This window comes from Castor canadensis, chromosome 2 (assembly GCF_047511655.1).
Source record: "Castor canadensis chromosome 2, mCasCan1.hap1v2, whole genome shotgun sequence".
Taxonomy (NCBI): Eukaryota; Metazoa; Chordata; class Mammalia; order Rodentia; family Castoridae; genus Castor; species Castor canadensis.
Window position 1 is genome coordinate 191,153,405 of NC_133387.1, and position 72,089 is coordinate 191,225,493.

Here is a 72,089-nt window from a genome sequence, read left to right on the forward strand (position 1 = left end):
ATGTGTTTTCTGGCCATTTGAATTTCTTCTTTTGAGAAAGTTCTGTTTAGTTCACGTGCCCATTTCTTTATTGGTTCATTAGTTTTGGGAGAATTTAATTTTTTAAGTTCCCTGTATATTCTGGTTATCAGTCCTTTGTCTGATGTGTAGCTGGCAAATATTTTCTCCCACTCTGTGGGTGTTCTCTTCAGTTTAGAGACCATTTCTTTTGATGAACAGAAGCTTTTTAGTTTTATGAGGTCCCATTTATCTATGCTATCTCTTAGTTGTTGTGCTGCTGGGGTTTCATTGAGAAAATCCTTGCCTATACCTACTAATTCCAGAGTATTTCCTACTCTTTCCTGTATCAACTTTAGAGTTTGGGGTCTGATATTAAGATCCTTGATCCATTTGGGTTAATATTGGTATAGGTGATAAACATGGATCTAGTTTCAGTTTTTTGCAGACTGCTAACCAGTTTTCCCAGCAGTTTTTGTTGAAGAGGTTGCTATTTCTCCATCTTATATTTTTAGCTCCTTTGTCAAAGACAAGTTGGTTATCGTTGTGTGACTTCATATCTGGGTCCTATATTCTTTTCCACTGGTCTTCATGTCTGTTTTTGTGCCAGTACCATGCTGTTTTTATTGTTATTGCTTTGTAATATAGTTTGAAGTCAGGTATTGTGATACCTCCTGCATTGTTCTTTTGACTGAGTATTGCCTTGGCTATTCGTGGCCTCTTGTGTTTCCATATAAATTTAATGGTAGATTTTTTCAATCTCTTTAATGAATGTCATTGGAATTTTGATGGGAATTGCATTAAACATGTAGATTACTTTTGGGAGTATCAACATTTTTACTATGTCGATTCTACCAATCCATGAGCATGGGAGATCTCTCCACTTTCTATAGTCTTCCTCAATCTCTTTCTTCAGGGGTTTGTAGTTTTCCTTGTAGAGGTCTTTCACATCTTTTGTTAGGTTTACACCTAGGTATTTGATTTTTTTTGAGGCTATTGCAAATGGAATTGTTTTCATATATTCTTTCTCGGTTTGTTCATTGTTAGTGTATAGAAAAGCTAATGATTTTTATAAATTTATTTTGTATCCTGCCACCTTGCTATACCTGTTGATGGTGTCTAGGAATTTTTGGGTAGAGTTTTTTGGGTCTTAAGGTATAGGATCATGTGGTCTGCAAATAGGGATATTTTGACAGTTTCTTTACCTATTTGTATTCCTTTTATTCCTTCTTCTTGCCTAATTGCTCCGGCTAGGAATTCCAGTACTATGTTGAATAGGAGTGGAGATAGTGGGCACCCTTTTCTTGTTCCTGATTTTAGAAGGAATGGTTTCTGTTTTTCACCATTAAGTATAATGTTGGCTGTAGGTGTGTTCCAGATAGCTTTTATAATGTTGAGGTACATTCCTTCTATTCCTAGTTTTCTTAGAGCTTTTATAATGAAATGGTGTTGGATCTTATCAAAGGCTTTTTCTGCATCTATTGAGATGATCAAGTGGTTTTTGTCTTTGCTTCTGTTGATGTGGTTTATTACATTTATAGATTTGCATATGTTGAACCACCCCTGCATTCCTGGGATGAAGCCTACTTGGTTGGTTTCTGATGTGTTGTTGAATTCAGTTTGCTATTATTTTATTGAGGATTTTCTCATCGATGTTCATTAAAACTTTTACTTTAGACAACATTCACTTTGTTGTTTCCTCACTAAAATAAAAGATTTATTTTTTTATAAATTGGAAAATCCCACAAGCAAAAGGGAAGAAAATATCACAGCAACAAAAGCAGAAGAATGAGTATAAATGACTCAGGGGTGGAGAAAGTCAGGGTACAAACCAAAATCACATAAGGCATAAGAATTAGAGACAGTAGGTTCTTCAATAATTAGTTTAGGTAAGACTATAAATGATTGAAACAATCAGATCTCCAGGTTTACCCCATTCCATTCTCAACAGCCCATGAAACCAGACAGTTACTGTTGTCCCATTCTAAAAGAAGTCTGAAGGTTTGTTTTCTTAGAAAGGGTATAGGAGAGTGTCTCAATTGAGATACCCCAGGCATAACTAAGAGTGGGGAACCATACCAAAAATGGTGATATTGAGTGAAAATTCATACTAACTGTTTATCATTTTTTTCTCAATTCAATTCCTAGAACACTGGTCACTAGGCAGGATTTTGGTGAACCTGAGCAGCCCACTGTTAATTCAGGATCCTTCATGTATAAGTCATACCAAAAAAAGTTTATAAAGAAAAGAAGGAAGAAATAAGCAAAAGAATTATTGAAGAAAATTTCAGGGCCATGAATTTTTAAACGATCCCCTTGTATATTCAACACAATGGATGAAAATAGACCCTATGTGCATTTTGAAATTTAAGAAGATATTGAAGACTGCTAGAAGTTAAAAACAGTCCACTGCTGGAGGTCAACAATTCAGCATGGCTTTGGACTTTTCAACAGCAACCGTAGGAACCAGAATGGATCCATCCCTTTCTTGTTTGTGAAGAGATTTAATTTTCAAAATAGAATTTTGTAACCGTGAAATTCATTGACTTAAGTTTAAGGATTGAAATTTTTATATATTCATGTTCTTCAAATATCTATTCTCCCAAGCATTCTTGTTGAGGAAGCTATTGGAAAATATGCTCCACAAATACAAGGGAATAAGCCAAGAGAAAGAACGAAATGATCTAAGGTTCATAAGACCAAGCTCAAGATAAAGGTACAGGAATCTCCAGGTGAATGGTAAAGGGACACTCCCAAGAAGACTTCTGTAAAGTATACAGAGAACATTTCAGAATGAGGCAGAAAGCTCTGAGAAAATGTCTCCAACATGATGAAATTGATGAGATGCCTGATGTGTCTGTATATATTGAGAGAAGATTTCAGATAACTGGGAATTTGCTGATGAATTAAGGGTAAGTGCATAGAAAACCAAGTAAACAGAATACAAACAATTTTCAACTCCAGGAAAACAAATAACATGCAAGAAAGTAAAAGCAATTTTAGTGTGCTACAGGACTCAGCTGTGAGTGATGTTTTCATTGTCATGCTAAGTACATGCTAAGTTTATTCATAATTATGATACAACCATTTAAAATGGAGTACAAGAGGTAGTGGTGATAGGGAGCTAAATCCTATACATAGGACTATAATTGTTAATACCCAAACGTCCCCCAAATCAAGAATTGTTATAACAAACACACTAGTTTCAACAATCAAACAAATTTAAATTGGCTAGCTCTGAGGAATAAGAAACAGGCAAAGGTATGTGCAGAGGATGGGATTTTTAACGTTTAATTTTGTGCTAAATAATAATTCTTATGGAAGTTTTTACTCTTCACGCTAAGTACATGCATATATTTGATGAAAATAAAGTTTATAGAAAAAAAATAAAGATAAGCCCAGAATACAAAAGACTCCACCAAAGAATAATATGGATTTAAGGGAGACTGACCTATTCAGGGACATTTTTATAGGACCTTCCTCCATTCAAGGAGTGGAGTGTAATGACTGTGAGAATTCAGGCACATTTAGGATGCTAAATGGTAAAGCTATAATAGATAAGACAGACTTGCACTTACATTCTTATTTTATCAGGAGCAAGGCATTCTAATAGGAGAGTCTATACTTATCACTCGGTAGCATGGCTTCATCTGTTCTTCAACCCTTTCCCAACCCTCATCAAGTAAGAGCTCATTAGAGGACAGACAAGGAATGTCTTCTGTGGTCATGACCTTGACCATGGATACATCTAGCATGAAAAGCAGAGGCCTCTCCACTTGCCAAGATCAAGATTGTTTCATCTTATCTATTTGTAGAGACCCTAGCAATATGAATCAAGTGAAGTCTAAATTGTTGTCAATTTTAGAAATCTTCACCTTGTGTAATTTATCTGGAAAACAGTCAGCACTATGGGGTTGGGAGTATAGCTTAAGTGGTAAAGCACCTGCCTAGCAAGCCCTGAGTTCAAACCCCAATATCTCAAAAAACATTGCAGGATGAATAGTGTGAATTTTATTTATTTTCTATTTATTTCCTGGGCAAGAATGCTAGCTCTGTAAGCATTTTAGATATAGAGATAAAAAGGAGAATAAGGGACATATCCTGTATTAGGATAATTTCAGTAACTAATAGACTAAGAGATGGTGGAGTGGCTCAAGTGATAGTGTGCCTGCCTAGTAAGCACAAGGCCCTGAGTTCAAACCCCAGTACCGCCAAAACAAAAGAGAAAAGAAAAAACAAATTGACTTAGTACATAATAAGTAAAACATGTCTCTAGTCCAACTAGCATAGGAGATAACCTGGAGGGGGAAACATATACTACTTGTGCTCTAAGTATTCTTTTAGGGCTCTCAGTTTGGTCAACAAACCCCAAGAATCTGTGTATATAGGATTCTATGTGGGGCTCAAGAAGTACATGTATGGGGGCGGGGAATGGGATGAGCGTGGTGGTAATCATGGTGCCATCACCCAAGATCTTAAAGATACTTTCAAAGGAACTTTGTTGAATAAGTTGTGATGCAACCAACTCCAAAGAAGTTACTCTGATGCACGTTCAAAATCATCTGACAGTGAAATATCTCGTTTCTTGGGCTAAGTACTTATGGGTTAAAATCTGAAGGTAATTTTGTAATACAGCAAAGGACGACAGAGTCAAATCAATTTTAATAGGCCTAACCTACATCGTTCTAAGTATTACTAAGCTTTTTAAAATTGTGAATAACTTAGCAGAAGTCTCATTCCTTAAGGCCATCTCCAAGGTTCAGTCTTACATAATCTCCATCAACATCTAAGGATTGGCCATTATTTTCAAAATAATGCACACTGTGGTATTATATGGAAGGTTTTTTTTTTCCTAGCTGTTAGTCCTCAGCGTCTTTCTTTTTCTCACATTTTGAAAGTGATGCATAAGACAAACTCACAGAGGGATAGGCTGATGTTTTATTCATTGCAATTTGTTATTAACTTCATATCAGATGTCTTTCAATGTATATTAGAAACACTTGTGGAAGAACAATTCTTTCAAAATTACAAATCAAAAAGAAGTTTACTGTTCTTTTCCTATACTATGGTGCCAATTCATGGAAGGGACAAGAGAGAGGACAAGGAAATAACTTTTAATGTTAGTGCTAAACTGAGTGGCTCTGCCAAGGAGGGAAAAGGAAGATAAGAGTATATCCTAAGAATTCTTTCTCCTGCCAAGAAAGAATATACAAACAGATGGTTATCATGGTGTTAAGATACAGCTTTTCTTTAACTAGATCCCAGGTGGAGAAAATATTCAAAGATCCCTTAAAGTGACTCTTCCACAATAGTCCATCATGGGCTGCCTGGAGTTACATTCATTGCACCAACCAATGGTCTTCCTCTACCCACAAGGACCAACTTTCTGCCAATAGAAGTCAGAGTCAACTCAAATAGCTCTCAGGAGGAAGGTGAATTCATGAGAGAATTATAATTTAGAATTGGTAGATATTCTATATTTTAGGTGGTTCCAAGGAACCATTATCTCATACCAAGAAAATTGTTTGTAGGTTCTCAGAATTAGCAGGGAATATAGAATACCTTCATTTCCCTTATCTTTCCCCTTCTCTCTTTCACATATACTCTTTCACATCTTTAACAAATCAGGCTCATTTGGATGCTTGAAATGTCAAGGTGTTCTTTATTCGCTTGCTTCAGAATTGTTCAGAATTCACCAAAAGAAACAGTCTCTATTGTGTTCTATAGACAGCCTGAATAACAGGAAGGGCTCCCTCACAGTTTTCACTCCTAAGGAAATGAGAAGGAAGAAACTACAGTGAACTTAGAACAAGATTTTAAAATGTGGAAAATGTCTAAATCTGTTTGTCCATAAATCCGTTCCTGATGGGAAATAACCCTTATGGTTTCTATGGAGCTATTTACCAAAGAGCCTTACCTAACCTAACAATGGCAGACATATGTCCTAGGCTGAGCTGCATGCATCCATCCAAGATAGGAAGGATCGGTCACAGGCTGGACACATAATCTAAAACCAGCCAGCCTCCTTGTAGGAGTTGATATAGACATTGGGAGGCAGTAGGTTTCTTGTGGAAGGTTAGAGCTTTCAAGATTCACTTTTGCCATCACTGAGGAACAGCCTGCCAAAGAAGAAACTGATCAAAGAAAGAGCCAAGAAAAGGAGAAACAATATCCTGTGTGAGCACTTGGATTTGGTGGTGCTTTTAAGTTAGCCAATACACTTATTTTTATTGAATCACTGTACATTTCCTCTCTGGGGAATGGATAGTAGTCCAGATTGCCCTGTAAATCCCTAAATGACACACCTATCTAAAAGCAATGATGAGAGGCCATGCCACTGGAAATAAATACTATGTGCAAATATCTGGTGAAACCTATTATATTTCTAAGTGGAGTTTCAAAGAAAAATATCAGACAGACTAATTCTTACAAGTCTCAAAACAAGATCAGACATATCACTAGAAAGAAAAGCTACAGGGAACCCTAGCCAGCAGGAGGAACAGGGATAAATGAACAAATCTCTTCAATCACTGCTTTCAATAATTCCATAATAATTGTCTGAAGCTCTTCTTAATTAGACTCAATTATGGGATTAGCTGGAATTATATCATGAAGCATTGATTTACAGAACATAACCACTGAAGGTCTAGGTGCTAAACACATTAAATGTGCTTCAGTGCTGTATAACGGAATTGTAGCAGGGAACAGGGAGAAATATTGATCTATTTATAATGAATTTATGTCCAAATTACTTTTTATTTCCAGTTAATAAGTGTAATGTGGGTAGGAAAGAATTTATTTGGAAGTGGCAATCCATTCATCAAGGAGGGAAAGACAGGCATGCTGGTTCATTTAACTTCAGGGGAAATTCAGCTGCAAGAGCTTCTGAACTTGCAGGTTTCTGAAAAGGCAGGCATAAGGGGGAGGAGTGGGGAAGATGTAATAATCTCCACTTCTTCCATTATTCTGGTATAAAAATTCCTATCATCTTGTTTTCAGTAGCTTCTTAAATTGGCATATGTTATGATGTGCAAGGAAGCATAAATACAGCATAATCAGGAAAGCTCATCAGATTTGTTTCAAAGCCATGGCCAACTCCTAGGATATATGTTAGTCATAGTTAAAGAAAGGCTAAGGGAGGCATTATAGGGCACATATTTAGCCTAATCCCAGAAATAATAATGTTGAGAATAGTTAACATTTATCAAATGATTGCTATGGATAAGCAATTTACTCCTCTGAAAAATGTGATTGATTATTAGGCACAGTTTGTAGATGAGGAAGCAGATAAAATAAATATGACCTGTATTCAGGGCCCTCAACTTGCATTCAGCTATGCAGGAAAACATGTATTAATTTGCCTATATCACTTAGAAACATTTTTATATCTGTGAAGAATTGCATTAATGGCTCTAATTCTTTACAATCCCTGTAGTGATGCCCTTTGGCAGTGATTTTGCAATGATCTCACTATAAAGTACAATATTTGTCCTTGCCCTTGACTTTGGACTTGGCTGAAATGTTAGTGGACAGGATATGAACAAAGGCTTGAGAACTACTTGCATGATTGGGCATGTTTCCTTACATCCCAGTTATTATTCTGCTTCCTCACTTGTCCCCAGGAGGAAGATATAAGAAATGTAGATTCCACCTGAGGCTCTTCAGTCAAGCCCAGACCACATTGGTCTGATGTGTGAGGGAGAGTCCAGCTAAATCATCAGTCATCCATCTGAGCCCAATTGACCCACAAATGAATAATCTATTTTTTTGCTGTATGCTACTGAGGTGTTTCTGTTTGTCATATAGCACTAGATAAGTGATATAATATTTAAAGAAAAGAGACAGTTTGAATTAAATCCAAGCTTTGCTTGATTTTCTAAGAAAAGTTAAATGAAGTAAAGGAAGTTTGTAGTTTTGGTACGTAAATGCCATCACACAAGGTGATGTGTTTCCCTATGCCATCTGGAAATGTTCGATAGAAAAATATGAGGAAGATTGATACAGGGTTTGAGTGAAGGGAGTAGTGTGGATAACTCCGAGGTTTCTAGTTTGGAGGAACAGGTGGACAATGAAGTTGCAACAGAGATAAGGAATATATAATTAGAGGTAAGTTTGAGATGTCTTTGAATACCTAAGTAGTGTTGTCTACCAGATACCTGGATATATTTTAAATATGAATTTTAAGAGAGAGAAAGAGATCTGGGCAGGACATATGGTTTGGGAAATAATATACAGGGTATGTTGAGTTTGAGGTAACTGATGTGCAAATGAAAGCCACATAGGCACTTAGAAATACAAAGCAGAAGTTCACAGGTATGTCATATGCCATTTGACAATGGCTATTCAATATTTCAAATCTATAATTTATAAGATATGGTCCAGAACTATGACAAAGCATGAAAGACACTCCATGATCTGACTGTTGCCACTTCTCATACCTTTATCTCTGGCCCTTATCTTACTCAGCTATTACTAGCAAATACAAGCTATGTGACTCTGCAAACACTTCAGCTGTTTCTTACCCCCACGCCTTTTCACACGGTCCTCTCCTGGAGTGCTTGTCACCTCCCCTTTACTCACTCTCCCACCTTTCCATATCCCTGCTCCTTCGGGATTGAGAACAGTGATCACTGCTTTTAGAAATTTCACTTATAATCATTTCTGTCTCCACATCCTAACTTAGGGATTCCTCCTGGGTACATTTTCTCATGTTTCTTTCAGGGCATTTTCTGTTTTGTGTTTGCCTATGAATACATCTCCCTTGTGAGCCCCCAAATTTTTGAGGGCACAGCCTCAAGCACAGTACCTTATAAAAGTGTATTTGTTTTCTCAGTATTTTTATTTAACGTGAATAAATGAATGAATGAAAAGTGGTCAGGGTAGTGTTATAGGATTCAAAGTCAGGTGTTAGATAGTAATTGAAGCTGTGACAATAAATAAGATAACCCCCAAATCACAAGTATATGTTCAAAGACACACAGAAATAACATTTAAAGGGAGAGTGGAAGAAGAGGACTGACCAAGGAGGCAAAGGAGGACGTGGAAAAAGAGAAACAATATGGTTCTGAGAGAGAAGGCAGAAGAGGCAGGGGCTGAGAAGCCATCAAGATGAAAAGTGCTGCCTGCATTTGACAACTAAGTGGTCTAGCTACTTTAGTGAGAGCAGATTCAGTGACTTGGTAGAGCATGAAAGACAGAGAAAGGTAGATTCAGGAGCAAATGAAAGATAGATATATATGAAGACGTATAGAATGATCTTTTAAGAAATCTGACCAAAAAAAAAGATAAAAAACAGTAAGCAAAGTAAGGACAGGGTGAAGATCAGAACTTTTTAAGGAAGAAGAGGTAGAATTGAAATGGTAGGAGTTGAAGAGAAGGCAACTCCTATAATGGAAGTTGATAATTTATGGGTCTAGGTCTCAAAATAGTTGGAGAATCAAAACAGATGTCTTAGCTAGCAACTACCAAACATGGATCTGGCAGTTTAGTCTGCTTGGGGAGGCAGGCCTGAGAATAGGGGATTGAGTTCAATTCTTGGCTACAGTACTAATTAAACTGTAGGGCCCTCTGTAAGTTATGTGAATCACTGAGTTTTCTCTCCTTCAAAAAAGAGGAGCTACTCTTTCCTCCTGGTGTAGCTGGAAGTATTAAGTTAATTACATGTGTGAATGACTTAGCCAGAAACTGGCACACAGAAAACGATTTAATAAGTGTTAGCTATTATTATATCCCCCTTATTTTTGGAGTAAGCATAAAATCCATACTCACGTAATCCTATCAACTATTCACACCTGTTGGTATGTTTAACATACATCCTGAGTTAGCTGTAGCTCATGCTAGGACATGGATATGTCTTGTAGAATATCCACGCTAAGAGGACAGACTCTGATAGCCTTTCTTTTCCAAACACAGACATTACATAATCCTCAGTGCTGCTTCCATGACAAAAGGGAAATTAGAACACTTTGCCAAGGCTAATGTTTTTTCTAGCAAAGCAGTCACAAGGAAGCAACTGCCTCCTATTTTTTAAACCTGTCTCATTTAGGCAATTTCTCTAAGAAAAAACTAAAATTTTTCTCACCTCTGTTGTACCTATTAACCGAGGTTTGGAAAACAGTATTTCCAAAGCCCTTGGAAGATACCACCTTCTCTCTTATATGTCAAACACATCTGTTGGGTATAGGGAACATGGTTCCCTTTCCAAAGTCGATCCGGCAAGGGCATTCACAACTTAGGTAAGCTCCCAGAAGGCAAGTAGTGGGAATTAATGCTTTGTCCTTTGGAAAAACACTCTTCCTGAGTATAGTGTTAGAAAATAATTCCTAACTGCAAAGGGGATATTAAGGACTCCAAGGGCCCATCTTCTACTTCCTTAAGAAAATAGGTTGGAATGAAATCAACATAAATGCTACAAATGAAAGCTGTTATTTAACTGAAGAAAAATTGGAGGTTTAAGTATCTGAGATTACAGCATCATGTCTCTAAAAGCATATTCGTACAGGGCAGATAGTGATTACAACAACATGTTATTTGTATAAGCCAACAGAAATAAGTTATTATTGACAAAGGAAAGAGAACAGATCTTAGAAAACAAGCACCAGTGACATGTTATAACTTTTCTTTCTTTTTCTGGGTCTGGCACATTTGTAAGCTGCCACTCTTTACAATAATTTACAAAACAGTGCAGGCATTTTGCTTTGGGGGAAGTGGATGTCATATGTCATGACTAACATTCATAAGTGGTCAGTTAAATTAGGCAATTGGACCTGTGGTGGCATGTCTGTTCTCAGCCTAATGATTTGTTTATTTAACTGTTCTTGTTAGAGACAGCCCATCAAAAGGAGATACTGGCTTTAAAATTTTATCTTTAGAAGAGTAAATACAAATATAGGATTTCTTGGTCAGTTCAGTTCTCAATCAATGCTATTTCAAAGCAAAAAAAAAAAAGATAATGAAGATAACAATCACTAATTAAATAAGATATACACTTTTATCAAAAAGGCTAACTTAATAGACTATTAATTTTCTGATGGTTAGATTTAAAGCAGCAAAATTAGCCATCTTCTCTTCCATTAGACATCTTTCCAGTGTTCAGTACTAAATTTAAAAAGTAGCCAGAGAAGCGGTCAATACTTGATAATTATACTTCTTGAACATTAACTATTTTGTAATCATGCCAGGAAATCACAGATATATTCATGCAATGATTAACTCCCAGATCTTTATAAGGTCTTTAGAAACAAGAAGTCCTCAGAAAATAGTTTTCCCCATATGCTTTCCTGTAAGACGTTATTTAAAATAGCCTCACCCAGTAAGAGTGAGCACATCTTGACCTTTACCATCTAAAGAATCAGTTTCAATGCTAGTCTCATTGCTGGCTGTTTCCACTCTAATTTCTCCATGTGGCCATGCATGTACATTCAGCCTTACTTTGTGTCCTTACTCAATGCTTATTCTGGGTCACAGTGTACCCTGTTACTTTCCACATCAGCTTATTCACTCAGTGGTTAGAAGATTGCAGAAGGAAGAGTGGAATGATCGTCATTATGTCGTGGGCCCAGGACAGTAGATATTTTGTTAACTATGTAGCATATGTTATCATCATTTGATTCTTATGGAATTGTTAGGTAGATGTTATAGCTTTCATTTTTAAATGAGAAAATTGAGGTTTAAAGTAACTTCTTCCACGTCATTAATGTGAAATCTGTAGGGCTGAGACTAAAATCAGTCTCTCTACCATGAAAACTTTATCTTTTCACTTTGTTAGACTGCCTTCAGAGTTCAGGAGCTAAGCCCATTAGCTAACTCAGTGCCTAATGTATGCTAGGTGCTTAAGAAATACTATCTTTGTTGGTTGATATAAGAAGAATAGTAATAGAAGCTCATAAATACTAGTCCCTTAATTATACCAGGCCTATAGAAACTTAAAATTATCAAGATCACACAGCTGGTAAATGGCAGAATTGGCATATGAGCCCTTGAATCTCTAACTCTGAAACTCACATCTTAAATTGCTATGCTATGGTACTTCTACAAAGCTTAAGCAATGCAAATTAACGTTCTCAGGAGAAAGACTGATGGGAAGGCCAGCATAATTCATAAATGGGCTTTATTCTTCCAAATACTGTTTTTGTCTCCAAGCTCTGTATATGTCATATATGACATATTGGTATAGCTTGTGCTCCCAGTGAATCAGGTTATCACTTTTACTGGTTTGCCCTTGTCCCTGTCAGGCTGTTTGTTCATGATTACCCATTCCACTGGGCTTTAACATTAGAAGAGTCATTTAGGGGAAGTAAAACTAGAAGCTAAAATCACTTGCCACTTACAGTAAAGGAAGGAGAAAAGTAGCTTAAAAAGCAAATTTATGAAGTGCAATTACTTTTTAAAAATGTCTGTATGTTTTAAGTTAGGATGGTGTATACATCCACGGGCAATTGTAAGACAAGCTTGAACCGTGGAAGCTGACCTCCTCACCTACCTGACCATGAACAAAATGTGAGAAAGAAGCACATGGAAATTTGAATTTCTTTTCTGCTTCTCCTATACCTCACACTTTAGCAGAATTGCTAATAGAGAGTGAAATGTCCAAAGAGGTTACTTCGGGAAGGCAGAGAGGCAAAGAGACTGCGTGATCCACACAGTGAATAATTATCTCTCCAAGAATCAGATGGGTGTGTGCTGCCTAATTATAGGAAATGGAAAATTGAGATAAACAAGTAGTCATGAAATAGCCCCAGAAGATATCTATCTGACAGCATCTCAGAAATCTGTTTCTGTTCCAAAAGCTGTCAATTCTTAGCATTGGGAAAATGGGGGAAGGAAATCAAGTTTTGAGCATGCTAGTGAGTCACAGAAATCAAACCTAATGGACAGGAAGCTGCTCATGCCTGCGTTGACACAAGTTATCTGCAGGGAGTGTCTAATTGTGGCCAGAGCTATGTGTTTCAAGGTTATTTTGTACTAATATATGGACACATATGCAGAGCACCACCCTTAATGCATTGCCTCTCCCTCCCCAGTTCACAGTCAATATGAAGAAACCATATTGCTCCCTATCAGAAAGAAAAGATAAGAGGGAGAGTAGTGACAGAAACTTTAAATGACCCGGGAAAGAGTTTTACAGTTAGAGTTTGTGGCACAAAGATTTCAAATTCAGGTCTAAATTAATAGCATGACCTAGACAATTAATCCTTGTAGTAACGGTCAGGACTTCCAAAGACTGGAGGTCAAGGCAGTGGTTCAGTCTTCAAGAACCCCAGTGTTCAATAACTAAAAGGTTCTGAGATCAAAGAGCATCAACACATTATAGTCTTCTAGAGAATATTTAAAAGTACTCATGTTTAGGTTCCACTCTAAACCAATTATAATTGCTAAGGCATTTTTCATATTGTTTTGCTTTCTTGGCAGTTCTGGGGTTTGAACTCAGGGCCTTGTGTTTGCCAGGAAGGTGCTCTACCATTTAAACCACACCACCAGTCCTTGTTTGGCTTCAGGTACTTTTCAAATAGGGTTTGTGTTTTTGCATAGGCCTGCCTAGACAGTGACCCTCTATTTACTCCCACATAGCTGAAAGCAGGCATGCATCACCATGTCCAGCTTTTATTTGTTAAGATGGGGTCTAATTTTTTGCACAGGCTGGCCTCAAACTGCGATCTTCCTGATCTCCACCTCCCAAGTAGGTAGGATTACATTAAAGTGATTTTAAAAAAAATTATTCATTTATTCACATGTGCCTACATTGTTTGGGTCATTTCTCCCCCCCGCCCCCTCCCCCACCTTCTCCCCTCCCCCTCCCCCATCTTCTTCCCCCTCCCCCTCACTTCCAGGCATTAAAGTGATTTTAAAAGTTGTCCACTGTGCAGCCATAGTCCAGCGCTACCAGATAAAGGGTCTACCATATGTGGACAAGAAGAGTGCAATGACTCTCTACTCTTTTGAAATCTCATGAAAGCCAGGAGACCAATCAAAATAGATAGATAGAAAAACATACGATAGGTAGGATAAACTAGGATTCATGAAAGATCACTCTAAGATCCCCATGGAGCCAATAAACCTCAGACTCATAGCCAGAGGTTAGAGATTTTTTGCTAATCCTTAGAGTTAGATGTTTGCTAATCTCTAGAGATCATCTAGAGACTTGGAGGACATAATGGATCCATAGGCAACTGTATTTGTTGTCTTTGTTAAAAGCATTGGCCCAGAAGCCCTTGGAGTAGGGGTGCAGAAACACCCTTCAAGGGTTCACAATCTTCCACAGGCAATTGGTCATGTATGCAAATACTTTACTACAGAACAGAGAGAAATACTCACAAGGTTAGTACAGATGAGACCTGCTGCAGTAGCTCTGAAGAGTAATAAATCCTTTTCCAGATGGGGGAATGAGGGAAAATTCACCAAGAAGGTGGAATCATCTCAGACAGGAAATGTTGGATGCACTGGAGTTGGTGTAGATTCCCATCATTGTGAAGACGCTCCACCAGAGACCTCTGCTGACTCAAGTAGAAAAGAGGAATAGGAAAAGCGGAACAGGTACTAGAGAAAAGGTGAGATCAAAAAGAATTAACCTAGAAGGTAACACCCACGCACAGGAAATCAGTGTGAGTCAATGCCCTGTATAGCTATCCTTATCTCAACCAGCAAAAACCCTTGTTCCTTCCTATTATTGTTTATACTCTCTCTACAACAAAATTAGAAATAAGGGCAAAATAGTTTCTGCTGGGTATTGGGGGGGGTGAGAGGGAGGGGGCGGAGTGGGTGGTAAGGGAGGGGGTGGGGGCAGGGGGGAGAAATGAACCAAGCCTTGTATGCACATATGAATAATAAAAGAAAAAAAAAAAGAAAAGAGGCCAAACACAATTAATGCCATGTGCCTTTTGACAACTCTTGTTTTGTGATTTTCTTTTCATTTTCACAGCCCTGTGAACTTACTCCTGATAAAAAAATGCACAATCATATCTCCACGTATTATTGGAAATAAGGTGATAAGCAGTACTGATAGAAAGTTTTTATTCGTTGACCCTAACTCTGCACTTCTTTAACAGAGCACAAATTTGAGAACTCAGCAGACTATACCACATCCAATATCAGATACTCATTACCCTCCGTCTCCTGCAGTCTAGCACCATAGGTATGACAGCTTGGCAGTATTTCGAAATGTGGTTAATGTTTTTCACACATATTCCTTAAGAAATGAAATAGTACTACCATTTTGTGCATTTAAATGCATTTGCATTCCATTCAAGGGAAATGAGTTTTTTAATTTCATCTCAGTTCCATTTAATTAAAGTCTAGCTCATTTGTCTTTGAATACTTTCTTAAGTGTTGGAGTTTTGTTAAATCATTCAATGTGAGTTTGAAATTTGGACAAGATTTTTTCCAGCTATAAATAAATGTAAATCTAATGATTCTTGACTCTATATATTTCCTACTCCACCCTTAAATTAATGGAATGCTTTGTGTTTTGTAAAGAACTTTTTTATAGATTATTTCACATGCTTTTTGTAGTAATTCTACCTGACAGATAAATCAAGTCCCATTATCTTATTTTACAAACAGAAAAATGAGTTCCAGGGAAAATGTGATTTGCCCAAGGTCAAAAAGCCAGTTAGTCACAGAGTTAGAATTAGAACTGGATGTTTTAATTCAATGTATTTTCAATGTATTATCATTTTAAAATAATTTTTATTCATTTTGTCAAAGGATATTTGCAATTGAATCCTTTCTCAAGTTTGCCAAAAGAGCTGTTTAGTAAATTGGAAAATTGAAGTTGAATTCTAATAATGTTAATACCTATTAACATCACTGTGACATTAGTGTCACAGGCATGGGGGGTTGTGATCAATATCACAGTTCTGGGGATTGAATTCAGGGCTACATGCACGCTAGGTAAGCTCTCTACCACCTAGCTACAGCTTCAACCCTATCAACATAGCTCATCAACATTTTTAAATCTTCACAGTGGCATTCTTCATTTTACAGAAAAGAAGATGAGGTTCACCAATGTTAAGTCACATATCTGGTAGTTTCTGCTCTTCTTTCTCTCTCAGGCTATGGCTGCCTTGGTAAACCCACGTAGTCTAGCCTGCCCACTGGAACTCGTGATCAAGGATCCTATCAAATCACCCCCACTATACCCCAACAATGGTGTCATTGCTGTTATTGTCAAGATGTATTTATCAATAATTGTGCCTAGAAAATAGCACACAGACAGTGAAAACACAAGAATTACCAGCACAGCATTTTCCCTCCAGTATTTACCATCAAATAAATGGATATGTTGCATACATAACAGCACAGAAGTCAAGCAAGGAAATAACTAGAAGGTTGCTTTCCTCAAACATGAAACAAATGTTTCTGACTTTATGCTGTAAATATCATCAGGTTCAGAACAGGAAGAAAAGCGATTGGGCTGAGATAATAGAATCTCTCAGAAAGGAGATAGAAGTTAATGAAAGACAGAATTCACATAAGTGGAAATGAATGAGAGGGAATTCTGTATAGGAACAATTCGAAAAAGAGTTATAAGGTCACATATTTCATGGCTTATTTGGGGGTGATCCTGTCATCTTATTTGTGATGATCTGCTATGAAACTTGAAGTATGATGTGTTCAGTGGACTATAAGACCATCCTCTTCCATCAGGAAGACTAACTACATGTCATGAAAAGTCAAATTGACACTGGATAAGCAAACGAGGGCTTGTTTTTCTTATACATACTATCTCCAACTTAGTAGTTCAACTTGTGACTATATGAAAACTGTTGACTTCAGGTTTTGAATTTTAGTCTCATCCTGGGTCAGTGATACGTAGTGTGATTCTCTCTCACAATAGAGAGCAGTGGCAGTGAACCACAGCCCCAGTCAGCCACATAATTATGAGGACAGACAGACAAGTGATATGCGACAGTGTTTGTGTTGCCACATATTCAATACTTTATTATAAAATGGGCTTTTTGTTAGATGATTTTGCCCAGCTGTAAAGTAAATGCTATAAGCATGTTCACTAGGCTAGCTAAGCTATAGTGTTCTGTAGTTTAGTGTATTAAATGCATTTTCAATTTAGGATAGCTTCAAACTACAAAGCAACTACATCCAGAAAGACTTCCACAAAGGTCTCATTGTGCAGAATCCGGTTATATAGAGGAGAGAAACTGAATTCTAAAACTATTCAGATTTGTGCTTGTGTCTCAATTCTTCTTCTTCTTCTTTTTTTTTTTTTTGGCTCTGACAGTGGCAACTCAGTTTTGTTTTTTTATTCTTGTTTTGCTGGGTAAGGATACATTGTGGCATTTACTAAAGTTCTTACAATGTACCAAATATATCATACTTAGATTCACCTCCTCCCCCACTCTCCTTAATCCTCCCCCGTCCCCCCATGCTATGCACAAATTTCTTTATCACTTACAACTTCAGTTTTCTCTTCAGTCAAGTATCAGTAATAATCCTTATCTCCTATGGGAATAAAGTATGTAAAGTACCTTTTAAAATGCTAAATTTAGGTCTCTGTAAGGAAATCTTTTTTTCTTTCATTTTTCCTCAGGGGGCACATAATAGAATGGCATACTCATACAATATCAAGAAAAATCCTCACATTTCCTCATCTGCATGGAAATGTTTGTGCTTAAGTCTGCTCTGCTCATTGAGCTGATATTCAGAACCTTCACAGGCAGGTCTGTGGGTCTAATGATTACCTCTAATCTGCCATCCCACTTCCTATTTATAGTCACGAATACAAAGTGTCCTATTTGGCTTTGTCTGCTCATATTTTCTAGTCCTGTGGAAAATCATGAAGGGCTTCTTTTCCAATGCTTAATTCTCAACTTCGACAAAAAGAATTAGTCTTAACTGGCATTAGTCACAAGAAAAAGGGATGATTGTCATTTCCCCGTCACTTGAATAAACAATGCATGATTCTGCCATGAGAATTGATCATTACAGGTAGTAGAAGCTGCATATCTATAACTAGATAATAATGGGAAGACAGTATCAGCTTCTCAAATGACGGTGAGAGCTCATCCAGGCTGTTTTCTAAAACAAGGTAAGATGTAAATATGCTAGCATTTGTTTTACACATCTGTGTTGAATCCAATCCATTTTTAAACTAAAATCCATCTCTTCTTGTAGTTGTTAGTGGATCAAAGTCTCGTTTTTCCCAGCAATAACATAGTTTTAAACAGTTGTGCATTATGTAAAAGAAAAATCTATTATTCTGTTCACTGCCCTATTGTGGAATATGGGAAAATATCCCAGAGATCATATTAAATAAACAGCATCCAAAACGTTCCTAACATCTTTAGTGATGAAATTTGCAAGCTCTATTTTGATATCAGTGAAATGTATTTGCCCTCTACCATCTCTTCCTCTGGGGAACAGCACAGAGCTCCCATTTCCAATTCAGAAGACCCTGTGTTCACTATGCCAGTGAGAAAGAGTTTGAGGACTGTGGTGGTCACATGGTGGCTTTGGGATTTGTTGTGCCAAAGCTGTGCCTGACATGGGCTCTGACAAGAGCTATGTCCATTTGGGATTCAGAAAATAGGACCAAGAAGGTCCCTTAGGCACCTCCTAAGTGACATCAGAACAACCAGTCAACCCAGTCAGAAATGTAACCCTGCTGCTTACTTGGCAACAGGTCATCCAAGCCCTGTCTTATTAGAGCTATGCTTGGAAGACACTCAAAACTTGTACAGGAAGTACTGGGCACAGGAGACAATTTTCTGGATGAATATATTGTCCCAGTGAGTGACTTGAGTGTCTTAGTAATGATCAATTTAAAATTTTGTGCAGACTGACTGATAAACACTGAATGCATATTTTCTCTTCCCTGTTTCATCTTCTAGTTGTGAGGCAGCATGGGTCGTGGACAGAATTGGCTGAATCCTGCCTAGTTTTGCTACTCAGCAGATAAGAAGCTGTAAGCTACTTCTTTAATCAGTCTGGGTATCATTTTGAAAACTGGAACTCAGGCATAATGATACTTTTCATAGGTTTTAGTGTATATAGGTTTCATACATGTACATATATATACAGTTATATATATGTTTTATAACATTTAGCATATTTGTATGTGTTGTATATGTGTATATTTATTGTATATATAGAGAGTATATATGATATATATGTATGTATGTATACCTATGATAAATGTATGTACACACTATATATAGTTGTGCAAACATACACACACAGTCTGCTAAGCACATTTAAGGTGCTCAGTAAATTTTAATTTCTTTGCTACTTCCCCATTGGCTATCCATATATTAATCCACAAATGAAATATAGTTCACTCACGTCATATGTGCAAATGACTTACCCAAAATCTGATGTATGCTCTAATGAAAAAATTACAGTGACTGAGAGAGTAATCCATAAGAGAGGGTCAGAGTCATTTGTCAGTTTCCATTTCCCTTCCTGTATGGTAGGTCACCAATGTACTTCAATGAAAGTGCTTGATTTTACACTCTCCCAGCAGCAAGGGGATGGCCAGGAACATATTCTGGTCAATATGCTGTCTATAAAAATTCCTAAGGGGAGCAGCCTATGTAGCCTCTTTGGAACAATTAAATTTTCCATTCATCTTTTCAACCTCAGACATGAAAGTGAGGCCTGAGCAGTCAGACAGACACTGTGAGGCTGTAAGAATGAGACCAAGGGTTGATGTGTTCAGGATGATGCAGCAATGAGGTCTCTGTTTGCATGGTTGAGCCCCAGGGCCAATTCTAGAAAGCCTAGGTATGCTCTCTTTATTGCATGAATCAAATCAATTTTATTTGATTTGAGCCATTTAGTAGCTTATCATTAAATACTTTTGGGTTTTGTTGGTTTTATTATTATTTCATTGTTAGTTGCAGGCATATACAATCATATCTGATACAAAAAAAAGATGAGTCTTTGAAAACTCCTTCTATTGGTCACATGCTTTAGAGTGAGGTGGGAGATATGATTCTGCCTTTTGTAGCACATGTATCTCTCTGTGCCACTATAATTCTAGTTTTTGAAGTTTAATGTTTTTCACATAGCTTGGCTCCCAGTATAGGGGGTGTTCATTGGAAGGCCAAGATCTGTTTAGATACTGGATGAAGCCCTGTGTATTTTAGACTTGCTGAATGATAACATGTCAGATTCCTACATGGTGCCTTCCCACAGGACTTTTCCTGGATAGTTTTCTCCAGAGGGATTTTGGTTTTAAACCCTCAACTTAGACTTTATCTCTGGGCAGAAGTAATTATAATATAGCAAACATGAGATCTGAATTGGTAGTTGTTGGAGGCAAAGGGCAAAGCTGAGGTGTGTGTGCGCACCTAGACATGGGCAAGCACACTTTTCTAAATCCATCCAATCCTGCAAGTGTATAATTCCAAAATGCCAAATCAAAGTATATTTTTATAAGAAAAACTAAAAAAGTCGATGACATATGCTAATAAACTGAAAAGGGCAGTCATTTTTTTAATGGATTAACACAAGTTGTAAATAGTTTTTTGGGAAAGTAACCATATAAAGACGTAAGCAGAAACAAAACATTTAACCAGAAATGCTCACTGGAGTTACAGAAGGCATTAGCCATCCTGTCTTCTCTGTTATAAGAATCCCTTATAACAAGAATCCCTGATTAGGGGTGTGTGTTGGGGTGTGTATTCATTCATTGTATTCAACTTGTTAGAGATTATTCACTCCTCTAAACCTGAAATCCTTAGAAATATACTTTTTCAAAGTTAATTCTCCCATATAATGACTACCTCTAGAGTAATACTTTCCAGACAGCGAATTGTAACTCATTATTGGTCATGAAATAAATTCAAGTGGTTGTGATTCTCATTTAAAAATTAAATAGAATAAAAAGTTACATATAATAAGGGTATCATTTAGCATAAAAAAAGACATTCTGTCCCTAGCGCCAATACATTTAATATCAAACCCACATAATTATCTAAAATTATTTTAAAAATAACCAGACTAAATTTATAAAACCATTAAAAAGCAAAATGAACTATTGAAGGTAAACTTTACCATGATTCATGCTGTATTTGGTAACAATGCAGAATTCTAACATCAAACCTTGGTATCTAGGGCTCATGTTTTGTCCAAAACTGTGCTTCTATATGATTTTTAAAAAACAAGTGATACCATGAAATTCTGTCTAGAATACTAAATTAGAAGAAGTGGCACACATGATGTTTATTATTACATGAGATGTTTGATTTGACTTTATATATATACATATGTGTTTATTTCATCACAATGTAAAATATAGATTCCTCTCAAAGCATATTCAAAAACCAATGTTCCAACGGAATTACTGCTCACCCAGCTGGGAAGCGCCCACTAGAGGTGGTGCTGTGCGTGAACAAAAGTAGACAGGAGCTGTCCAACTGCTGACACAGAGAGCAAGCGTGTGTGAGGAGGCGAGATTCCCTCAAGGATACTGTTAGAGCATCTAGTAGCTGATCCTGCCCAGGGCCATCATGAATGCCAAGTTCTTGAAGTAATTGAAGAGTGCAATTATATCATTTACTGGAAAACAGAACTGGAGATCATCATGCTAAATGAAATAAGTCAGTGACACAAAGAAAAATACCTCATTTATCTCTTACTTGTGGAAATTGTAGGGGTTAAGAGATAGAATAAAACAACTGGAAGAACCTTAAAAAGAATCAAAGCTCTATTAGGTAACAACATAGGTTCCTAACATCAAGACTTGGTACCGAGGCTTCATGGTTTAGCTCAACTGTAACCTCATGATATTTTAAAAAGTTATGTGATAAGACCATGAGATTATTGTCTCTAAAAGTAACTTCAAATTATGTGGGTAAAAAGGTACTTAATTAAAGTTATTTTAAGCTATAATTCAGTCCTCAGATTTCCATTCAGAAAATAATCCAGGGCAGTGCTGTTACATATCAGCAAGTGCTGAATTAATAATGGTGCATTATCATATATAGTATTATAAGAGCCTTCCAACCCAAACTTTTTTCATATTCAAACATTTTTATTAGCACATATTAGTTGTACAAGGGAATTAATTGTAGCATTTCCGTATATGCTTACAATGTACTTGGTTAGGTTCACCCCCAACAACTCTCTCCCTCACTCTCCTTCTTAAAATAATTTCATCAAGTTGTTCTATTTCATATAAGTATATAAAGTTCATCAACCATATTCACCCTCCTTTTTCCCCCTCCATTCTCTTTTTTGACTCTTACTAGTGTCCATTCCTAATAGGACATGTTTTACCATCCTGTCCTTCATTTTTAAGCCCATATTCATTGTTCCAAGGGTTTTCACACTGGTATTTCACCTGTGAATATATCATACTTTAATTAGATTAACCCCCTTTATTGTTCTTCCTTTCCTTTTCCCTCCTATTCCCTATTATTCAATAGGATTCAGTATGTTCTGTCATCTTCCTACACAGATGCAATGTATTTTGATGTTGTTCGATCTCTATCATTCTCTTTTCCCCTCATTCCTCCCCCTGGTCCTATTGAACAGTCTTACCAAGTCCTACTATTGAAAACATGTTTTCTATGTGTATATGATCATTTTGTATTTGTGCACGCATTTATTTTGGATATATCTGCCACACAAGGGAAAACACGCAACCTTTGTCTTTCTGAACCTGGCTTCCTCTGCTTAACATTATGATCTCCAGTTCCATTCATTTACCTGCAAACAATATAATTTCCTTGTCCTTTATGGCTGAGTAATACTCCATTGTGTATCTATACCACATTTTCCTAATCCATTCATCAGTTGTATGGCATCTGAGCTATTATAAATAGTGCTGCAATGAATATGCAACCCCAAAACTTCTTAATTCTAATAGCCAGGATATGGATTGGTGTGTTGTATTTCATTGATTTCTTATCAAACTTTATTTTCTATTTATTTTCGTTTAATTTGCTATTCTTTTTCTAATTTCTTAGGGTTTATAGTAGCATATTTAACTTCGGGTAGAAATATACTGTATTTACTATAGTATAAATCCTTACAGTGGTTATATTTCTAGCTATCTCCTCCAATCCTATGTGCACATTAATCTTTTATACACATTATAAACCCCACACCAGGTTCATTGCTATTTGTATTTATAAAGAGTCAATTCTCTTTTAATGAGTCAATTCTCTTTTAATGAGTCAATTCTCTTTTAATGAGACATAAATAAAACTGGTGTATTTACCCTTGCTACTATTTCTAGTGATCTTCATTCTTTATATAGATTTCTATTTGCTATCCTTTTCCTTCTGCCTTAAGGACTTCATTTTACATTTCTTGTATCATAGGTCTGTCCATGATTAGTGATTTCCCCTTTTGTATGTCTGAAAAGCTACTTGTTTCAATGCTCATTTCTGAAAGATATTTTTGCTGGTTATAGATTTCTGTCAGGTTTTTTTTCAGTTCACTTTTTCTCTCAGCACTTTCTACTTCACTGTTGTCCTACTCATATTGTTTCACACAAGAAATGGATTATCACCTTAATCTTTGTTCTTTCGTGCATAATGACTTTTTTTCTGGTTGCTTTTAGGATTTTTTGGTGGTACTGAGACTTGAACTCAAGGCTTTGTGCTTGCTCATTAGGCATTCTACCACTTGAGCCATGCCCCAATATTTTTTTCTTTAGTTTTCAGCAATTTTCATGTTTCCTGTGCTTGGAGGTTGCTGAGCATTTTGGATTGCTCTGTGGAGCAACTTCACATGCCATCAAGGTATTCTTGGCTTTGCAAAATTATTTTTGTTCTTTGTGTTTCATGTTTTGGATAGCGTTAGTCTGATTTCCATTTCTATTACACAATACACAGGATGGTTATTTTATAAAGAAAAAAAGATCTATGTAGCTCACAATTTGGGAGGCTGAAAGTCTAAGATCAGGTAATACCCTTAGTTTGGCTTTAGATGAGGGCCCCCTTGACTATGTCAAATCACAGTCAATGGCATCATGGGGGTAGCATGTATGACAGGGAGAGATCACAAAGTCAGCCAGAAAGCCAGAGAGCAAGGAGGGCTAGTCTTGCTCTTTATAACAACCTTCTCATGCGAATTGACCAGGATTCCATGAGAACTACACTATTTCCTTCTTATTGTATTGTTTATGACCCAGCCATCTCTCACCAGGCCCCTGGTGAGGTTCTATCACATCCCAATATTACACTGAGGACCAAGCTTCCAACACAAGAAGCTTTGGAGGATAAACTACATCCAAACTACATCACACAGTTTCTGTTGCTATGTCTTCAAGCTCACTAATCTTTTCTTCTACAGTGTCTAATTTGCAATTTATCCTCTCCAGTATATTTCTCATTTTCTGTGCTGTAGTTTTTGTCTACTAAAGTTTGATGAGGTTTTATAATAACCTTCCTTTTATTTACTTCTCAAACATATGTGATAATAGCTATTCCATGTTTTAGTGTGATTGTCTGTTCATTTTAACCTTTTTGTTGGTATTGGTCAATTTCAGTTGACATTGTCCTTTTCAATAAGAGCCTTATATTCCTGTTTCTTTATGTATATGAGAACTTTTTATAGGATATCAAACATTGTTAATTTTTCTTTGTTAGATGCTGAATACTTTTGTATTCCTATAAAGTTTCTTGAGCTTTATATTAGAAGGCAATTAAGTTACTTAAAATAATATGATCCTTTCAGGTCTTGCTTTTGAAATTTGTTAGGCAGGACCACAGCAGTGTTCAAACCAGGGCTAGTTATCTCCTACTCTTGAGACCTGCCCTCCTCCCACTCATGTGGTTTACATCATAAGGTTTTCCAGGCTGGCTGGGGTAGTAGGCACTCTGATGTGACCAGCCCTGTGTGAGCATTGGGCCTAGTTATCTCTACTTCTTTCAGGTTCTTTCCCTAGTCACTCCATAAAATACAAAGAGGGACCTTTGGTAGATTTCCAGGGTTCTGTTTGGGTAGCTCTCTAATCTCCAGTGCACCATTGAATGAATTCTAACCAGTTCGGTCTTCCTGGAATTTCAGCTACACCTTCTCATTCAAGGAGACTTCCCAGTTCCTTCTGATTCTGCTTCCTTCACTGTGTTACCTGGGAATTCTCTCAAGGCATTAAACAGAAGAAATTGGAGGCCTTACCTAATTTGTTTGCATCTCTGAAGAATCACTGTTCTTTATCATCAAATGTCCAGTATTTTGAAACAATTGCTTCACTTGTATTGCCAATATTTTTGGTTTATTTGACTGGAAATAGAAGTCCTCTCTTCATTATATTTTCTATTCCCACAATGCTTAATGCAATTCTCATTAAATGTTTAGTAAATGAAAGAGTTTATGGTGAAGGTATTATCAGTAGTTTCAATATTAACATTATAAGATACCTTATTAAGCAAGGGTTTTTGGAACCAGAAATAGTATTCATTTGCAAAATAAAACCTATGAGCTAAGATATGCTTCTACCAGTGGGTGCACTAGTCAGATCTCATTAGGCAAGATAACATCACAGAAACTTTCAAAGAATATTTCTACATACAAGATGATGAGAAAGCCTCTTTCTCCTCTGAGGAAAAATTTTATAAGTAAATGAGATGCATTAGTCTTGCTTTTCCTCCCTGCTTCATGTTAATAGCAGTTATACCTCTGGAACAAAAAACAAGCAGAGTTGAATGAATTTTCCTAGGATCTTGCACATGAAAAAAACCTAGAAATACCAAAAGGGCAAATAGGCTATATTCAATTTCTGTACAATATTCTTCAGGTTCACAAAAGTCAGCCTATTAACAAGTGGCAGTTGTCTTTTATGCTCTCAGTTTAGCAGTCCTTTCTGTGTAAGGAGAATTGCTTCCTATCTGTTAAAATATAAAAAGTATGTGAGATTCTATACAAACTGTCTAGCCTGAGTTAAAGCTATGGTCTAATATTCTAACAAATATTTCTGGCCTTAAGAGTGTTAAACTAGCAGATGTGTCAATTCTAACTTCATGCAGCCTTCCCCAGTGAGGCGTCCTCAGGGCCTGGTCTGAGTTGGGAAGACGATCTGGAACCAAATCCTGCATTTTGGTAAAGTATAGGGTTTATTTAACTATTCTGCCAAAGGATTTAGCCCTCATATTGCTAGAGAAATAATTAATGCTGCTTAATTCAAAGTTTTCCTTTTCCTTTTTACTTTGCTAACCATGGTTTCATCCTTTAAGAAAGGAAGATGTTATGACTGCCCTTTGGTGACGGGCAGAGATCCAACGACTGTGGTACCATATGTTGGAAGAATGGACCTCCCTGTGGTAGGGAGGAACAGCTGTTACCTATATTTTGAAATTAAAATTCTGTAAGCCACTTAGCTTCAAAAGGCTTGGGGTTTGACTTTCCTTGGAGGTACCACACATATCTGTCTCCAGGCATGTAATTAGTCCAGCCATACTCTCAAATTGTCAGTTACCTTTTTGGTTTATCTACTACAGACTCAGCTGGAAGCAATTAGTTGTCTGATATTTGACTGAAACATCGAACCTTATGAAGTTCATTTGTTAAGTTTCCATAGGTCATCACAGGCAGTCCAGAGGTGGTGTTCAGAGAAACTATTATCTGGCAAAATGATCATCTTTTCTTTGGGTCTATTAAGGAAGCCCCTCCCCCCAACCCCTTGATCTCAGAATCTTCTGAAGATTCAATTCAAAGAAAATTGTCTCTAGAGGTGGTAATTTGGACTATTAAATAAAAAATTGTTGACTCACTCTTCCCTAGATTTATTCCTCTCTCACAGTTCCAGCTACTACTGCAAAGTCTTGCCCAATATATTAATTCTATGAATAGTTGTTGAGTGTCTCCTCTGTGGCAAACACTTTACTTGATGCTGATGGTCATGACAATAGAACAGACCTGGCCCCTTCCTTTACTGAACTATCATATAGAAGTAATCATTTTAAAAAGAAATAACAATAGTTGTGGCAAGTGTTGTGCAGGATAAGTAGAGGGTGCTGTAACATCATAGAAAAGGGAAGTAACATAGTCTGGTGGACAGTGAGGTAGATGATGACCACAATCTACTCTAGAAAGTGCCACTTTGAACTTTTTGTAACAAGGAATTAGCTATGTGACTCATCCAACTGACATGAATAGGAGCTGGTCATAGAAATTTAGTGCCATTCGTGCCAGAGAAGGAATTTTATGTAAAGCAGAAGGAAAAGGTCCAAACATTTGGCATCAATTGGTCAACCCCATTAGTTGAGTGAAAGCCATGGGCTGAAGCTGACCATGGGCTGAAGCTGACCTCAATACAAAATGAAAGAAGATGGAAACAAAGGGAGATGAATTAGTTGAGTGCCTGCTATGTGTCCAATGATAAGGTGGAGTTTATGTGAGTTTTCTTGGTAAAAATAGTAATAAAAACTACTATGAAGCAAATAAATATCTCCATCTGATCAATGATGAAAGTAAAGCTTAGAGAGTTAGGTCCTTGCTCCATGTTTGTAGATAGCATGATCAATGGGATTTAAACCCAGATCTTCAGGTAGCCCATACTGCCTCCCAAGATCACAAAGGAAGGAAGATAATACATTGGGTCCTGGACAGATTGATGTAGTTCAAATCCCTAAAAGAGGATAAGAGTCAAGCATTGGCTATTTACTGTGTTTTTCTCACTGGACTAAAGCGTGAGACTACCAGGGCAGAGACTGCATCTACCTTTGCTTATTGCTCTATACCTTGGGCCTAGCACAGTGATGACAAGTAGTAGACACTCACTTCATAAGTACTTTTCATATAAGTGGATAGAACACAGACAAGACAGTCTGCAATTGGAAAAACACCTGCAAATAAGCAACTATAACAGAAGGTAGATTATAAGCAGTAATCTGTAAAGAAATTCATCCATATTGCTATGAAAGAACACAAGAGGAAGATATCTCTGCTGACTGGAGGAATCAGGAAATTCTTCATGGAATATGTCAGTTCTGAAAACGTGTAAGACTTGGGTGAGCATATGGGACTAAGAAAATGGACAACAAAGAAATAGAACTATAAAACACAGAAAGACTTCAAATCTAAGATTATGTATAAGAGCACAAGGGATTTAGTTTGACTAAGATGTAGTGTAGTATGAAATAAAATTCTGAACTTTTAGACTGAAGAAGCTCCAGACTCTAAGGAACTTGAGAGAGATGATGTGATTATGATCAATGCAGTAGAAGAGAAGAGGTAATTGGTGTTTTCTGAGTATCTGTTGTAGTCTATAAAAAACCACCCAAAAAACAATTACCTAAAACAGCAACAATCATGTACTGAGTTCACAGAAAAAATCTGCAATTTGGGCAGGGTTCAAGAAGGGAAGTGTCACAGGCAATATCTGGATTGGTTCAAAGGTGGGAGAGAGGCGAATTCATATCTTGAAGCTGATGCAGGCTCCTAGTTGGGACCTCAACTCCTCTACAGGAGCTGTCATTAGGACTCTTATACATGGCATCTTCATGTGGCTTGGCTTTGGTCCTTATAACATGCTAGCTTGATTTCAAGTGCAAGCATCCAAAAGAGGACCAGGTGAAAGCTATGTTGCCATTTAAAAAACTTAGCCCCAGATATCACACAGGGCCACATTTGTTTTAGTCACAAACCCACCGAGGTTGACAAGAAGTGAAAAAGAACTCCTCTCTCAATGGGAAGAATGTCAACTTCATATTGCTAGTAGAGCATTTGGGATAGGATATGTTGGCACAGTCGTCTTTGTAAAATACAATTTAAAGCCATGTTTTGCTGCAAATCTGCTGGATACTAAGGAGTAAACAGACAAATTGATCTGACCTTTCCCCAGGGACATGTACAGTCTACTGTTAGCAGGGAACGGGGTAGATGCAGGTGTGTGTTGGGGGTGTGGAGAAGAAAATCACACAGACAATAACAGTAAGAATTTCTGTGTCGTAAGTGCTTGTTCTGATTGCTGATGAGAGGAAGAAGCTGTTCTTGTTTATTTACTGATTTGCACAAACAAGCTTGTATATTAAAGATGCTCATCCCAAAATTCAGTAAACAAAATCTGCTGTTAAAACAAACATTGATGTGAATCAGTCAAGTTCTAAGAAACATCCAGGCAAATTCTTCTTGCTATTCATAGACCAGGTCTAATTGTGTCAAACTTTTAAAATATTAGGCCAATAACCGTAAGCCCACCTGGGCTTCTCCAGAGTTATGCAAAGGTGTAGAGAAACATTTCCATTAGTTGCTTCTATATGGTGCTCAAATATCTAACCAAAGTGATTTCCCTGTGGCTTCAAAACCTGCAGGTGTTGATGCATGACTTTTTTGTTTGTGGTAGCAAGTCCAGTACACTTTATTCCAATATTTCTCTTCTTTCTTCCTTTCAGACTCTCTCTCACTCATTCTAATATAAGCTGAGCTGACAACTGAGAAATCAGGAGAATCCTCACAGGTCTGATAGAAATCAAACCAACAAAACAAAAAAATGACCGGATGAGTGTGCATGTCAGCTTTGGACAGAACTGGGGCAGAGGTGCCTATGCAGGTGAGAAGAAGACCAAGGGGAATGGTCTGGCAGGAGAGGTCTGTTGGGATGAGACTATGTTTAACATGAACATCCAGTTCCTTGGCAGCCTGAGTCTCTGTGCACTGAAGCAGTTTTCAAACAGGTATATGAAAAAATTCTGACCTAAAGTTTGGCTCACTGCAGAGCTCAGGTGGGTTCCCCTTCTATTCAGGCCTTATCTTTATTTTGGTCCTCAAATATGAGCTCAATCACCGTGTCTCACTCCTGATTAGATTTTCCTATCCCACTGTGTGGCTGTATTCAGCTAGCAGCACCATTTAGCTGCTCCTGAGGAGTTTACCCTATGCCCTCCTTACTTCACAGGAATCCCTATTTCTCCCCTCCTGAATAGAAGTTAACTTCTACCTAAGACATCTTTCTTCCCTTTTCACTTGGCATCTTCTTGATCGTATGTCTGAAACTCCAGATCCTGCTGAGTGTCTTTCCATGTCATGGTACCCAGAGTCCTCTCTTCCATGTTCTCTGGCTCTCCTCCTCCTCTGCCATGGGTATGACCATTTGCAACATTTCGCATTATCGCATGAGAACATGACAGGACGGGGGAGAACTGGAAAGCTGAGGGATTCCTTTCCCTAGTAGAGGTAGAGATTAACTTTGCATGCAGTGGAAATTTGTTTTCCATCATTTCTGACCTCTACTTGTGCTCCTGTTCAGATAATGATCACAAATCCTTCCAGCAGGGATGGCATCTATTTGCTCTTCTATTGTTGAGGGCATAACCTAAGAGTTTCCCACCCATCAAGGGGCCTCTAGAGCCTTCTAGCTAGCTAGATTCCTTATTTCTAGTCTTCCCACATTCCTATCCTTCTCCACACTGTTTCTAGAATGACCTGTATACAATAGAAATCTCAAGCTATTCATCAAATTCAGACACTTGAGTAGATCTCTATCGTCCTCAATTCCAGACCAACATATGGGACAAAAGTGTTTTTCATAACCTGACCCTAGTACTGCTTCAAGCTTAATTGAAAGAGGAAGTACATCCCCTGAAGAAAGGGACTATGCCAAGTTCTTGTTCACCATTGTATTCCTGTGTGGAGGACAGCACTCAGCACATAGGACCTTCTCAATACTTTTCTGTATTAGATGGATGAATGACTTAAATCCTAACAAGTCAAAGATTTGAAGATAATCCTCTGATGAAGTAAATTTCCCATGATTCCTATCATTAGGGGAAAGTTTTAGTACAAGACTTGTATAAAACAATGCTGCCTTCTGCAACTAAAAATATTTTCTACTTGGTCATTTTGGTCACTTGGAAACATTTTTTCCCAATGTTGAAATCTATTTAAAAAAAAAGATTTCTCTTTCAAATACTATACCTTAAACACGGAAATTAACTGTGACAACATATTGAAGTCCATAGGTTTAAAGTCTGATAACTTTATGTGTCTACCTTCTTCAGGTACTGAACGTGTAATCTCAGCAAAGTTCCATAATCTCTCTGAGTTCCAGAATTTTCCTTTGAAGATAGAGTTGACAATGGTATCTGTCTTGCAGGGTTCTTGTGATTTTATGCCGGTACTTAGTAAATAAATACTCAATAGCATTAGTGCTATAATTTCCATTTTTCTTCCTCTTTCTGTGCCTCTATCAGGACATTTTTGGGAGGAAATCCCACAGCCAGCTGCTGTAAAGTGCCCTTCCTATGTTACCTGGGTAGGTGGTTCCCCTGTGTAGTGAGGAGGCCATTTTGGAGTAGGGTAGAGGTCCAGGCTCATATAGCTCACTTTACTGAAACCCACTTCTCAGTGTCTTACCATCACCTAACAACATTTCCCTCCATAAACATGTAGATGTTTATAAGTTATTAATTTTACCAAATTTCTACCACATATATGGTAGCTGAAAACCAAATACATAAATGTAATCATTCATGTAGTAATAATAGAAATACATGTTGTACTTATACACTTACAGCAATGTGCACATATAACATAATTATAAAATACTACAGATATTAATATTTAATTATATCTGATTATAGAAAATATCAGTTAATATGGGAAGCAAAAACATTTCCAGATGGAGAAACTGAGGACATATTATTGAAATAAAAACTTCAAAACCTATTTTTCATGGGCTGAGAAACATCTCACAATGCTTTATTCCCATTTCATCCCGTTCCACAATACCTGAACTGGAGAAGCGAGAATTCTCAGGAAGTACGTTACTTGGATGCACTGTCACTCTGAAGAATCTAGCCTAGATGTCTCTGTTTGCAGACGTCTAAGAACCTCTCTATTAGGAATAGAGGAAAAAGTGAAAACAAAGCAGAGTGGCCTTCTGGGTCTTTATCCATCCAGTCAGACTTTTAAGTGTAATATGTTCTAAATTAGGCCAGAGATGAAAAAAGCCACAGCAGGCTAGAGCTCCTAACGTGCCATACATTCCTTAATTCAGAAAAGCCATGCCTCTAACGGACTCTGCCCATGCCCACGTCAGGCATTAGTAGAAAACCACTGCACTGTTGGAGGCAGTGCTGTCAGCTGATGGGAATTTACATGTGAGAAGGTATCTACTTGCTATCAGTACTTTCTTGCAAACCTTTAGTCTAACTCACTCAGCAACTATGATGGTAGAAACTGAGCTAATGACTAGTTACTTATCTCAAGAGGAAACTAATATAAAGGACAGTAAGTTTAGTTAATTAGACCTTAGAGGTGAGCACAGGATATCATGGGAGCCCAGAAATCAGAGTGAACTATAGGAGAGACACAAGAAAGATTTCATGGTGGGAAGAAGCCATTAAAGTCATATGCTCTGAATAAACCATTTCTGGTTCAGAAATACAAATCATGTGTTTTCTTGTTTTCTTGAATTTGGCAATAAGGGTTGTACATTACTGCCACCTAACACACCTTATCTTGCAGCTTAGTATGTGTTACTCCATCTGAGAAAGGCCTTTGCTGGGCAAACTCTTCCTGCACGGTGGACAGGGGCAGAGATAGCCATGTGAGTGCTGGATAATGACAACAATCTGTAAGCTATCAAAATGATCCTCATTGTGAAAAAGCAGTCTCAAACATGGAATAAAACTCAACGGGATATGACTAGACAGATCTAGACCAAGGAAACCACTCTGTACAAGTTGGTCCCCATTCCAACCTCATAAAGCGTCATATGGCAGCTTTATGGATTCAGTAATGCTCTGTGGTCAGGCCCCAGAGGACAGGAAGAAAGCCCGCTACAATGTGCTTCAAGATCAGAAACCTCACTTTGGCCCCAGAAATTCTTTGAAAGCCATTGAAGCATTTAAGATAGAGATAGGGAGCAAAGTGAAGAGGGGACAGGAATCCTGCTGGATAAATCCTAGTGACAATAAGCTTTAGAATAATAGTAAATCCTTCAAATAATGCAAACCACAATTCCCCAAGGATGCTCCACCAAACAGCAAAAGAAAATTTTTTCCACAGAAATAGTTTATGTTCATGCTCCCTAAAATCATTACGCTTCAGTCCCCTTTGTGGTCCTGGTGTTGGACACTGGTCTGGCTCCTTCCAATTAAAGGAAAACAGAAGTGGAGGCCAAAAGTTTAGGCATACCCCAAGGCCAGCTGCCCAAAGCACAGAGCCCAAAGTGAAGCTATCCTGATTGCCCCAAAACATTAGATCTAATTGTAAATGAAACTCAAAATATCTTGTGTGCATAATTCAATGAAATTAAACCAATCAGCTGTAGACAAATTAACTTAAACAGCTCAGCTTACCTTAAAAAGAAAGTTAATGTGTAATACCCAATCAAGAAAAAGGTCAAAATAATTAATTCCTCTTTTACATTTTTAAAAACTGTGCTACAACTGCTGTTCAGTTGGGTCTTTTACCACTTTGGGTTTGAGTTCACCACTTTCCTCAGCAATCGTACATACACTAAACGTTTAAACATTTTCTAACTTGATCCCATTTCACACATCTGACGCTGATAAAATATGAACTAAGGAGTCATTCACTCTGGCAAAAACAATGAAGATCTCTATTATATGCAAAAACCTCTGTCCTGTGACCCATTAATGCATTAGGTTCTAGAAACACATTTATATAAATTAACTCCTTAGACAACTTTGACAGGACATCAGAGGAAGGGCACAGATATAGTGAGATGGTGGAAAATAGAAAAAAATCGGGACCCAGAAAATGTGTCCTTTGGAGGTAAGACAGCCAAGTCAACTGTGGCAGCCAAATACTGGCTCCTGCCCAGGGACTTCAAGGAAACCTTTCCTCTCTATGGTAGGCAAAACCTTGATAGAATCAGTGAGGCTGACCAAGGCCAACCTAAGAGTTCACCAAATGCAGACTTAGCCAGACACATTTGGCCATGTGTGTGTGCATCCATCAGTTCTACTCAGGTTTCCCATCCTCAGTCACCTGTTAGGTACCCGAAGCACAAGGAGATAGACCACTGAGCACGAAAGATCAGTGGAATCAGAGGTGACAGATGTAAATTTTTATCTCATCCTCCAATTACTGGCTGAGTGGGCAAACCTGGCTGGGCCTGTTTCCTCATCTGATTGTGGATTTCCTTATCAGCCTGAGGGAATGAGCCTGGGTGTTCTTGGGCCTGAACCCAATCCCACCAGGATTGTACTACAACAGGGTAGCATGCAGTGAAGCTTTTTGCAAACTATAAAATGATATAAGGAGAAAGGTATTAATTAACATCAATAGCATTATCCACTAGGGCTACTGAAAAGACAACACCAACGCAGGAGAGTGGGTCAGCCGAACTTTCCACGTTCTATTCAAAGGCAAAATTCAATACTTAATTTGAGATACATTTTCCTTTCCTTGATGGATAAAAGGAAGAAAAAAATTAAGGAGGATGTTTCTTTTGTAAGATTTGCCATGCGCTCAACTAATTTCAAACTGCAGCTTCCAAAGCAGTGAGTTGTTTTATTTAATCAGTGATAAAGCACATCCTGCAAAAGGCAGCTCCCCGAAGGGGAGGCTGCTCAAACACGGTTTCCATGGCTGCCCCTGTAACAATATTTTTTTCTGAACTAAGCATTGCTAATTTTAGCTAAGGATTATCAGGAAGGGAAGGAAGAAAGATATGAAAGGCAGTTTTTACCTGAGCCACACTGAGCCTCTAAGGAGTTTCACTAAGAGAGTTGATGCTGGAAAAGGCAACCACGTAACTGCAACACTGCAGAGACATTTGTCAACTGCTCTCCATGGGCACTTGGTTACAGGAGGGAGGCACTGATTTTGTGATTTAGGAGGAAATTGAAACTCAGAAATGAAATGATTTGATTCAGATTATTATAGCCTGTATATAAAAAAAGCTATCACCCCAACAACCATAATTCCCACGCTGGTCTCTGGTCCAAGGCCTTCCATTAATGGAACAATATTTCCTTTGAGAGTTATGTTTATTGTGGATGTTAGCTTCTGAAAGCTGCCTCAGTTTAGTGAATGGACTTGAAATAAAGATCTGCATGAAGACAGAAAATAATTGCTGCAATGAGGTTACTTTGATTTTGAATATGGCATTAAGGTTAAAAAAATGTCAATAGACAGACTCTGTTCCATTCATGAAGATGGAAATGGTGCTTAAATAAGTGATAAGAGGTAAACATGTTCCTAAGGATCTTAGCCGCTGTATCTCACATTAACAAATCCTCTAGATAAGCATGAATTGTTCACATTGGATATTTGCAAATATCCAATTCACACTTCTAAATGATTCAGGCTAGGAGGTAAGCCCTACTGAGCTCTAAAAATGAGGTGGCAATGGGACCTTGTAAACAGATCCCCTAAGATAGCCATGCTAGGACCCTCTGGTGGTCAAAGCAAAATCAAAGACTGTCCTCACATAGTAGGAATCCTGGTAGGTGTATAGGCTCCAGGACACTCAGCCTCATTCTCCTGGAGTAGGTGGCTACTGCTTGGATGGTCACACCTAATAAAGGTCAGCTGAATTTAGAATGCTGTCTTCCTTTCCTTCCCGGAACCCTTATTATAGACTCTTCACTCATACTATGGTATAGAAAAGTAATAAAAGAAGTATTAACCTGCAGGAACTGTATTTCTCGCTAATCTAAGAAGCTCAAGAGAACTGTTGGTAACAACAGCAGCAGGGGAAGGAAATCTCTTTAGAAAGTCTTCAGAGTCACACACTGGCCTCCATACCAGGAAACCCCTAGCAGGCCAAAGAGCATCACCAGCTGCCCATCCAGGAATCTCTTCTCATCCAGGGAAATTCTGATCCAAGATTCCTTTGGGATTCAGCAAGATCACTCAAGAGTGAAACTGGATTCCATAAAGGGGGCTTTGGGAATGCAGGCAAATGTCTAGGCAGGCCTGGCCCAGATGGATTTCTTCAAAACACCTGAGAATTGTGCAAGCATTTTCCTTGTTCCAAGATGACCACGCGATATCACAGACCAGGGTGATTTGTTTCATGTAGTCACAGAAATAATTGCTCCTAGAGGAAACAGATCTCAACAGTTCTTCCTTAAAAAATAACAGATTACTGTGGGGAAGAGGAACAGGAGGGATCCCAAGGATGAGAACTAAGAAAACACAGAAAATAAGAAACAGTTTGGTGGAACCTTAAAGTTTTCTGGGGTATGACTAGAGGGTTTCCAGGTGTGAGATGAGTCATTTGAATTTCCTATGCCCCACAGAAAAGACTGGATAATGAAATCTATCAAAAATGGAGCCACTGATGATGGAAGTGAAGGAACAGCTCAGTTAAACTTTTCCCTGTTAGAAAGAAAACTCTGGCTGTGGTATGGAAGATAGGTGAGTGGGATAAAACTAGAAGCAAGTCATCATCACAGACATCTTTTGTATCTTTTTTTTTACTTTACTCTTTTTATGGATTTTATATTAGTACTTAAAGTTTTAAATGACATAGGAAATTATTACAATATGTCACTAAATTTTAAAAAGTTGCAAATACAATTTGACCTATATACAATGTAGGTATACAAAGAAAAACTTCTTCTAGAAATGCATCAATTTGTAATCAGGTATTAAATTTTCTTAAATTTCTTTAAGAAATTCTTAAATTTTTTTCTTTTTGTTTCTGGGTCATACTGGGTTTGAACTCAGTGCCTTGTGCTTGCTAGTCAGGCACCTACCACTTCAGCCATGCCCCCAGCCCTTCTTGCTTTGGTTATTTCTGGGATTAGGATCATACATTATGCCCAGGCCAGCCTGAAGTAAAACCCTCCTATTTATGCTTCCCTGCCTAACTGGAATGACAGGCACAAGCCACTGCACCCAATCTTTTATTGTTTGAAATGGGATGTTGTGAACATTTTGCCCATGCTGGCCTTCAATCATAACCATCCCCATTTCTGACTTCGAATTAGCTAGGATCATAGGCACAAGCCACCGTGCCCAGCTAAGAAATACTTAAATTTTCTTAAGAATTTATTTTTTAAAATAACCATAGGTAGATAAAATGGGATATATTTAAGACTGTTCACTTTTATATTTCTAAATGAAAAAAGAAATTAAATAATAAAGGTCAAAAAAATTATAACAAAAATTTTATTGTAGATTCATGTAGAAATATAAATAAATGAAAAATGAACTTTCCAAAAAAATTGTAAATTGAGCTCCAATTTGTGTACTTATATATACATATGTGAACGTGTTCATGTGTGTCTGTAGTAGGAGATCTTTAGATACCATTGTAGGTAAAACCATAAGCCCAACACTCACATACAGTAGCTATGTAACACTAGCCAAGTTTCTTAACCCTCTTTTCTAAACCCTCCTGTGCCTCAGCTTGTCATTTACAGTTGTAAATGAAGGATAACAACAGTACCTCCTTCGACGGGCTGTGAGGATTGAATAAGTTAATACATACAAAGTACTAGCAGTGACTAGCACATTTATTAAGCTAGCAATTATTGTTAGGTATGCAACAAAATGATAGAAAAATGCACCATCAGTATGTACTCTCCAGGCTATTGGTTTTATTGCTTTATTTTGTGCTATATTTTTATAGCAATGCATCGTGTTAATTAATTAGAGGAGAAAATCCTACTTTAAAAAAGGGGCCAAATGCTTCTTATCTTTAACTCTTATGATCTAATGAAAAAGACTTCTGGCCCAAGAATGTAGTTCCTGATTTGAAATCCTATCTCTAAGACTTTCTAGACATACCAACTTGGGCTACCTATGGAACACCTGTGAGTCTGAGGTTGCTCATCTAAAATACATCTTTTCTATCTTCCAGGTGCTGGTTGATATAAGAGTACAAATATGAGAGTTCACTGTGAGCTATGAAAATCCTACACATGTGCCAGGATTTCTTAATAAGGTAATTCCCTCACTGACTATTTCTCATTTCTCTACTTGAAAATTACCAGTCTCCTCAAAGCAAGGGAATATGCTTATTGATTAGGTAATTACTGTAGAATATGGAAAGTAAGAGCCTCTCTCTAGGATGCACTATAATTTTACAAATCAGCAGTTCTTGATTACTCAGGGAAAGTCTGTGCTGTTTGGGGTTATCTGTGGTGTTTGCTTCTCTGCTTCTCTTTCCTGTTGTCTTCTTGTGCTCATTTTATTGCTTATTAACAACTGGCTGTGAGGTAAGGGAGAAAATATAAAGGAGGATGAAAAACAAGGCATAAAATAATGCAATTCTTTAGTGAAAATGGCGTCAGTGAGAGAAGATGCTGGAACTTGTGCTTTTAGAAGGCGATCCAGATGACCTGTGATTTTCTTGATGTAATATCTTGGCAAAGAATATGTGCTCTTCCCACATTTCAGACTGTGGTCCTGCTAGGTAAGGCACAAGACAATTTTCAAACTACATTTTCAAATGTGGTTAATATTTCTTGCTGCTCTGTTTTGAGTTGAAAACGTCTGCTTACAGAAGACTGCAAATACTTCCTAGAATGCTGTGCTCCTTCCTGTATTACACCTATGATCTTCTAAGTCTGTTGGACTGATATAATCATTTTCCCTGGCAGAAAGCAGAAAGCACTTCTCCATATCTGACCCTGGCTTCATATCTCTTGTGGTAGACTGACATTTCCAGTTTCAAGGTGGAGATGGAAAAGGCCTAGTCTCCATGGTTATTTCTTTTGGGAGTCATGGAGCATGAAATATCTCTCAAGGTGACCTCAACTACATGGAAATTTGAGAGGTTTGGGGCACGAGTAGTCTGGATAGCTTAGGTCCAAGTCTAGTTAATAACCTTTAGAAAAAAAGATTTTTACCCCAAAATGTAAACATCATAATCCACTTTTTTGTTGCAGTAACTGGATACCCAGTCTGGCTAACTTGTAAAGAACAGAGGTTTATTCAGCTCACGGTTCAGAGACTGGGAGATCCAAGATCAAAGGACTGCATCTGGTCAGGGACTTCTTTCTGGTGGGGATTCCCTTGAGAGTCCTGAGGAAGCCTAGAGCATCGCACTCTAGTGAGTGGGGCATACACGAGACAGAGCCAAACCAGCTCTATAACAGATTAACTCTTAAGATAACCCACCAAGCCATTCATAAAGGAAGAATCCTCAGAACCCAATCACCTCTTAAAGGTTCCACCTGGTCTTACTTTTAAAAAACCTTTTATTCACATATATTAGTTGTACAGGGGGTTTATTGTGACATCTCCATGTACGTTTACTTTACGTACCTTGGTTGGGTTCACCCTCACCATCATTCTCCCTCATCCCTTTTCTCCCCTACCTAAAATGATTTCATCAGGTCTAACTTCCTAATGCTCATATCGGGGATTAAATCTCAATATGAGTAGAAGGTGGAAACACTCAAACCATAGTAATAGGAATGTAGCATCACAGGGGCGGAGGTTGTAGCTCAGTGGTAGAGTGCCTGACTAGCATGTGTGAGGCATCACAATATTGCGACATGATGATTGTCCAGGCTGTGCTATTCATGCTTCTGGTTCCAAGTGACAAAAAGTCAATCAATATTGGCCTAAGGAAAATATGGGTTTACTGAAGCAAGGACAGGAGATAACAGGAGATTGGCACACATTTAGGACATTCTCGTCCTCATCCCCTCTATGGACTCCATTCTTTTAGGCTGGCTGTCCCTACAAGACAGATGCATGACAACAGTTATAGGTTTAAAGTCTCATAACTGCAGAAGAGAGCTCCTCCATCTCTAAAGGGGTGATTCTTTTTGAGGAGACATCTGTAGGCCAAGTTAGCTCTTGGCCTTCAGAAAATTATGACTTTAACAGGTAGTGCATTTTTCTCATAACATGAGCTGTGATATCTATATCTATATCTATATCTATATCTATATATATGCAGATAAACACAAACTATTGAGTAACAAAAATTATTAAGGCACCACAAGGAGAGACTTTAGTCTCATATGTCAAGTAAAAACTGTCTCTCCAATTCCCTAGGGATAGAAGACCGGTAGGTAACTCCAGAATCATAATGAATTCAAACTGATGATTACTTAACACTTATTTCATATGTGTATATTCTAACTTAACATTTTAGAGACAATTTTTCCATAACATCAAACCAGTAACTCTTAACAAGCTCTTAAGCTGAATATATAAAGGTATAAATGACTTCTTCATGAGAGGTACCTGAAATAGATGGATTCATCTAATATACACATTTTTGTGCTTATAGAACACAATTGAGTGATAGGTAGAGTAATAAAACATGGCAGCCCTTCCTTACTATTGAATGCTAGTTTTATTCTGTGTTATAGTATGCCCAGCTGAAAAGATACATTTCCCTGATGTCTTGGTGTCAGTGTGATACAAGAAGTTGGTGGAACATCAGGAAAATTCTTGTCTCCCTCTCTTCTTTCCTGATTTCTATGATGGCTAGAGCTCTAGCAGCCAATCTAAATGACTAAGAGATAGGCAAAGAATGGAAGAAAGAAAAAAAAGAACAAACAAACTTGGGTTCTGAAGACCATGGAAAGGAATAACCATAACTTCCCTCTATGTTTTTGTCTACTTTTATTATAAGTGAGGTACACTTTTTAATGTGAAGCATTAGCAGTTTAGATTTTCTCCTTCATGCTCCAATTAGGCAGCACCTCTTGTAGAATGGGTATCAGAGCATTGGGCAAAATCTATTACATTTGAGTGGTCACAATGTAATGAGGAAGGTCCTGTGGTACTAAATTCTTTGAGATTTTTGTGAAGATTCTTTCAGATGTGAAGAACCTATATTTCTCTAGGGAAGGCATAACAGGAAGAAGAAACAGAACAAAGGCATACTGGGCCACTGCTTTCTTTCCTATCTCCCTGTATAAAAATAAGTTGACTTTTAAGCCAGAAAAATGTATTTTGGTGCCTCCCAACCACACTGTTGGCACAGGAATTACAGAATCTGTGTTATAGGGCAGTAAGAATAAAAAAACCATGTTTGGATCCATATACGCTTGGGTTCAAACTTCCTTACTTTGGCTCATTAGCTAGTGTGGCTTTGGTACATTTTCCATATCTGAAAATGGAGATAATAAAGATTTTGGGGGAGGGGAAGTCTGAAGTGACTAAAAATCATAGATCTTATGAGTGTCTGAGGTGAGACTTTGGATCACTATGTAGATACTAAGCTGATATCAAGGTAATCTATGCCTGTCAGTTGCTAAGCACACAGAGCAAGAGCAAGTCAGAGAAAGGTTAAAAGCCCAAGATACTCAGGTCACTTTTGTGCAAAGTTGTAGATACATAAACTCAAAATGGAATAAGCTAGGCCAGTGGATGTCAGGCTCCAGTCATACCACAAATTAGGCAGAGTTATTCTTCCTCTATGCAAAGCAGTCAGTGAGAGACAGGAGAAAGAATGGAAGCTCTGAGAAATCTGAGAGGGCAAGGCTTTTATAGGCTGAGAAAGAAAAGGCAAGAAGAGCTACATAGTAATTTGCCCTGCCTCAGGCTTTCAAAGTTAGAATGAGGATTAGACAAGAAACATATATTTCTTTAAAGAAAGAAACACAGATAAGAAACACAGAAATCCTACTGAGGAATTTGATTTAACTGTTCCAAACAGAACAATAATAAATCATTGTCTTCTGGGTTCTGCCATCTAGGGACTGTACACTTGCCCTTCTAACATCCTCATCTCACCTTGAAAGTTGAACAGGGATGAGGAAAATGTAGAAAATGGAAATACAGTGCATTGGCTGTGTTCCAGTTCCTTAATCTCTTATATATGGATGCTGGTGGCTGGGAAAGGGAAAAAAAGCAGTGAAGGCCATTACAATACTTCAATCTTAAATCTTATATTAGAAAAGCTTTCAGAGAGAAGAGAAATACTTAAATAAAAGTTCTTGTCAAGAAGTTGCACTGAAGCTTGAAAATGGAACTGATAGCTAATAATATATTTGGGATTATAGAAAAAGTCCCAAGATACAAATGTGTCCACTTTATTTCCCACTGTCTTCAAACTCACATCATTCACTCAGAACACATATTTGCAAATTCCCATGGAAAAAAAGTTATGCTCTGAAGGTGTACCCAGTAAGAATATCAGTCTAACTTTCTATCTCTAAGTTAGGATATCCAAGCATTCCAATTTTAAAATGAAAATGAGATAAAAAAATATTTGGAGAACAAAGTACAATCACATCCCTGGATTTAAAAATTATATCTTTAAAAATATTTGAGATTAATAAATACCCCCAAATCCAAGTTTATTTCAAGAACTGGTCAACATAATATTTCTGTATTATCTTTGGTTGAACACATCCTAAATTAATGGGACCTGGAATGTAAATAACATATTTATGTATGTTGTTTTGTTCATATTTTAGCAGGAGCAAAAATTATAGCTCTTGGGGCACCCTCTCTTGGGACCCCCTCCCAACTCTGGGTGCTCTACTCTCCCACTCTATTCTTTTTGATAAAGTCTCATGCTTTACCAAAAAGAAAAAAGAAAGTATAGTTCTTGTCAGGCACCAGTGGCGCAGGCCTGTAATCCTTGCTACTTGGGAGGATGGTGGTACAAGTCCAGCCCAGGCGAATAGTTTAAGACACCCCACCTCCAAAATAACCGCAGCAAAATGGACTGGAGGTGTGACTGAAGTGGTAGAACACCTGCTCTCAGAGTGCAAAACCCTGACTTCAAAACCCAGTCCCACAAAAAAAAAGTACAGCTCTTAATTTATTGAGCATTGCTAACATCACTGTTTAGTGCTTACCATAGACCAAGTTCTATGATAACTCCTGAGAGCACCACATCCTGTCTAGCTCTCTGCAGCTAAACGGCAGAGAGCTGCATGCAGGGTTCTGATGCAGTGACAAGAATAAGGGACCACATCATCTGCATAGGTCTTACCCGAAGATCTTAAGAGAAGGCCATTGCCCAGAATGTGGCCAGTACAGCAAGGACAATGGCAGTACCAACGACAAATAGTGTGGGGGAAACACTGCATCCCAGAGCTCTAGACAGCAGTTCTGGGGAAACCAATGGCCACTGAAGTTGAACTCAGGCTCCAGTTTATCTTAATTATTAGGTAAAAATTCTTTTAAAATTTGAAATTTGTAAATAGAAAGAGAAAAAAGTTATTTGCATCCTATAAAAAGGATGACCTTCAAGTGGTAAAGAGTGCATTGGAATGTTGGCAGGTGTCTACAGAAGGCAGTAGTGATGCTCTGAAGCTGTGCTGATAGCAAGGTCAGAGGCCTATAGGCTACTGGCACCTTTTCTCTCTCTCTCTCTCTCTCTCTCTCTGGTTTTCTGGATTTTTCACTTCTCTTCTGTGAACTTGTTTCTGTGGATCTCCCTCAGTGCCTTTCTGTCTTGAGTTATTTTTCCTCAAATGCCTCTATCTGCTGTATACATATTATTTATATGTCTATAAACATGTATACATATTTTCCCTTCTTCATTTTTGCTTAATTTTCTGTGATATACAGTTGAAAAAAATGTTTTACATTTGTTTAGTAGTATAATACCTTGTGTTTCTTGAACCATTTTAAAAAAAATAATGGAGAAAAGTGAAATTGCTTAAATTTCCCTATATTTTAAAAAACCCCAAATCTCCAAGGAGTTGGAGCTGTCACCTGCGTGGCATCTGGCTCTGTGTGTGTGTGTGTGTGTGTGTGTGTGTGTGTGTGTGTGAGAGAGAGAGAGAGAGAGAGAGAGACAAGAAAGCACATTTGTCATATGTATAAGAAGAAAAAGGCAGTTTATGTCTTAGTCACCCATCCTAGGTTCAAGTAAGGAACAGAAAAGTGAAGAAAGATCACATCTATATACTGCAGGCGATAGCATCTTATTGTGAAGTTACAGTAACTCTTTTTCATTAAGAGTTGGTTCAAATGTTTTGGTTACTTTTCTCCAAAAGAATAAAAAAATTCTTTATACTTTATAAGTTACCTAGAGGTTAGCAGGTTTTTTTAAATATTAAGAATGAAGTGGTAGATATAATGTCTTTAAAGAAGAGCTTACAGATTTGCTTGCCTTTTAATATTTAAAAATAAAGTCTGACCAGAAGGATGTGGACATAGATGATTGGCACAAGTCTTTTCCCTGCTAGCTATTAGAAATGATGATCATAAAGACTTCATATGACCTGTGAGGCATTTTAAGTGGACACCAGTGTTTTCTTTCTGAGGATGACATGTGGAGAATAATATGGTTCCATTTCCCACTATAAGGTCCTTTTATGGATTGATATTTCAAAATATACCTCACAATCATTAGAGAGAATAAGGAAATTATTGGCACTCAAAGTTGCCAGTGGTCCCTAAGTGAAAGAGATATTTTTAGTGCAACTATCCATACCCAGTGTCAAGATGAGAATATTGTCCATATGACATAAACAAAGCTCTTATGGTCCATTTTGATAAAAGCCTTCCATGACACATTGATATAACTGGCCACCAGAAACTTGGTTTTAGTTGCAAATCATATACACCAGTTTAGAAGCCCAGTGCTAGGAGGTACACAGGACTATGGCCTGCCACTTCCCTCCTAAAAATGCTCTAAGGCTCTCCCATTGCTGTTTGGGTAGGGACCGACTTCTTACCTATATAATCTAGAAACTGCCCAGCTTCTCCTCTCATCACTCACCTTTTGAAGTGTATTTTCAATGACTGAATAGACCATGCACTCTTTTTCTTCATCCCCTGCTGTTCGACTCTGTAGGAATTATGCGATCTCTTCTTCCTTCCTTAACCTTTCTCTCTCATCTTGCCCATTGCCTGGATTCATCTTCTAATGTTGGCTTAAATATGACTTCCTCCAAGATATCAAAGTTCATGCCAGCTTTTCCTTAAACACTTTGAAGCATGCATCACTTCCCACTACTGCATTTTCATGTTGTTGAGATTATCCATTTCCTTGTCTGTGTCCTTCACTAGACAAAAAGCCATGTGAAGACAATGTCCTATGTTTTATACACTATTGTGTCCAAGATGCTCAAGTGAACATTGTTTTGAATGAATAAATTTCAAATCAGGTGAGCTGGTACCAGTTTCACCAGGAAAAAACAATTTGTTAGGTGGGATATTAAGGAAGATAGGAGAAATGGGTCTGGTCCAATATACAGTATATATTAGATATATTGTTAGTGCCAGCTATGGACTGCAGATAGATGTCCTCCAAGACCAGGGAAGACTGCATTAAGGCATTAGCTCTGAATTTCAAGTATCTACTATGATATTACCATATGGACCTCAAATTTGGTGTATAGCAAGATTGTCTAACACAGGGGATAAGTTAACTCCTTAATCTATGTGAATAAAAATGCTAAGGTTGAGACCCAATTCCTAAAATCCTTGTCTATGCAAGTGTTTGGGCATCTGAAGCACCAGATCAGAGTAGGGCTAGAGTGAAGCACATGATACAGAACTCGGGAATCCTTCCATTTCTTCCAGATGTAAGAATATAATTAGTTCTAGAGCCCAGGGAAAAGCCGGGTCTGAAAATAAAAACTATAAAGCTCTGGTTATGGTATTGGAGGCAGTTGAGGACAAGATCCAAGGAAGTCATTCCTCCTGTCAGATAACTCAATCATTAAAAAGGCCAGACTTATTTGACTATCATGCATGCTCCCAGAGGTTAATTTGCATAGTCTATCCATATGGGCGATCAACATGGAAAGAACAGATTCCCCACTCTAAAGTGTGCATGTATTTATTATCCCCTGGGAAGATTCTCTGTTTACTCTAAGGCAAAGTTATTTGCAAAGAACTTTTCATCCTTCTTGGGCCTGTGCATGGGTGCTCGTGCTCAAACCATTCCTGTAAGATACCCTCTGTGTCTGAATCAATTGGCGTCTCACACTATTAGGGAAGCTTCACTATGGCCTGAGAATCTCAGGAGGGTAGAACTTGTTAATGATTCTTCTCTAGGTACCATTCTGGTGTCCACATTTCTACCAATCCTCTGTGACAGTGTTCCCTGGAAAAGCCAAGAAGGAATCACTTTTATGCAATCAATAGAAGTAGAAAAGATCTCAGCCTTCAATCAAAATAGATTATACAACCAAAAATATAGCAAAAATAGTAACAGAATTAGGAAATTTGTCACAGCAGCCTTATAGAGACTTATGTCCAGAAATCAGTGCTTCACACGTTGGGTGTAAGTCCTAGGATCCTTGTCAAACCTCATTAATTTTTCCTTAATTCTGATATGTTTTTCTTTCAGCAGATAATGAGGGGAGGTGACTCAAGTATAGTGAAGACCAGCCTTCTGAGAGACTGGGACAGTATTTGATTTAAAAATTCCAAAATAAATTTCTGCTAGATGTTCAACAATTTGAATTCAAGCCACAGCTTTTGTATGTTGAGTGTTAATATTCTGTCTTCTACCAGCAGCTGTGAGAAGAGTCAGATTTTTTTTAGAAAGAAAGCAGGAAATGGCTACTTAGAGAAAGAGGTCAGTGATTTTTTTGTTTTTTTGCTTGTTAATAGCTTTCATCATTCTGTAGCAGTCTACTCAATTGTTTCCCTACTTCAATAAACCATGAGGTTTCTCACAGTAGGGTCCACATTTTATTCACCTCCCTATCTCATATTGTCCCAGAGAAAAAGTATCTGATAAATATTGGATGAATCAGTGTTTAAATGCCAATTTCCCCTAAAAGCACCAGTCAGAAAGTCATTTTTTCCTTCCCTAAAAGAGGAAGAAATAATAAATTAGCCTATATTTATTTTTCTCAGTCAAGCTCAGAGCAAAGCCACTAAGAAATAGGGCTCCCAAGAGTTGTTGGGTCAGAGCATCTTAGAGAGCAGCTAAGAGGCCATGGTGTCATTCTCCATGACACCATCCCAGGCAACACATTTGGTCTTCTCTATACACTCCTCCAGCTTATTGTAGCCTTTCCTCATTTGGGGAATTAGACATTTCAGACTGCTGGGTAAGGAAGAGTGAGGACAGAACTGTGACACCCTAAAAGACTGAGCACACACCAGGTGCCCACTATACTCCATGTTTATCCCCTCTGCTATGATTTGAATATGTCTTCTCTATAATCTGAGTCTTGGCAATTTGATAATTTTAAGAGGTGGGGCCTTTATGAGGTGATTAGGCCATGAGTTCTCCCTCATAAATGGATTAATGCCTTTATAAAAGGGTTTGACCAAGAAAGTTTGCCAGTGTTTGCCATTTCACCTTCTGTGATAACAAAGCTTCCTCCATTTTGGAGGACGCAGCATTCAAGGCACCATCTTGGAATTCACCAGACATTTAACCTGCTGGTACCTTAATCTCAGACTTCTAGGCCCCAGATTGTGAGAAATCAATATTTGTTGTTTACCAATTACCCCAGTCTGTTCTGTTACAATAGCACAAACAAGCTAAGACAACCTCACGAATCCTTCAAGGAACCACAAGAAATGAGAATTAGTGTGTGATGACTATTGGGCAGATGGGGAAACAGAGGTATAGAGTGGTTAGGTGATTTGTCCACAGCTGGAATGTGTCTACAGCTCATCGGTCTCCTGTCAACAAAACTTAATTCTCTACACAGTTTTGCCTTCTCTCAATAGAATCATTACCCTATAATTTTGTTGCCAGAGGGGAATGAAAATATTTTCTAAGTAGATGGCACTTTTGAAAACAAATTCCAATGGTTCCATTGAATGCTGGGGTTATTCTGAGCACATGTGAGGTCAAGTGCATGGGCAGATGAGGATTAGACCAGAACCTCAAAGCATTTTCAAGCCAACCAGGGCTAAATGAACTGGCCTGCCCAAGTGTGGGAAAGTCAAGCACAAGGAAGGTAGTGAAAGTGCCAATGATGGACGGAAGGCCTTTGCTCCTTCACCTTCCTCTGTCACAAACTTCTTTGCCGGCTGTCATTTCTAACCCCAGTGTCCTCCCACTTGTCACAAGGTCTCTATTCACGTGGCCATAATGAGCAATTTGCTTTAATCCATGAATAGAAAATTAGAATTTAATTCATTTTAGTGGCATTTCAAGAAGGGAGATATTTAAACAAGCTATTTTGTGTCCTCTACATAACTATGAAGGTTAATTGCTACCCAATATGCATACTTGAGCTCCAAACTCTGTTCTTGAGAAAATGGAATAATTAAACCACAAGTGGCAATTACTTGTATTTTAGTAAGCTTCTTGCTGTAACAATATTATTAAGTGGTATCTTTTCTATGTTGGCGTCCAGCTTTCGGATTTCTATTTTCAAATGTGTGCTATCTATTAATTTCTGTTAATTCAGTTCAGTATTGAAAACAGAAAGAGGTCATGATTGGACTAAAGTTTGAAGCTGGTATTTTGTAATGCAGCTTCTTCTCCCCATAAACCTATTTGCTCCAGGAATTTGTCTCAACTTGAATATATTCTAAACATATAAACATTACCTTACTGAAAATATTCCTGAATTTATTTAGAAATGCAGTTCTGGAACGTCCATATAAAGTAAATGCTTCACCATCACTTAAAATTCTGTTTTTAAAAAGCATTTATTGACAGGGGAAAATGTTTATAATATATTATGGGTGGAAGAATACTGTTCAACCTAATGTAGAGTAGGACATCACTTTAGAAATATTATTTTTTGCCAGGTGCAATGGCTCACACCTATAATCCAGATTCTTAAGAGGCAGAAATTGGGAGGGAGATTGAGAACATGATGGTACAAAGCCATCCTGGGGAAAAAGTAAGACCTCATCTCAATACAAAGCCTGGGCTTGATAACATGTGTCTGTGATCCCAGCTATATGGGATCATTGTCCAGGCCAGCCAAGAAAAAAAATGCAAGAGCATACCTAAAAAACAACTAAAGCAAAAAGGGTTGGGGTCTTGGCTGAACTGGTAGAACACCTGCCTAGCAACCATGAAGCTTTGAGTTCAAACCCTACTACAATCTACATACATGATAACAATTCTGTATATGCACAGATACACATACATGAAAAATGATTAGAGACGTATGTAAAATATTAGGGTAGTGGATTTAGAAGAATTTAAATTTTTGTCTGTATTTTCCATTTTAATAGATACATATTACTTTTATGCTTCATTGTGCTTATTAATATTGTGTTGAATACCAAAAAGCATCCTATTTAGATCTCAAGCATTACAGGTAGAGCTGAAATATTCTTCAAATATGTTACTCTTCAGTACCTTCCCTGGAGAGTAGGCATAGTTACTAATTTTGTTGTGTAGCCAAGCTTTCCAACAGTGGACTGTGGATATTTGGGGCAGGATGGCTGTTTTTATTGAGGGGGAAGGGCTGATTTGTACATTGTGGAATGTTTTGTAGTAGCCTTGCTCTGATCTGCCAGTAGCACCCAACTCTTCATTGTGACAATGAAAAATGTCTTCAGACACTGCTAAATGTCCCTGGGGGATGTAAAACCACCCCCTTAGTTGAGAATTACTGTTGTCCATCTTCCTAAGCCTTTTTCTCTGCTTTGCTACACAAATGGACTTCTATAGAAATATATGATTAAAAATAAATGGTACTATTTCATACATGACTATAACATGCTTTCCTTTATTTGGTGTTATATTTTAGTGTCTTTTATAAGTTAATGCATATAGATCTCATGTATACATTAATAATCAGAAACAAAAGTAATAAAAACTCACAAAGAAGAAATGTATCTGATCATAGTCCAGACAAAGATCCTTAGAAAACCATCAGTTTACATAAATACAGGGCAGAAGGTAACTTTTGGGCATGTTCCACCCTCTGGTGAAAGAAAGAACACTCTGAAAATCACTGTGCCTGAGAATCAAATTAAAAAGAAAAAATGAAATAGTCAGATGCTCCACTGATGCAGAACATGGGCAAGACCAACAAAAAAGGAAAAGATGGGACCCTAAGATTCCAGTGGAAGAAGGTATCAATCCCAGAAGGAAGTGAATCAAAGAATCCTCTTGGATTAATCTCCTCACCAGTGGCTCTGATCCAACACCAGTCAGTTCCTTTGTTCCCCTTACTCCATCTAACCCTACCACTACATACCTCCTTTGCTGATGAGCATAGGGATTCCAAGACCCAATTAAGTCAATACTTGACCTTTGAATTCAGTATCAGTTTAAAAATAGAACCTACATTAATTCCTCTGTACCAAAGTAGAACAGTCAACTCATCCATAAAAAACAGAGCATTGAAAACTCCCCAGAAGTTCCAAATCTTGGGGGGCCCTCTCCCTTGTCCCTACTCAAACCCTCTTTCCAGAAGTATTGCCTGCCCTGACAAGGCAAAAATAATATTTTTGCTTTCCTTTATAATGAGTTATTGCTCATGTATATATCACTAAACAATATGTTAGCCTTGTCTATTTTAACCTTATTTAAGTAGAATGATATTTAATATTTCAAATCTTTTTTGTCTTGCTTCTCTCATCTTTATGTGTGTGGGAATTGTCTGTAATATTGGCTGAAGCTGTGATTAAGTCATGTTCATTACTGTAGATACACTGTTTGTGACTACAAAAATTTAAATATTCCACTTTTTACAGATATTTAGATTTTTTAAATTTAAATATGACAAAGAATTCTGCAGTACATATTCCTGTTCATGGGGCCTGGGGCCTGTGTGCATGAGATTCTCTAGGGTATGTACCTAGGAGCAGATTAATTACGTCTGAGAATCTGTATATAATTTAAAGTTAAAATGCTAGGTAAGGTCACCTACACCTGTAATCCCAGCTACATGGGAGGCGGAGCTAGAATAGCAGTTTGAGACCAGCCTAGACAAAAAGTTAATACTGTGCAATAAGACATAAAACATTCATGAGTTATATGATGTCATAAAGGTCTCTGAACTGAGTGAGCACTAGATGACATTATCTGAATGAACCTTTTCTCACTTTTGGAGAGAAAAAAAATGGGCTTCCTCTTTGACCATCATAAACTTAGGAGAGGAGGCAAGGATGGGATACCAAAACCAAAGCTGGCCAGTGCCAGGGTCAAGACAGAGAATCTTTCAAATGCCCAGGCAGTATAACCAAAAACCTAGCTGAAAGCCAATGTCCCAAACAGCTAAATAAAACCATTGTTAAATACAACTGATAGAAACAAACACTAAACAAGAACCCAGGTGTGAGCCCCAAAACGGGGTCAAAATGGAACTCATTCAAACTCTTGCCTGTCCACATTTGCTCTTTCAACAGCGTTCCTCATTCCAACAAATGATATCACCATCCATCCTGCAATCTAAATAAGAGAATCTTGTTGTGGAACTCTCCCCCTCCACTACCCATACCCAGTAAGTTTTCCCTCAATCTTTCCACTCCTTTCTGGTCCCATTCCCAGTGCCCTAACACTGTACTCCAGTGCATTTGCATTTCTTGCCTGGATACTGCAACAGCCTCCTCATTGCTCTCTCTGAATCCACTGTGTCTAAAGCCCCAAAGTCAGGGATCCAGTCTGTTTCCATTTCTTCATCAACCTAGCTAGCACAGTGCCTGATACATTGTACAAGAATGAATAAAATCACTCTTGTTTCTATTGCCAGGGTGTTGTTCTAAAACACTCAACTGATTGTGTTATGACAAACTTTAAAATGTTTCAATGCCTTTAAAATAAAATTCCAAGTTAATAAGTATAGTTTACAGGAGTCTGAGTGATCTCTCATGCTTTAGCTTTCACAATTTTTCCCCTTTCAATTCATGTTATAGTTATTCCGAACTTCTATTAGAGCCTAGAACACTGCTCTCTTGTCTCTGGGACAACACACATTTCCCTCGTGATAGTCATACAGGTTGTTTACCAATATTGTGGTTATTCTCCATCAAGTGTTGTGTTTCCTTCTCCCCTTAGATTGGATGAGATTAATTGACCATTCTGATAAATGAAATTTGAGCAGAAATGATTTACACTACTTCTGAGTTGATGATTAAAGAGCCAGTAGATAAGTCATCCATTCTCAGTGTCTCTGTCTCTCGTTCAGTCCTCCTCTCCCCCTCTACCCCTTTCTCTTCAAGATTCAAATACTCATGCCCATAGCACATCTGGTTATCAGGAATGCTTTCATTTTTTGTTGTTTATTTATTTGGTGGTACTGGGGTCAAATTCAGGACTTCCCACCTGCTAGGCAGGCACTCTACCATTTGAGCCATACCTTCAGCCCTTTTTTCCTCCGGTAACTTGGGAGTTAGGGTCTCACTTTTTGCCCAGGCTGACTTGGACGGCTATCCTCCTATTTTGCACTTTCCATCATGGCTGGGATGACAGGTGCACACCACCACACCCAGCTACTGGTTGATACAGGGTTTCATGAACTCCCTGCCCTGATTGGTCTTGAACTGCAGTCCTCCTGATCATGGCTTCCCAAGTAGCTAGGACTATAGCCATGAGCTAAAGGTGTCTGGGTAGGAATCCTTTCTGATAAGTTACAAGAAATGACTTTCCTTCTCTAGTTCAGCTTCTTCTCACCAGTCCCTGTTTACAATGCATATGCCTTGTTTGCAAATAGAAAATAATCATCTACTCCTAAATTTGCTTTTAAAAATAAGCTTGTAGTCAAGAAATGAAACACATAGTGTCATTTGTTTGTTGGAGGTACACTAAAGCCATGTGCTTAGTTCCTGGACTAGCTCAGGATAGCCTCTTCATGACTTGTCATTGCTGGAGTGTCCTTCTGGAAGTTTGTTTAATGGTTGGAATAAAACATCCACTGAAAACATCCACCAGGCAGGACAGGAGAGGATTACAGTTGTGATGACTCTGTTGATGTCTTTTCCTCTTCCCTTCCCTCTGTGTGTGTCTCTCTCTCCCTCTCATTTGCACTCTCACTCTCTTCTCTGCTTTTATGTTTTACTTTTCTTCCTTAATAGAACCTAACAATGGTAACTATAAACCTTAGTGAGGGGTAGGGGGACTAACTAACAGCCTGATAACAGCAGATGAATTACTCTAAGGCTTTCCCAACAATATTTGGATGTTCAACTCTCTTTACAATAAAGACAACTACTTGTAAAGTTAAATTCATTCAAGTAGACAGGTGCAATTTCTTGTCTTCATGCTGTGCTTTGAATGAGCACAGTGTTGTCTAGGTAAAGGGCAAGAGGCTGAGAGAGGCTAAGGAAAAGGGAATAGATGAAGAATTAAGGTTGGTTGAAGAAATGTTTCATCTAATAACATCCATCTCTTTCCCTCTCCTCTACTCCACCCTTCTTTTTCATCCTCCCTATCCCATTCCCCCTTTCTCCAACCTCCTTGCTCCCCACTTCTCTTTCATTCTGTCCCTTCCTTCTTTCCTCCCTTTGTATTGTTTGAGCAATACTACTTTTATTTATGCTCGTGTTGCTGTTGAAGAACTACGTTTCAAAATGCCAGTAACTTGTTTAAGTTCACATGGTAGGTTTGTGATGGAGGTTACTATTATGTATATATTTAGGGAGTGCAACATTGATTTTGTTTGGATTTGGTGGGGGGCAGCACTTGGGTTTGAACTCAGGACTTTGTGCTTGCTAGGCAGGTGCTCTACTCCATGAGCCACTCCTCCAACCCTAACATAACGCTTTAATATACATACACACAGTGAAATGGTTACTATAGTCAAGCAAATTAACGTATCCATTATTTCCCATAGTTCCCCCTTTCCTCTTTTTGTAGAGAGTGTCTAAAAGCCTCTTCTTTTAACAAAAATCCTAAATACAATATTTAAACTGTGGTCTTCATGTTATATATGTGCTAGAGATTTGCCCCAGGTTCTCTGGTTCACAAGCCCTTGCTCTTTCTCCTGTCCTGTACCTAAAGAGGATAAGGAGCACACAGAAGAGAATATAGAAGAGAAAAGCATATCACAGAAGACAGGGTAGGAGCAAAAGTGCCTCATGAAGAGCCTCAGGAGGTACCAGTGTCCTTGGGTCACTGTCCTGCTCTAGAAGCTTATTCATTTTTGCCTTTCACCTCAAGAAAATATCATGTTGAATATCACCAGCACTACTTCCTGCTTTTCCTTCATGTCTGCTAGACAAGAAAAATCTCAGCCACAGCTTTGCCAGTGCTTGACATTTGAAATTTTAGACAGTAATAAACTCTGCTGCCTCTTTGAGAATTGGGATTTTTTTCCTTCATTCCTGAACTGCACAGTTAGCTGCACTTTGCTGGATCTTCAAATTGTGAAGATAGGAGCAACCTCCTCAGGGACTGATTATATTTTTCAAAAATCTGCATTTTTTATTCTTAACTCTCAAGGAGGCAAAAAACAAAATAAAATTTCCTTTCTCTTAACTAAATACTGCTCTGGGCTTGACAGGTGAATTTAAGTTGCTTTAATAATGAGGTCATTGAGGCATTCTCTTCATACCTTTTGGATGAGGAGGGATACAAGTATGAGTTCAAATGTGTAAAGTACAAGATGCTGTCTTTACAGAGGAGGGCTTTCCTGATGCACTGTACTGTCCCTGAGATACATTTGACTTATTTTTTGTGAGGACAATAAAATTATTTACCAAATGCCACCAAGTCACCATCACTCAGTGCTGGCTACTTCTATCTAGTAATAGTTGAAATTATTTTGCAATGATTGTGCTTATATGTTCATTTAAGACATTAAATACTTTTATAATTTGTTAAAAAGTGAGCAAACAGCTTATGCATGTATCTACAAGATTGAATAAGATAATTAAAGACAATCAATCAACGGTGTCTGCATAGAGTGAAATTTCAAGTACACATGTTTATCAAATAAACTCTTCGAGGCAGTGCCAGAAGCCACTCAGTTGGAATACTAAGCTTTCCTCTGGTATCCACAGGCCTTAATAACCCTCGTGAACACAGAAACACACATTGCTTTCTTAGTTATGGGCAGGAAAAGGAACATTTATGAAGCATTTTCTCCTGATTGATGATTCAAAGCAGTGAGGTGTTTCTGATTTAGAAAAAAAAAATCCAACCAATTTGTCAGTACCATGTTGGAAGGAACAAAGTTTCTCATCTGATTTCATTGACTTAACACATCCTGGGAATAACAAGTACCCTGCTAGTCCCCAAACATGGTGAAGGTAAATGAATGCAGAATAGCTCCTTAATAGAAGAACTGTCATTTGTTAAAAGAAATGTCTGCTTACATTTCCTTGGGCCTTTTAAGAGTGGGAATAAGCCAAGCATAACACCATTTGTTTCTGTAAGCCCAGCTACAATGCCATAAACAACCAACATAGAAGTAAATATGTTTCTTTCAACAAGCTTTCCTGTTCAGCTCTCTGTTTACATATATACTCTCCCTAGGTTGGGTTTCTTAGGGACATCTTTCCCTTAATCAGAAAGGAAAGGGTCAGGAATGAATGGTTCCTGTGAGTCTAAGGACCATGACACTGACTCTGCCAGAGAAGTGACTGCTTGCACATCTTAATATATAGTCAGTGATCATGAATATTCATATTGTATTTTCCAGAGTCTGACAATGTGCTTCACTTACTAGAGTCACTTATCTCTTATAAGATTCTAGAGTGATCTGTAAAAGAACAAAGTTTAGGTGTGATGTGGAGGAGGTAGAGAGATGAAGGATGTTTCAAAAGATTAAAACTTCTCAACCTTGGAAGCAACTTAGACTCTCCAGGGGGAGATTTCAAAACATACTTAGCATGAATTAAACCAGAATTTTTTGAGGTGGGGTCATAGTATATTTTTATGAAAGTCCCTAGGTGAGTTTAATGAACAACCAGATGTTCTACATGTTTAGCTCCTAAATATGATTTAAAATCCCAAAAAAGATTTTATTGGGGAAAGATACCTCAAGAAACAGTTCATGAAAGAAAATGTACAAATGACTGATAAATATTTTTTTTAAATATGTTAAATTGCAATTATAACCAATGAAATGCAAAGCAAAACAGCAGTGGAAGATCATTTTTGCTTATTGAGTTGGCAAAGTTTTAAAACTGACAATATTCAATAGGATATAAGGTTATAGTGGTTGTTTTGCTGACATCAATTACATACCTTTGTTGTAAGCAACAGTCTGGTAAGGGTGAGCCTGGTCGTCGTTCTGTTCCTGGATTACTGAAACTGTGAATTCCTACCAGAGTTACAGGGCAATCCTGGCCTAACTTTGCCAATAAGAACGGTTTTTATTAATAGTTTTGAACTGAATCCTCTTTGTTTTCTGTAAGAGAAATACCTCACTAGCAGCCATCTTAGATCCACAAAGAAGTCAGACGAGGGTAAAACTAATATAGAAAGAACAGCAGTGAGGCTGTGTCTTTATGGGCCAATAAATCCCCTTTCTGGTCAAACCAGGTTGAGTCAGGATTTTTTTAATCACTATTATAACTGAAAGAATACTGACTACTTCGTCTAATAAAGCTGCAAAGCTCACGTGTACTAACCAACTCACCTGTTGGAGATACAAATTGGAAGTGACCTTTCCAATGGGCAATTAGCAATACAGATCAGAAACATTAAAAATAATCGCCTTTCTTTTTCTCTGTAATCCCACTTCTAGGAGTTTATCATAAGGAGATAGTCAAGTCAAATATTTGCATAATAGAATATTCATAACAATTATTGCAATAGCTAGAAATAGCCAGAACAATCAATTTAATAATCTTACATAACCAGGATTGCCTACATTTATATGGAGCAATCATTAAAATTATGCCTTTAACAATATTTAGTAATTATCATGAATGAAAAAATATCTGAAAGGCAATATAAACCGATATAAAATAGTTATTCTGGCTAGTGGGTTTATAGGCAACTTTTATTGCCCTCTTTGGACCTCTTTGTTTTCCATATTCTCTATAATGAGCATGTGTTAGTTTTATGGTCAAGAAAGTCATGATTCTTAGCACATGTAATAACTATCTCCTGTAACTTTTACCTTTCTATCTTTTTCAGAGTGGTTTCAAAGAACCACTCTAGGGCTCTATGAAACAACGAGAGGTGATAGTCAAGTCACACAGAAATCCCCTTTCCAAGATTGCTGGCCTTCTCCATGGAAGCCATGTGAACAGTCTTCTCAGTCATCCCCCTTTGTCCTCCCAGGCCATTACGAGCCAGAAATACTAGAAGCCTCTTTTCTGTGGGCTTTTAATCTGGTTTGTGATGAAAAGCAAAGGATCTGAAGAAATCCCTCCACCTTGTGCTCTGTTATTGGCAGTATATCTAAATCACAGAATATTTTTAAAGACATAGGCATGATCTATCACAATTGATTGACCTGCTCCAGGTGGGGGGTTGACCTCCTATTTCCACCAACTCAATGCAGCTTCAAAGTATCATGGTGAAGAGTTACTTGAAATATGTTTTGCCAAAATTAAAGACTCAGAATCCTTCTGTTCCTATCTTGAAATGAGTTCTCCTTCTCTCTATTTGCTCTTAAAAAAATAGAATTTTTTTAAAGCAACAAATTGAAAGGGGCCTCTGTGGGTGCACAGCAGCTGACATCCTCAGTGTGCCTCACTGCAGATGGACAGTTGTCATCCATGCAGCACTCAAATCCAATGTGGAGGGGAGGAAAAGAGAAGGTTGGGGCCCAGCAAATGAAGAGAAACATCCCTTATGCTTTGAGCGGCAAAGGCACTGCCAGTCAGAAAGCCTGACTTCTATAGCAAAGTACCTGGACAGTACCTTCCTGTTTTGGATGAGGCAAAGGAGGTCCCCAAAGGCCAGATTCTATCCAGGTTACTTCAGTGAAAGAAGAAAGTGCTATTGACTAAGCTGGAGAAGGAGAGGAGGTGAAAAGCTCCAAAGCAGAGATTGCTCAAACATCGTGGTTAAAGTGACAAGGAGATTAACACACTAAGAAATACCTGGGGGCAATTAAGAAAATCTGCATCCACTGTGGTTCACGTTTCAGATGAGTGCGGCCCGAAATTTAACGTACATAGAAACCACCTGGGGAGCATCCCTCAGTAGGTCTGAGGTAGGTCAGTAGATTCTGTGTTTGTAATAAGCTCCCAGGTGAGACTGCCATTCCAAGCACCACACTTTGAATAGCAAGATACCAGACCTGGGAAATGAATGAGGCTTGGATCTCAGCTGTGTGGCTGCAATGTCTCCCTGGAACCCAGCAGGGATCAGGCTTATGGGGAGCTGGAACTTCTATCTAGCTTTGTGAGAGATGATAGGCGACAGGGACAATGAGAGAGCATAGAATGCAGTATAACAAGCACAGCATATCCTCAGTGGCTACATTTTGAAAATCTAGGAAAGAGGAGCTCAAAAGCTCCTGAAAGAAACGACTAGGAGGGCTGGAGGTATGGCTCAAGTGGTAGAGCATTTACCTAGCAAGCATGAGGGCTTGAGTTCAAACCTCAATACCACCAAGAAAAAGAAAGAAATTACTAGGAGACGGAAATGCTGATGACCCCGATTTAGTCAGTACTCACTATGTTCAGTGTATATCTCACTGTGTCCTCCTTATATGCACAGTTATTACATGTCAATAAAAATAAATTTTAAAAAAGCATCATTTTTGGAGTTTGCATCCCTGTGTCTTTCCAACACAATCCTGTACCTTAGGCAGATTACTGAACACTTCTGAGTCTTAGTTTCCTTGTCTGTAAAATGGAATCATGACTTCAAGAGTTTTTGTGGGAGATAATGTGTAAAATAATTGCAATAGGAAATACAGTGCCAGCAACAACGACGTAACAGTTGTTATAATGGCCAAGTTTATGACGTGCATGCCGCTGTGACTGTGGGCATGTTCGGGGCACAATCATGTACAAGTTAATGTAGCTGCATGTGGAAAAAAAGCTTCCAGGGTTAAAAGGTAGCGTCACTAGAAACATGTCCCCAAGTTTTTTTGTTCATGATGCCAGTAGATGCTTTTTAGATCCGAAGTGCCTCTTTGTCTTGGAATCCTTTTGTTGTCTTGGAAGTTGTAACCAACTATAACTTTCATTGGAAGAGTGATATCCTGTCTGAGCACTCCAATCTGTGCAAAAGGGAGGGAAAATAACTGCAGGACCCCTCCCCTCCAACCCTTTTAAGGAGACATGATAGATGGAAAAATACCCAGGGCCAAGTAGAACTGCAAGAGGTGAGCCAAGAGCTGGAAATGGGCCAACTGGAACAGGGACTAATCAATAAAGCCCACAAGAAAGAAATAGCCAATCAGTGAAATCCCAACTAAACTCCATAAAAACCTGTCCCCAACCCCAAATTGGCACAGCAGTAGCGATATTTCCCTGGTTGTTAGCAGTAGTGACATCTCCCTGGTGATTCTCTTGACAACATAATTATAAATCTGTTTCCTTACTTCCACCTGGACTCCAAAATCCTTGACAATAACCTGCCTTAGAGAGGGGAGCAGGCTGTATTTCTAAAAGTGCCCACAAAGTGTGAGAGTTAAAAAAAGGGCATGGAAGGGGGCAGGCTGAGGGGTTATAATTTATGGAGATCCTACTACCTTTGTGTATTTTATATATTTCATAGCTTAACTCACTTATTCCTCACAGTACCTCTATGAGGTAAATAGACCTGACACAATTGGAAATGCAGAAGTAGAATGGTAAACTTTCACATTTAAAAGTACAAAAACTAGATTCAAATTCAAATCTCTCTTGCCTTCCCTTTTCATGATACCAGGCTTTCTCAGAAAGAACCTTCCGACTCCAAACCCCCTGCCTAGTTTCTGCCATTCCCATCAGTGAATCACGCTTAAAGGTCTTTTGAAAACAAGTACTTTTTGCTGACTCTGAAGGGTTCTGAGTTACTAGATTGTGTCATTTAGAGCACAGCTAGGGAGGTACAAATAGTAGTGAAGATTGTTAAAAATTTGAGTTGGAAAACAGGTGCACTGCTGAAAAAGGGAAAATGGTAGATCAAAGGAAGAAGCTCTGGCCAGCTTGAGGTCAGAAGGTACCTTCAAAACAGCAAGCAGATGGAGACAAAGAAGGAAAACAAGACTCTGTGCAGACCTCCTAATTTCTCCAAGATTTTTCCTAACCAAGTTATTCAGTTACCTTGGAGTCTGAGTTCTAGAACTCACTCAGAATCCTAGGAATCCTGAAGACTAGCATCATACCATTAACTCCAAGGGTCTCAACTGGGCCTCAGACTTCTAGATATTTATAATCACAACACAAAAGATTCCAGAATTAGTTTTATCACCTATAGTTTGAGGTGGCTGTATTGGGTCTATGTGGAATTAGCCAGAGAAAGCAGGTCAATTAAAAGAAAGAAATGAAGACAGTCAGAGAAATGCAGAAATAAAAGACCATGTGAATCCAAGGATTGATATGATGATGAACTGACAACCAGATGAACTGCCTCAGCTCCCATCCCTGTCCATTTGCTGGTTCCAGACCCTGGTGAGACTGGCTGACCACATTCCATGCTTTGAAAAGAATCCTGCTTATTATTACTTAGTATGTCATTTGTATTTAAGCATTTGTATTTAAGTGGGTTTCTGCTGTTTGTGACCAAGCAATTCCTGATGAAGGTCACCACAGGCTCATTTTGCCAACTGTAGCCCATCTATGTTCTTTCTGCTTCCCCATCATCTTCTCACTCAAAACTACACAGGAGATTCCAGTCAGCTGTCGTTCACCGGGAGATATCCCCCTACAAATGGGTTTTTCATTTGAATGTTCCACTGCTCTAAAGGACAGTCACAGTGAACTGGTCAATTTTAAGCAGATCTTTTGCCCACAAAGTCAGAAAGGTGCACAGCTCATCTTTGCCCCATAGAAATTTCCCTCAGCTAATGAAAGTCATTTTATTTGAATTGTTAAATGTATATCGAGTGCAAATCTATTTTAATTATCAGGAGAATTTGTAAAGAGACATTATAAGAACTCCAACTATGTGCAATAACTCCAACTCATTAAATTAGAATAATTTACCCTTTTTCCTTGCAATCATGAACACAATAATGAGGTAAGAAAGAATAAAGACAACTAACAATTTAATTTAAAAGAAAAAAGCACGCCAGCATTCTAACCAAGTCTTGTCTTATCCCCACTGTAACAACTTACTTTTGACCTTGTGCAGCATATATCTTACATGAAATTTCTATGCAAAATAAGTAAATGATTTAGAACTCCACTAGAGAATGCAGTATGTTGAAGACATTTAGAGTGATCACTTCCTTCATGTTAGTTCCAAGGAGCATTTATGACTCAGTTGGCACAGTGGATAATCCAAGTTTTAAAGGGCCAGCAGCACATTGTCAAGTACACTGATCCTATTGATAGTATGCATAAGCATTTTTCATTAAGAATGGGCCACATGTTCCATTTTCAGTGCAGATTGGATGATAAACACATAGTACTCCAAAAATATGACCACATTTTCAAAGGCCAGCCCTCATTGTGAGTGCTGTGGGTAGTACTTGGGAACTTGGATTTAGTCTGGAGCACCCCAAGACTCATAGTTTACTCCAAGGGCTCTTGAACTCCTAAGAGTTGGGAATTCTTTCAAGTGGTCAAAGAGATATAACTGAACCTTATGATTCCAGACAATCTGATACCAAACGTAGACTTGTAAAACCAAACTCTTGGCTATCCCTGGTAAGTTATACTGTGCTCAGAAATATAAGAACACATACAAGAATGATGATCACTAAGGTTTATATGGCACTCAAGAATTTTTAGCTCATTGGCACAGCACATGCCTGGCATGTGTGAGGCCCTGAGTTCTGTTCCCAGCACCACAGAAGCATTAAAACCTTCTCATGTACATTTTCTTCTCAAGGCTATGAAGGTGGGATGTATCACTATACCCATTTCTAACATGAGAAAATCAGGACTCACAGTCCTAAAATGACATGACTCTAGTCCTAAGGCAAGTGGCAGAGTTAGGACCAAAATCTAGGTATCTTGATTCTGAATCCTATATTTTCCACTAAATATTTAAGATCCACTTATTTGACTCCATCATTAAAATCTAACTTTTCTAGAGGTACAGCAAGATCATAGGTTACTACCCATTCTAGACTGCTCATCACCGATTTCTAGAACAATTTCTGGACAGTATTGTGGCATCATAGAAGTTTGTTCATTTTTTCCTCCCCCAAACTCCCCAGACATGCAGAGAACAATATAGCACCTCTTCTTTGGGCTAAGTGAAAGTACACACAAGATCCTGCATTTGTCTCTTGAGTTCTAGGAGAAAACTTTCTTCCCCTATTCTTCTTAGACCCTCCAAACTAGTTTCCCAGATTAGAGAGTCCTCTACCTTGACCTTACAAATATTGTGTGTCAGGCTGGGTGGGTATGGATGGAAAAAGCATGATTTCTACATTCAAGAAGCTACAATTTTTTGAGCAATTTCATTAACTTTGTCTAATTCCAGTCTCCCCATCTGTAAAAAGGTAATGAGTACCCCTGTCTCATGTTGCTGTGAGGAGATTTAAGAGCAGGCTGAGGGGTGGAGTAATTGTCAATCCCCTTCCTCTTTCTCCTTTCCACAAGTGGCATAAGTCCCAGGAAGCATGGAACTCATCATTTTCCTCTTTGATACTTCTGTGATGCATACCATGAGCAGGGGTTCTAAAACAAATCTGTGGATTAATAATTCTTTATTTCATCCCAGATGGAAGGGAAGAGCAGTACTGTGAATTTCAGTATTTACCAGCTAAATTAACAGCATTTTTTCTTCCAATTTTTGTTTTTCATGGAAAACTGCCATGTGGATGGATAGATAAATAGAAGTTAGATAGATAGATGATAGATAGATAGATAGATAGATAGATAGATAGATAGATAGATAGATAGAGATTAGATGTACCATTGCTCATCAGCAGGGGACAGGGGACCCTCCTGGGTTGGAATGAGCCTGACACACAGTAGATTGGGCTCTTACTGGGCCAATATAACATATAAAAACTGGATGCTAGTTCTGACTCTGTTTAATCAACTAAGAACTTCAGGTATGCCATTTTAATTTTTGAGCTTCGAGTTACTAATTGACCAAACATGCACATTAAATCCACTTCAAAGTTGCTTTCAGCCCTGTACTTTGTGATTCTTCTACACATAATTCTTAAATTAAATGTGAAGTCCTAATCAATATTTTATGGCTTGCCCACCAGATTTTATGTTATCATTAAGCTGACAATGTTTGCTACAAGTAAAGTCAACTATAAATATCACTGTTATGAGCACATGATAAAAGCGAGAGCACACAAGGAAGGGGTGAGGATAGGTAAGAACACCTAAAAAACTAGCTAGCATTTGTTGCCCTTAATGCAGAGAAACTAAAGCAGATACCTTAAAGCAACTGAGGCCAATAGGAAAAGGGGACCAGGAACTAGAGAAAAGGTTAGATCAAAAAGAATTAACCTAGAAGGTAACACCCACGCACAGGAAATCAATGTGAGTCAATGCCCTGTATAGCTATCCTTATCTCAACCAGCAAAAACCCTTGTTCCTTCCTATTATTGCTTATACTCTCTCTTCAACAAAATTAGAGATAAGGGCAAAATAGTTTCTGCTGGGTATTGAGGGGGGGGAGCGGGAGGGGGTGGAGTGGGTGGTAAGGGAGGGGGTGGGGGCAGGGGGGAGAAATGAACCAAGCCTTGTATGCACATATGAATAATAAAAATGAAAAAAAAACCCACTAGGATAACACATGAAAAAAAAAATAAATAAATATCACTGTTGAATCTTGGTTTTGGTTGTCAAATGTGGGAATCAAGATTTTTTTACAGTTTGGTACATTTCAAGCCAAGCTGTTGATTGTTGTCTGGGTTAAATTAAAGGAAAATTCCTTCTCAAAAAAATTCAATGACCTGCAATTTTTAATCCCTTACAGATGAGCACATTTTAGTCTCTCTGTAGTCTGGGCAGGCAATTTTTACTCCTTCAATTAAAATAATAGCATTACACAGATTGTAGGGAATATGATTTTACCAGCTTAAAAACAAACAGAAGAACCAATACTACATCATTTCTAATTGCTTTAAAGAAAATTGATTAAAAGAGTTATTGATATTAGCTTCAATTCTTCTTCTCTCATTTTCTCTTGAACCCAATCGACTTAAGCTTTCCTCCCCTTTACCCTGAAACTTGCCAAGTCACCAATGGCTGCCATTTTGCTAACTACCAGGATTGATTCTCTGTACTCATCATCTTGATATATGGCAGATTTGGATGCGGCTGATTCTACCACTATAATTTCTTGCACTTGGCTTCCAGCACACCACATACTCCTGGGTTTCCTTCTGCCTCACTGGCTACTGTCTCTGACTCCCTTGTGATTACTTCTCATACTCATACCTCTAACTGGAACAGAACCTCAGTTCTCCCTTCTCTATTTAAACATGGTTCATTGGTGCTCGTTTCCAGGCTGATGATCTTAGGTACCACCTACATATCCATCACCCAGAGTTTCTACCTATAGCATGGATTTCTTCCCTCACTTCTAACACCTTGTCCAAATGCTAGTCAACATTTCTACTTGCATGTCCAATAGATACTGCAGATATAACATGTCCCAAACTAGATCTTACCTCAGAACCCACTTTCTCCATAGTCTTCAATATCTTAATAAACAGCAAGCAATAGATCAGATAAAATACCTTGGAGTCATTACATGGTTTTCTTTCTTCCCAGTAACATAGCTAATATATCAGCATGTCCTGCTGACTTCACCCTCACACTGTATTCAGATCTGGTCTCTTCTCATTGAGATCTTCCACAGCTACCATTCTTTTTTTTTTATTTTATTCATATGTACATACAATGTTTGGGTCATTTTTCCCACCTTCCCCCCTGCTCCCTCCTTTAACCACCCTACTCCCTTCCTCTCTCCCCCTATCCCCTTGGCTTCCAGGCAGAAACTATTTTGCCCTTATCTCTAATTTTGTTGAAGAGAGAGTATAAGCAATAATAGGAAGGACCAAGGGTTTTTACTAGTTGAGTTAAGGATAGCTATACAGGGAGATTCCTCGCATTGCTTTCCTGTGTATGTGTGTTACCTTCTAAATTAATTCTTCTCAAACTAACTTTTTCTCTAGTTCCTGGTCCCCTTCTCCTATTGGCCTCTGTTGCTTTAAAGTATCTGCATTAGTTTCTCTGTGTTAGGGCAACAAAAGCTATCTAGTTTTTTAGGTGTCTTATGTATCCTCATACCTCCCTTGTGTGCTCTCGCTTTATCATGTGATCAAAGTCCAATCCCATTGTTATCACAGCTACCATTCTAAACCAAGTCACATCATTTCTCTCGTGAACTATTGAAAAATATCTCCTTACTGCTCTGATTCTTCCCTTGCCTCCCCAGAGAATATGCTCACTATAGCAGCCCGAGCAATCTCATTGAAACATAAGACAGTTCAGGCTTTCAAGGTCCAGTGATTCCCCATCTCACCCAGAATAAAATCTTACAGAGGTGCTTACAAAAGTATAAACACTCTACACAGTCTGTCCCCTAGTCACCTGGCTAACCCCATGCTATCCACTCAGCCTGGATTTCTCTTCTCCTAGGTATCGATATAGCTCAAGCTCTCATCACTTTCCCATTTTGGCTTGGTCATCCCTTTCTGAGGCAGGTCTTTCCTAATCAGCCTATTTGATTTTTTAACTTGCTTACTTACTATCTAATATTCTCTTAGTTACTCTGCCTATATTTTAGCTTTTCTTCATAGCATTGTCACTTTCTAATGTCCTTTATAGTTTATTTATATATTTTTCTTACTGTCAATTTCCTCCCACTAGAATGTAAGCTTCAGGAGAGCCAAGTATGTTCTGTTCATTGCTAGAACTTTCAGGTCCTATAACCACACTTGCTTCAGAATAGGTGCTCAACAAATATGTGGTTATAGAGAGGTAAAATATTGGTTATGGAGAGATTCCTCCTAGAGTGTACAAAGAGACATATCTCTGCACTATGTTTCTGAAAGTCTCAAATGCAGAGCAAGTGTGTTTCCCTGTAAAAGCCCTTCAGAATCCCACACAGTTGCAGAGATGACCTCTCCTCCACACCCCCCCACTTTTTGAAAGAGCAGGCCATAAAGATCTCAGCAAAATTCCAGGTCACTTCACAGTAACTTCCCCAAATATTACTTAATTTGTTTCTTTAAATTAGATCATGTCATTGCTTCCTAGTCTGATCACAGAAGGTCAAACTCTCAGATCTGGTTTAGCTCTGGGTACTTTAAACTAGTGGTCTTGTCAGGCCTTGGGGCATATTTGCTTTCAACAGTGGAAAAAAGCAGACATAAGTAAGTTCATTTCACTTATTCATCTTTAAGACTTGGCTCAAATCCTGCCTCTTCTCTGAAGCTTTTGCTGAACATAACTCTCCCTCCAGAAAGGATGTGGAAAATTTTCTCTCATTTTTGCCATCCCAATAATATTCCTATCATAACATCTGAAATACGTTACTGCACTTACTTGTTTGTAAGTCTATTTCTTCTACTAGAATGCAAACCCTTGAGTTCAGGCCTTATTTTTCTTCATAAACCTGATGCCTATACAGGGCCTGGCACACAGTAGTCTTAGAAAATATTGCTCAAGGTGGGGTGTATGTTAACCTTGGTGGCACATGTCTGTAATACCAGCTACTCAGGAGGCATGATCAAGAGGATCACAGTTTGAGGCCATGTCAGGGAAAAAGTTGGTGAGATCCCATCCCATCTCAACAAACAAGCTGAGCATGGTGGTATACATCTGTAATCTCAGCTACCAGGAGCGGGGTGCCTGAGTCATCAATGGATTAGCCCATTGATGGAGTCAGAGCCCTCATGATCCACTTACCTCTCAAGGCTCCACCTCTGAACATTGCTGAATTGGCAGTCAAGCCTTTTTGGAGAACATTTCAGATCCAAACCATAACAGTATAATGAAAGGCATAGTGTCTTTGACATCAATAAATTTTGCAAAGAAGAAAATTAATCCTTAGTTTTCCAGAATTAAGCCAGACAGAATCTGGCTATGTAGTCCAGGGTGGCTCAAACTCATGATTGTCTTTCCCTCTACCTCTCAGGTACTGGGATTACAGGTATGTGCCATCATGCCTGGCTTACATTCCTTTTCTTGTCAACTTTTCGTTTTCTTGGAAGTAACGATTGCCTCATTTGGGAACTGTTTAGTTGTTTGTTTTTTTTTTCTGTGCACTCATCACAAGTTCATGCCCTGGCATCGAACAGAGATCTTACCAGTGTTCACTTCCTCAGTAGCTGGGATTACAGGCTTGAGCTATCAAGCCTTGAGTCACTGTTCTAATCTCACTGACATAACTTCCAGCACAATGTTGAATAACAGTGGCGAGAAAGCCCTTGCTTTGTTCCTGATCTCAGAACAAACACATCCAGGCTTTCACTGAATAGTGATGGGGGATATAGGAGTTGGAGCTATTTGGAGGATTAGGCAACACACTTAATTTTGTGTATGCTAAGGGTAGTAGTTACAAGGAGATGGCTAATAGGAGATTTAAATTAGATAGTATTATGCTGTCCACATGTGGCCATTAAAATTGAAATTAGTTAAATTTAAAACTAAAAATTCAACTCATTACACTAGCCACATTTCAAATAGTCAATGGACACACGTGGCTAGTGGCTATGTATTGCACAGTGTAGAAAAATGTTTCCAACTTTTTAGAAAGTTCTATTAGACACCACTGATCTAGAGTTCACAGATAAAGATTTGGGGGTTATTTGGGCAGCTGGAAGACCGCAGATTCATTAATGAGGATGAAGGAATCTAGCAAGAATTTGTGAAAGAAGAAAGAAGAAAAGGCCTGGAATATAAATCTGAGAAATCCCAGCATTAAGAAACAAACAGGAAACCATGAGAGATGACTCAGAAACAAGTCATCAGAGAGTGAGAAGGACCAGAAATTACCAAATTGTAAAAGGGACACAAGAAAAGAAACAGAAGACTTGCAAGGTCAAGTAGGACAGGACTTAAGAAGACACAAGTGGACTTGTTAGTTGGGAGATCACTAGTGACCTTCCCAGGGTGTTTTCAACAGCAAGATGGGGTTTAGCCAAACTCCAATGAATGAGAGAAGAATGGTAAGGAAATAATATTCCACCTGCTGCATTCTCTTTCAAAAGCTTCTAGTAATAGGAAATGGGGAATATGGACATGTGAATGCAGGAACTGAAGAGAAAGGCAAGAACAAGTGAGAAATTTTTCTTACAAGGGAAGAGATTTAAATGTTTGTAAACTGAAGTGAAGAAGGTGTGAAAGAAAAGAAGTTAAAAATATGAGAGATAGATGATGGATGAATGCCTGGAGGAGGTGACAGGAATTGGGACCAGAAATCTACCTTGGGATAGAAGTAGAATAATTCTTTCTGAGGTTAGAGAAATAGAAGCTTGCAGGTAGAGGGAAGGAAGTTCATGACTGGGAGAACTTGAATTTTTTCTACGTTTATTGAATATCTAAGTATGAAGATTGAAATTTATGCAGGACTGGAAAATGCTTTTGGTTGTCCATTTAAGTCAAGGCTGACAGTCCAGCAGGGAGCCGTCAGCTCTCTAACAATGGACATAAATTTTGAGACCATCTCATTAACACCTGAAAGTCATTGATTTCTCTGTCTACCAGCAAAGGCTGGCCTCATTAACATTCCATAGCTTTTGCCATGAAGGATTCAAAAAGCATAGACCAGGACAAAAGTTTTATCTCCATACCCCCGAAAAAGGAATTTAAAAAAAAAAGTGAAGCCCAGTACTCAATGGGAGCCACGGTGAGGCGTGAGAATTGTGACTATCATGAGCGCCTCCAGATACAACAGCTGCTTGATTACAAACGATGAGCGTAACTAGCTCTTAATGGGTAAAGAGGTTAAATAAGGAAACGGAATTACAAACCAGCCCATGAGAAATTAGTCAGACAGGAAGTGCAAAACTCCTTAGTCAGTAATGCTAAGTCCATTCTGGAAAACCAAATCATTATCCTTCATTGCCTGAAATTTGGTTTCTACCCTTGTCACTCAACTCATAGTCCATTCCAAAGGTCACCCACCGGTTCCAAAGTTGACCAGTTAATGGTCAAATTCAGTGCCTTTTGCAACTCAACATCACTAAGTGCCTACTCTTTTTAGAAATCTGTTCATTGGTTTCTAGTAGGCTATTATCCTTGTTTTCCAGACAATTCTGTTTTTTCTCTTTTCTTATAATTATGGATATTTTCCAAGTCCAGAGTGAGCCCTCTGTCCTTCAAACTCATATCAAATACAAAATGTGGGGTGGAGGCAGGGAGCAGAGGCTGGCTTAATGCTGATAGCCCTCATGTCACAAGACATGTAAGGATTAGCTTGGATTTTTTTCCTTCCAAGGGCCATCTAGTAAGCATTTTAGGACTTGCAGACTAGCATCTGTTGCAACTATTTAGTTCTGCATTATAGTATAAAAACAGCGTAGGCATACATAAACAAACGAGGACCAGGTGTGGTAACTCTAATCCTAACTAGGAGGCTAAAATACGAGAGTCCAGGTTCAAGGTCATCTGTGCACAAAATGTTAGCAGGACACCATATCAGCAAAACAAGCTTGACATGGTGGACACATCCAGCCACATGGGAGGCATAGGTAGGAGTATAGTGATCCAAGGCCAGTCCCAGCAAAAAGCACAAGACCTTATCTGGAAAATAAAAAGGATTGGAGGTGTTGCCCAAATAGTGCACTTGCCTAACAAGTGTTAGGCCCCAAATTCAATCTCCAGTACAGAAAAAAAAAAAAAAAAAAAGAGCATGGTGATTATCTATAAAAACTTTTTTTTTAATGAAAACAGGTAGCATGCACTAGACGTTGCTAACCCCTGAATCCAAAGGAGGCTAAATGAAGAGGTAAAAATTAAAATCTAGCAGGAAAAGGTCAGAAAGCAAGGGTCACAGGTATATCAAGTGGATCTTGACCCAGACAGTGACTAGTGAATAGAATTGGAGAGATTTTCTGAGAATAGCTAGGGCCAGAATGCCTTTTACAGGTGGCAAAGGAGCCAAGTGAGGTCCCATGCTGGTTAAGAACATCTCTCTTACAGAAATGCATCTACCCCGATATCTTCAGCCTTGGGTGATGCAGAGCCTGTGGCCCATGGTGCTGTGGTCAGAGCTCTGCATATGGAGTCAGGATGGGCAGGGGTGGGGGGGTAGCTCCATAGCTCACACGTGATCATGTAGAAATTAATTCAGTCTTCTAAGCTTCAGGTGCCTAATGTGTACCAAAAACCTCCTGAAAGGACCTCTCAGGGAGGTAAGATGAGCCATTGCAAGCAAAAGTTCTATAATAGAGCCTAGAATGTAGTACACAGTTGTAGACATTGCTTATCTCTCTATTTTAGAAGGCAACATGAAAAAAAAATTAAAAATTACTTTGGAAACTGGCAAGGGCCTGTAGATACCAGTCACCATCTAGTCTCTGTGGTACACTCACTGACCTGACCATTTTCCTAAGCTCCAGAACCTTACCTCAGTACTGGCAATACCCTCATGACGCCTGTCATTCCAGTCCAGCCTTCCAAACCCCTGCATTAAGCTTATGATTTAGTCTCAAATAAATCTATCGAATAGAAAAGACACCTGTCAGAGTCCTGTCAAAAACCTTCAAAGACCTTCAAATTCTGCAGCCATCATTCAGGCCTTCAAAACTTGGGAGCTTGTTCTAGATAGAACTAAAATTTGAAATTCGGGCTGGATTTTCCAGGCAACTTGACTGTCTTCACAATCCACGGATCCTCTTCCCTCCATCCCAATATCAACACCCGTTTGGTGTTGCTCTCAGTAGGCTATGCCTGGGAATATGGCTTCCTGAACACATGGCAAGCATGTGTCACTGCTGCCACCTGCATCCTAGGAGTTGCCTAGAGTTTCATATTAAGACCTCAGGCTCTGCAGTAAGTTAGCTGATGTTAGATCCAAGCTGTGTCACTCACTGCCTGGTTTCCATGAGAACTTTCCTGGACTCTTCAATGCCTGGATTCCCTTACCTGGTAAACAAGCAAGACTGTGGTCACATCCAAGAGAGGGAAGGTAAAAGAAGGAAGTTAAGAAGGTGAATTTAGTTGATATACTCTCTGTACAAGAATGAATATAGAATTTTTAAACCTGTTGAAATCACCGTAAGAAGAAGATTAAGATAGAAAAAAGAAAAACAGAGGAGATGAACCAATTTGGGTTATAATACATTTATATATGGAAATGTCACAAGGAAATGGCCTGTAATAACTCCCTTAAACAAACAAATGTCACTTCTTTTTTTTCTTTTACAAAATCAGAGAACAAGAGGGCGGAACAGATTCTAGGAAGGCAGGTGGTAGCAGTGTGGGAGGGGAGAATGTGGGGAGAGTCAGGAGGGGGAATATGGTACAAATACTGTGTACACATGTCTGTAAATGGAAAAATGGTACCTGTTGAAACTATTCCAGAAATAGGGGAGGGAAGGTAAAGGAAAATGATGGAGGGGGTGAATTCAACTCTGATATAGTTGATAAATCATAAGAACTTTTGTAAATGTCACAGTGTGCCCCTAGCACAACAATAAAAAAAGTGAACAAAAAAGACTATTAGGAAGATGAAGTGAGGTAATTTATGAAAAATGCTTAGTAAGCACCTGTGTGTTAGCTATTACATTAAGTCAAATTAAATAGCCTTTCATTTTCTGATTTCTTCTGTTGTTACTGGAGAAATGAAAAGAGGAAATCCTACAGAAATTTAAAATGAGACATAGAAAAGTATATATAAAAAATCAGTCATCATAATATTGTTAGTAAAAAACTTGAAAGAACACATATTACTAATTTTTGATGTTTTTCTTTCTGGGATTTCTCTATGTTTATGTATATCATTTGAGACATATATAATTGAGTTGCCGCCTCTTGATAGCCTCTTTTTTGTTACTCTTTCTCAGAAAATACCTTGCAAAAATATGATTTTTAAAAATGTCTCATTATATTCCTTTGTATTAATTTATCATAATGTACTTTTACCATTCTTCTATTAAAACCTAATTTTGGAAGTTATTCTAACTATAGAGCCATGAGCTATCCTGGTCATAAATTATGACTTATTTGAAAAGAACAGCAAGCAACTAAAAAACACACTACATCTGTTTTCCTCTAAATAGTGAAATCTTGGATATCACAATTATTTTCAAGCTTTGTGGTCAAAGCTGTGAAAAAATAAAAACCAATTTGCCTTTGTGTGTCTTATTCTCTCCTTCACTGCCGTCTCAGACTTTGAAGTTGCAGCTTTTTTCCTTCCTCTGACAGACATTATACAAGCAAAGTTAAGCTCCAAGACCAGTACCATGTGTGGAATGAGCTCTGTAAAGAAAAATGTCAAATTTCTCTGTGGTGTGTCCTTGTTATCCACCAAGTTATGCAAAAATCCATGTAGAGTGACTTCCTTA

General features: G+C 38.2%; 1 long non-coding RNA gene across 1 annotated transcript; it reads left to right on the forward strand.

The window, feature by feature from the left end:
* Positions 1-2,471: 2,471 nt before the first annotated feature.
* On the forward strand, positions 2,472-37,774 carry LOC141417967 (uncharacterized). The gene is made up of 4 exons (XR_012442577.1): positions 2,472-2,909; positions 29,298-29,455; positions 36,123-36,240; positions 37,691-37,774. It is a non-coding gene; the product is annotated as an uncharacterized lncRNA (long non-coding RNA).
* The last annotated feature ends 34,315 nt before the right edge of the window (positions 37,775-72,089 follow it).